A 70,374-nucleotide genomic window follows, 5' to 3' on the forward strand; every position below is an offset into this window, starting at 1 on the left:
TTATAATTATTTCTTAGTGTCCAATAGGTTTGATTATTTACGTATAGACTGACCTAAAATGAGCCTTCTCATAACATTAAATATTATCATTGATGTTATTAAATGTCAGATAAATGGTAGGGAGTAATATCTATTTGTGGTGGCCATGAATCAGCGGCCGCTATAAATCCTGCAACCTCAACTGCTTATTATTATGTGAAGTCATTCATAACGAGCCACATATCCCGAAAAATTAAGGTACATCAGGGCAGTCCCAATGGGAGAAACCAACCTAGTTTCCATAGTCTAGGATATTGTATCAAGAAATCATCCTTCACAATACAACTTTTTTTATCTAGAGGCTAAACAAAAATCCAACCAATCATTCTCCCTTCTAGTACCAGATCCTCTGTGCATCATGTAAAGGAGCTCGAGTGATGGGTAGCAGCGGTGCAAGCGCAAAGGATCCGACAGTAAGTAAGAAGAAACTACTTGGGTCTCCCCAATGCAGATTCGCTGGTTTCTTGGCTCATTGGTGCGCGTGAGGACTTGGTTTCCTCTCTAAGAAATGGTTTCTCTCTCTCTCCATAATAAATCTACTGCCACATCAGCAAATTACTTAGTTGGCATGATAATTAAGAGGGATAGAAACTATCATCAATATCCCATTAGGACTGCCCTCAAGCCTTGTTTAGGGTGCGTTTGGTTGGGCTGTGCCTTTTGGAAAAGCTGCTGTGAGCTGTGGGCTGTGGAAAAGCTGCTGTGAGAAAGCAGCTGTGGGAAAAGCAGAAGGCCGTTTGGTTAGAGGAGCTGTGAAACTGTAGGCTCTGTAAGAAATACCTATAATGCCCCTAAAGATCTGTGAGTGTGTTTATATGCAAATTGCTCGACTAGTTCAAATGTAAACCACTATTTTAGGAAGAAAAAAAATAAATTTTATATGTTTTTCATCCATTAAAGGAATTGGTCCACATAAATAAAACTATATGCATCAAAAAGTTCTATACAAGGATGCCATCCCTCAACATTACTCTCCTCCTCTCGCACTAACCAAAGCATCAGCTATCCTAGTACGAATGGTATTCATGGTATCCTCATTCTCCACATGGTCACTATCATCTCCTTGTGTTTATCTCATACCACATGTATGTTGTACCAAGTAATCCTCATCATCATCACATCTCCTGAACTCCTTATCACACAAATTGCTATCACGAATAAAATTATGCAATGCAAGACAAGCCATAATGATATGTTTCTGAGTACGAGGTGAGAAACTTGGCATGTCCTTCAAAATACGCCACTTCTGCTTTAAGACTTCAAAAGACCTTTCAATGACATTACGAAGAGATGAATGCAAAAAATTGAACATCTCGTACTTTCCTTGAGGAGGCCCCGAACGATGCTGAAATTCTGGTATATGGTATGTGCTTCCTTTGAAAGGCGCAAGATTCCCAATTCGGTTTGGGTAACCTGAGTCCACGAGATAATACTTTCCTACAAAATCAAGTTAGTAAGGTACATAATAATACAAATATTGCTAATTTGTTGAAAGAACCATGTATACCTTTAGGAGGTATGGGAAATGAAGGAAAATTTGCCAATGCATGATTGAGGATACGTGTGTCATGTGCAGAACCCGGCCACCCGGCAACTGCAAAGGTGAACCTCATATCAAAGTCACAAATAGCTAGCACATTTTAAGATGTATATCCATGACGGCATGTGTGGTTAACCACTTCATCCACTGGTACTACCACTTTGACATGTGAACCATCTATTGCTCCAATTACGCCTTTAAAGTATGGCCAAAAACAGTCCTCTCTCACCCTTTCATGCTCCGTAGAAAAAGTAGGATCTCTCGGCTTAATATTGTCCTTAGCTAACTTGCGCAAACATTTCAACACTTTATGAAACTTCATGTGAATTGTCCAAAGTGACCGTGTGAAACGATTTTCAGCTTGTGAAAAAGATTGTGGTCCTCCGACGATCCACAAGAACATTGCCAATGACTCAATAGACGAAACATTGTTGGTTGAGGTCAATCCGTAAGTAGAGACTAGCAAATTATGAAGTTTATCGAAAATCTCGGTGCTCATCCGAAACATCTTATAAAAATATCTCGGACGTGACATACACCTCATCACCCATTGAATTCCAGTTTCTGACGTTTCCCTGTATTCATCTTTGTACAAATACCGCTCAGTATACAAGTTGCCCATTTCCCCAATAGCACCAGCATGCTGTGCAAGTTCAGCTAGCAGTAGTAGTCCTTTTTGTCCTCCTTTAGCCACATCTCCCAATCTATCATCCATCTACATGAGACATTAGTACGTTAATAATTAAATACAACAAATATCTTGACAATACTAAATGAAAAAGCTCAACATAACACACTAATAGATAAATAATATTTCAATATAGGGTAACAAATTATGGTTCAACATAGGAAAATTGTTGTCACATATGGCAATAAATAATTTGACAAACATGCAAACAAATCAGTGGCGCTTCATCATATCCTTTTCTAGCTCCCTCTCAATCAAATCCAGTCTGCCTTTAGCTGTTTTTAGAGAGCTAAAGAGCTCCCTAAATTCAGGTTTAACAATTAGGGAAGTGGTTGTGTGCATTAGAGCAGTTCCTTCTTGCACCCCACATTCTTTCACCATCTTCATAGTCTCTGTAATGGTAGGAACTAGGTTAGTTGGAGGAGCTGATGATGCTTCAACACTTGTGGAGATCCTCTCTGCAGCATTTTCTATCTTCAAACAAGTGGACTTGTACAAACGAAAGAATGGGCTCTTCTCATCCTTCTCTTCAATACCAATAGAGGTACCCTTGCGTTTCCTTTTTCCTAGGTTCACTGTCATATCCTTCTGCGTAGGTTTCACTACCTCATCCATATTCTCATCACTTGCCTCATCGGATGATATATCACCAGGACAGGATGCAGAAGACCCAGTTACATGTGCCTTGCCAAACAAGATATGTAGGTCATCGAGAAACTTGGGTTCTTGTTTTCGAAACTTAATATGGTGGCATTTGATTCCTTTCTCACGATTGTTGCATCTCTACAATTAGAAAAAAAATTAGCAAGGCACACCATAACAAAGAATGGGAAGAATATAATTATCAAGAAACATAGTTCCTACAGCAAGGTGTTCGTCCCACCATTCGTCTGTGCAGTCAACAGTTTGTTTTGCCTCATCCCATACAAGACGAGTTGCACAATTCTTGAACTCCATAAACGTGACATACTCCTTTTTCAGAAGATCTAACTTGTTCTTCAATTGTTTTTTGTTCTCGTATCACCGGATTTTTCTGCAAACTTGGAAACAACGTTCTTCCAACCGGTAGTAGTGAAAATTTCCATCGGCCTATTTCCTGCTTCAATCTCTTCTTTGCAAGCATCAATCAAATGTCTTAAAAAAGTATCACCCCAATCCGCCTTATCACCCATTCTTCAACCAATCAAAGAAAACTCATAAGAACTAAGCTAAGACATAACTATGAAGCCAACTATCCAACTATTAAACTAATGGAAAATAAATAAGCATAGATGTCAAAGTACAAACGTTCATCCATTATTTAGTTTTGAATTATCATTTTGCATTTAACCATACTGATAGTAGAGAAGTGCTTTATCTCATAAGCAGGCTATAGTGGATGTTGATAGGTAAGTCAAATACCAGTACAATTGATTGTTCATACCTCAAGAAATTCCTTTTCGCAGGTAGCTTCCTATTTGATTTTGTGTTGTAATTGTACCTGACAACATAAAACAATTGAATTAGTGTAAATAATTTACCCTAAACAAGTGTTATAAATTATAAACAAAATTAGTTGATACATACCACTATATGCTCCTGGTCAGTCACGAGGAGCAGGGGCAGGAGCCGGCGATGGGGCGCCCTCCTGTTCAAGGGGGTGGCGGGCGCTCAGGGGGGTGACGCGGGCCCGGCGGCGGGCGCTCAGGGGGGGGACGCGGGCCCGGCGGCGGCTAGAAGCGATCCCCGGCTCCCCGCACGCACGCACTCACCGGAGTCCCCGAGGTGCTCGCCCCACCTGCAAAAGAAGGAAACAAGGACGCGCTTAGCACCACGAGCAGAGTCGGAGAGCAGCGGCAGCATCTGCTCGCGAGACAGGGGAGGGGCGCGGGCTTACCTGTCGGCGTCAGGAGGAGGAGGAGGCGCCCGACTGTGAGCGTTAGGGGGCGGCGGTGAGCGTCGGGGGGGCGGCGATTAGGGGGCGGCGGCGGTCGTCAGATGGCCCGGCGACGGTGGCCCGGCGATGGGGGACGGCGGCGGGCGTCACGGGAGCGGTGGCAGGGGACCGATGATGGGGGCGGCGTCGAGCATCGGGGGGGGGGGGGCGGTGATGGGGCCCGGCGGCGGCAATTAGGGGGCGGCGGCGGCGGCCCGGCGATGGGGGACGACGGCGAGCGTCACAGGGCCGGCGGCGGGGGCCCAACGATGGGGGCGCCGGACAACCGTTAGGGGGTGGTGGCGCGAGGCTCGGCGGCCAGGGGCGGCGATGGTGCCCAGCAGACGGCCAGGGGAGGCGGACGGCCGGCCGGCGGCCAAGGCCGGCGGGCGACGGGTGGCGAGATGGCGCTGTGCGGGTGAACGGGGGAGAGGAGAGGTCTGTGCGTGCGGGAGAAAAAATAGATCTGAAAGGGTACATCATAACCAGTGGCAGGTGGGTAATTTTTTACTCCAAAAGCACTTGAAAGCAGGGGGAAGGTGCTTTTGATTTTGTACTAGAGCAAAATTAGCTTTTGGGCAAAAGCACGTAGAGCTTTTAGGCCCTTTGGTTGGCTTTTGGCTTTTGCAAAAGCAAAAGCAGGTTGGAAAGCCCAACCAAAGGGAGCCTTAGTTGCCTGAATTTAGGTGTCCAAAATCACTGTTGTAGCACTGTAGCACACTGTAGCGTTTCGTTTGTATTTGTGAATTATTGTCCAAATATTGACTAATTAGGCTCAAAAGATTCGTCTCGTAAAGTACAACAAAATTGTGCAATTAGTTTTTGATTTTGTCTACATTTAGTACTCCAAGCATCGCAAGTTTGATGTGATGGGGAATCTTCTATGCATGTCAAAGTTGGAAGTTCGGGGAACTAAACATGCCTCACTTAAAATTGGTGGCCCTCGTAAATTGGAAGACATGTCCCATCGCACCGGCAACCCGCCTAAAATTGTTATGTATATTGCTCACGGTCCCAGCGACAGACTCCATGTAGCCAACGAAGGGATAGAGTGGACACAAAGCATAGAAGAGGAAGGGGGTCCGCGCGGCAATGAGGTGCGCGCCAGGCGCGCGCTAGTAGTCTCACCACCACGACGGTAGAATAGTTCCTGTATTTGACCGCATGCTTGGCTTCTCCATCTATCCGTATGTGGCTGCATCTCGCTCTTTCGAGGCCGCACCTCACCATCGATCATTTGATCGTGGCTCTACACAGTATGGGCAACGGCCAACGGATGCGGCGGAACAGCTCGGAGGCGCCGTCAATTCAGTCGTGGAAAATGCTACGCCACCGCCGCCCCGAACTTCGCCATGCTGGCAGTGGCACAACTATGCCTTCCTATTGGAATCAGAAACGGACGGACCCGTTCCTGGCGCGTCGGAAAGGAAGTCCTAGCAGCACCTAGCATGGAGTATTGCCGATGGCTCAATAAGGAGAAAGACTGTATGCACCACTGTCTTGACAAGAAGGGAAAGAGAAGAGGTTGTTCGCTGCTTTGAGTCTTTGACCATGTTGCATGCACACAGCTCCTGCTGGGTGTTCTCGTTTGACTCGGCATGCATGCAAAGGCCATTAGTGCCGAATGGTATTGGAGCCGACTAATAGTCCCAGATTTGACCGGTTTGCATGCTGGCGAAGACGTTGGGTGGGTCACTGCCTCGTCACTGGTGTAGTTTTGGGCTTCCGGCCCTAACAATGATCACACAAAAGAACGTTGATAGCAAGAATGCGTTTGGTTGCTCGAATAAAGACATGTTATATGGGACAAAAATAAGAAGCTAAGGCAATCTGTTCTTATGTTATAATAATTGGAACAGTATGTGTTATAATAATTGTTATCTTGTGCACTTGTCATTTTATAAGCATTAGTTTACCTAAAGAAGCCTTAGTATTCTTTTAAATACAGTAATTCCATTTAATATACACTAATATCATGTTAATTACACTTACACCACTTGCATATGCTTTTCATCTAGCGGCCCCGGCTCTATGGAAACTCCTAAAGTTGTTGTATCTACACTTTTATACAGTTGAGATGTCTCTGTTGCACTCGCAAATTTAGACCCGTTTGAATTCACCAACTAAACTTTAGCTAGCTAAATTTAAATTTAGCTAAGATGGATACAAATAAGACAGCTAAAAAAACAACTAAACATCTCCTAGCTAATTGGAAGGCAAATATCGTTTAGTTCATTGAACCTAGCTAAAACCAGCTAAATGGGCTAAAAGACTGAAATGCCATCACTTGTTCCCCAAATTAAATGAAGGTGGCATGATCACAAAGTAGCAATTACTAGTACGAAAGTTTAACTAGCTAAAAAGAACCTTTTTATTTTTCTTGCTAGCTGAACTCTAGTTGGGGTGAATCCAAACGGACCAGTCACACAGTGGCTGAGGCAAATACATGATGCACCGTTCTTGTTTGATGGGTTCACACATGGATCTAATATAACTGCCACATTGTCCATACAAAAATAATTGTAAAGCTATTTAAATTGGTTCGAAGAAATCATAGGTAACCCAACAAACAACAAGATCTTGAGACTCATTTCAACAATGTGTCCTTAAGTGTAGAGGAAAATGCTAACCAATACTTGGCAATTTTGCCGACACGGTTACCAAGATAGTTCACCTTTAAAGGATGAAATGACCAAAATGTCTTCACAAAGCTATCTTTAAGTGTTTCTAGAACATTCATACAATACTTCTTTCTAGAACATTCCGCAACTTAGCCCACGCACGATTAGACGCGAGTACGCCGCGTTATCCAATCCAAGCACACGGGCTGTTCGCTTCAGCTTATTCAGCCGGCTTATCAGCCACCAAACAGTGTTTTCCTCTCACAACAAATCAGCCGTTTCAGCTTTTCAGCCGTTTTCGGCCGGTTTATAAGCTGAAGCGAACAGGCCGAGAGTCGCTCGTCCCTCCTTTCTTCTTTTTGGACACTTGTCATGTTAGGCTTCTTTTTTCTGAAAGACCCGCTTGAGCTGTGTGTTTAAAAACATTGGCCCAAAAACAAAAAATGAAGCCCAAAACCATCTACCACATCTTATTCCTGCAGCGTGCCGGGTCCATTTTCTTAACGGGCGCACGAAACAGCATGGCGGACCCGATTGCAGAAAACCTTCAGGTTGCACAAATAAACACCCTCCACCCCATCTCAGCTATGGGATCCATCATCAAAAGTGACTGAGAGATACACAAATCTCGAGCGATCGATGCCTATACAGATTCAAGGAAACATGGAGCCATTAAAGACGAATTGAGACCTAGGAGCACCTAGCATCGGCGAATGGCTCTACAGCAGAAGAAAGGACTGTAGCATTATATCAAGAAGTTATTGGGTTTTAGACTTCCATGGTGCATGGTGCGAGTGGTCAGAGGATAAAAAGGGAGGACGATGCATGTTCACGCGTGCCGAAAACAATCCGCCATTCGACCGTGCATGCATGTGCAAACCGGATCGGGAGCAATTGAATAGCTCCTAATATTTTGACCGGTTTGCATTGCATGCATCCAAATACCACGATGCCTCCTCTTCTTGTCTTCAAAAACAGAAGCTACCCAGTTCTTTCTTTCCCTATTGATCATCGCCAATATAATGCTAGGTGTTGATAGGTTGCAGTTCTTTGATACACTAGTAGAGAATTGGCCTTTAGTCCCGGTTGGTAGGGTGCAAATCTCCCGAAAATTCATCCGGGATAAACCAACCGGGACAAAAGGGGGGTCTTTTATCTCGGGTCACTCAACCGGGACAAAAGACCCCTCTTTCCCAGGATGGGATTCGAACCCACAACCTCCAGCCTCGCATGTAGCTTCCTTGCCATCTTACCTATACACCACATCTAACTATATAGGGGATGCTATCCTTTTGTATTAACTCGTGGGGGACCCTTTTATCCCGGTTGGTATTACAAACCGGGATAAAAGGGTTCGAGGGATTTAATCCCCTTCCAGTCACCTCGTTGGGGACCCTTTTATCCCGATTTGTAATACCAACCGGGATAAAAATGGGGTCATTTACCGGGATAAAAGGCCTCTCAGGGTCTTTTTTTCCCACTAGCCTTTGCAACCGGGATAAAAGGTCCCGGTTGGTGAGCTCCCCACCAGTGATCGAGCTTTAGTCCCGGTTGGTGAACCTTTTATCCCGGACCAACTTTAAACCGGAACAAAAGGGGACGCATCGAAAGCCAATTCTCTACTTAGTGTCTCTACTAGTGATAGTTCATGGCTCCATTTCTCCTTAGCATTCTCCTTGTCCATGCCACGATAATGCACAGCGTAATAATGCAGTCGTCTTCCCCCCTAATGATCGTTGCTGAGGTCCAGTTTTTTTTTAATGGTTCATGGCCCCGTTATTTCTCCTTAATCTCCTCCTTGCCCATGCGACGATAATGCGCAAGTTCCAGCGGCGAGATCATTTGCCTCTCCCCCCCTCTTCTCCCCGTGCATACTCGAGGAAGAGAAGGAAGAGGAGGAGAGAGGCCGGAGACGGGTGCACACCCGAGGTGCCGCGCCGCCACTTGCGACGGCGGTCGAGTGACGGCGACATATGCCTTGTTGCTGTTGGTATGGCGCGTGATGAAGGGAGCACGAAGAGATCCGTAGAGAAGAAGCAGGCACCGGGGGAGGAGGACGCTAGCCTGAAGAAAGGCTCGTGGACGGCCGAGGAAGACGAGAAGCTGGTCGGCCATGTGCGGCGCCACGGGGAAGGGAATTAGGACAAGGTGCGCCGGAAGACGGGCCTGCGGCGCTGCGGCAAGAGCTGCCGGCTGCGGTGGACGAACCACCTCCGTCCGGACCTCAAGCGGGGCGCCATGTCGCCGGAGGAGGAGCTCCTCTTCCTCCGCCTCCACGCACTCCTCGGCAACAAGTGGGCGCGCATCGCCGCGCATGTAAGCAGAATCGATCAACAATCACTTTTATCTGTGATTGATTTAAGTTTATATTCGTGAGATGCGATCTGCTACGAGATTTGATCTTTTTGAGTACGTGCACAGCTGCCAGGGAGGACGGACAACGAGATCAAGAACTATTGGAACACGCGGATGAAGCGGCGTGAGCGCGCCGGCCTCCCGCTGTACCCTCCGGAGGTCGAGCACGAGGTTGCCCTCATCCGCGCCGGCGGTCCCAACACCATCCTGGACGCCGGCGCCGACGACCGCGTCAAACCCCAAGAGCAGCCGCCGTTCCTCTTCGACGCGGCCGATCCACTCACCTTGCTGTCACTGCCGCCACCGGCCTCGGACTCACCGGCGGCGATCTACCACTTCAGCATGGCCGCGCGGGAGCCGCGGCCGCTCCCCTCCATCGACGACCTGAAGATCGACCCCAGCAATTATTTGCCACTGGCACCGTTGTTGCCGCCCATGGCGCACCGGGAGCTCCCTTCGATCCAATCAGCAGCGATCGCCACCGGCGCGACGCTCGAGACGGCGTTCCTCTGCGATCCGGAACATCAGCAGGTGGCCGCCGCCAGCCTGGTAAACTTTGGAACCATGCCCGGGTTGGTCAGCCACGAGAACATCGACTCGTCGGGGCCCTCCGGTGGCCGTAGCAGCCGATCGGAAGGCGGTGACACCCCTTTGCACTGCACCCAAGAAGAGGGGCTCCTCAACCTTGGCGGCAAACGCGGCTGCCTCTCCGGTGAGCTCTCGATGGCCTTCTCTCTGAATCCACTTTTTATCTTGGTTAAGTGGTGATGACACGTGCAATGATGTAATACAACGTGAGACGTGCAGGCGATGATGAGAAGCCGGCGAGGAAGCCGCTGGCAAGCCGTGCGGCCGACGACGAGGAGATGCCGAACCTGTCGCCGCCGATCAGACGATCTTCCTCTTCCCAACCCTCGGGAGCTTCGATGAGGAGGTGCAGCAGATTGCCAGCTTATGATCCCGTCCGCGCCGCTGATCTACGACGGCGACGAGTGGAACCCATGAACTCGCCTAGGGATCATGTTAATTTTTTTGGAATCTGATCGAGGAATGAACCGGAACCGGTGCCTAATAATTTTTCTAAGAGCAGGGGAATTGCCGATGGTAGGACACTAGGACACGCATTGGCATGGCAATATTCTGTGCACTTTTGCATCGATTAAGCGTGTTCTGAATTTCTGAATGCTTGTTCTTGTTGGGTTGGCAAGATTCAGAAATGTGGGTGATGCCTGATGAGAATTCTGGAGTTAATTGACCCTCCTTATGCTAGCCTGTGGGAGTTCAGCTCACTGATTTCATCTAGCTGGAGACTCTCGAGGCTTTCGAGAACGTCGATGCTAAAACCTCTCTGACGGTTGTGGGTACGTAGCAAAGTCACCAAGCCATGTTGGATTCAGTAAAATTACGAGAATGAAACATCGAGGATAAATTATTCAGGCATGTATGTGCAAGGGGTGCGATTACAATTAACCTTAAATGGCAGAAACTTCGTATAAGGAGGGTGCTGTGATTAGCAGTGCACCATGCATTACGGTTGCAGACTGAATCTAGTTCCTAGAAGAATGTGATGATCACTTTTCACTTCCTTTATAGACAACTGAATAGTTCCATAGCTGGGTTGGGCCTTGGAATGAGTAGCAAATAATTCGGTCAATAGTCTACACAATGTGCTTTACAGTAGAGCAGTAGCATTTCCTCAGTAGTGCAAAAAAGCATCTGAGGTACACTGCTGCTTGAACCACTGAACTCAAGAAACAAAGGAAATAGCTGACGCTCAAAGAAAATAACAAAGGTCCAAGAGATTGTTTAGAGATATGGCGTGATGTTTCTGGACTCCTATAGATCATGGGATATACTTTGGCTAGGTTGTTGTAGAGTTTGTTGTAATCAAGATAGATTTGAACTATGGCCAAAGTATTTCTCTAGGGGTCTATATATTGTAAATCTTTTTGTACGTCAATTAACATGCAACCGCCGCACCCAAGGATCAAAGGACGGCGTTCCTCCATGCTTGTGCGCCTATAAAACTTTACATGGTAATCAGAGCCTAGATCGATTCCATGGCATCTAGTTCAAGCGCCTCCAATCCACTGCTCGGTGTTCAGATCACTGAGAAGCTCGCCAAGACCAACCATGCGCTATGGAAAGCGCAGATGCTCACCGCTATATGCGGTGCGCGCATGGAGGGCCACGTCACCGACAAGATCGTCGCACCAGCCGCTACAATCGACAAGAAGAAGGTTGACGACACGTCTGCTACTATGCCAAATTCGGCATACGAAGAGTGGTATGCTCGGGACCAACAGGTCCTAGGGCTGATCTTCTCATCGGTGGGGAAGGAAGTCTTTGCCCAAATCACTGCTGCAACGATGGCGGCGCAGGCATGGATTGAGGTGGAGCGCATGCTCTCTGCCTAAACCCGTGCCAGGACGATGAACGTGCGTTTTGCACTAATGACTACAAAGAAAGGTAACTCGTCCATTACTGATTATTTTGCCAAGATGAAAGGATATGCCGATGAGATGCTTGCTGCCGAGAAGCCGATGGACGATGAAGAACTCATCTCTCACATCTGCAATGATCTCGACTCCGAGTACAACCCGGTGGTGACAGCGATTGCCGCAAGGGTTGAGGTGATCTCGATCCCTGAGCTCTACTCTCAACTCCTCAGTTTCAAGACTCGTATGGAGCTTCAAGATGGAGCCAGCTCCTCTGTTATGTCGCCAACAGAGGGGGCCAGGGCGCCTCCAACAACCGCGGCAACGGTCATGGTCGCACAGGACGTGGTCGTGGCCCAGGACGTGGTCGCGGTAACAACAACCAGCAACGTGGTGGAGGTTCCAGCCAGCGTTACACGGGGGGCAGCTCCGATGAACGCCCCTTGTGTCAAGTGTGCTACAAGAAAGGGCATCTTGCTTCCAACTGCTGGCATCACTATGATGAGAACTACATCCCCGACGAGCATCTTGTAGCTGCGACAATGAACTCATACAACATCGACACCAATTGGTACACCGACACTGGAGCGACAGATCACATCACAAGTGAGCTGGAGAAGCTCTCCATACGTGACAAATACAAAGGCAACGACCGGATTCACACCGCTAGTGGAGCAGGTATATAAATTAAACACATTGGTCATACTCCTGTTCCAACCCCCACTCGTACTTTGCATCTTAACAATATCCTTCATGTTCCAAAAGCTACAAAAAATCTTGTTTCTGTTCATCGCCTTGCTAAAGATAACTCAACTTTCCTTGAATTTCACCTTGATTATTTTCTTATTAAGGATCAGGCCACGAGGAACACGATTCTTAGGGGGAGATGTTACAAGGGCCTCTACCCTCTCCCCTCAACTTATTCAGTTAAGCAGGCGTATGGAGCAGTCAAGCCAACTTTCTCTCGGTGGTATAGTCGTTTAGGTCATCCTTCCTCCCCTATTGTTACTAAAGTTATTAGCAGCAATAATCTACCTTGTTCCCTTGAGTCGAATAAACAATCCATGTGTGATGCATGTCAAAAGGCAAAGAGTCATCAATTACCCTATAGTAGATCAAACAGTATCTCTCGTGTTCCTTTGGAGCTTGTTCATTCAGATGTTTGGGGTCCTGCTTTAGACTCCATTGGAGGACAGAAAATACTATGTTAGCTTTATTGACGATTTTAGCAAGTTTACCTGGATCTAATTCCTTAAATATAAGTCTAAAGTGTTTCAGAAATTCCATGAGTTTCAAAGTATGGTAGAAAGACTCTTTGATCGTAAGATTATTTCTGTGCAAACTGACTGGGGGGGAGAGTATCAACGACTTCATACCTTTTTCAATAAAATTGGGATCACTCGTCATGTCTCATGTCCTCATGCTCATCAGCAGAACGGGGTTGTTGAACGGAAACATCGTTATATTGTTGAAGTCGGCCTATCTCTTCTTGCACATGCCTCTATGCTACTAAAATTCTGAGATGAAGCCTTTATAACTGTTGTCTTCATTATAAATCGTGTGCCGAGTAAAGCCCTGCAATATAAAACGCCGTTTGAGTGCCTGTTTACACAAAAGCCTGATTACTCTTCCTTGCGCACTTTTAGGTGTGCCTGTTGGCCAAATCTGCGTCCCTATAACAAGCACAAATTAGCTTTTCGCTCCAAGTAGTGTGTCTTCCTCGGCTACAGTAATCTTCACAAGGGCTTCAAGTGCTTAGATGTTGCATCAGGCCGTGTGTATATCTCTCGAGATGTTATTTTTGATGAATCAGTCTTTCCATTCTCTGCACTTCATGAAAATGCTGGAGCCCACCTTCGTTCCGAAATATCCCTTCTTCCACCAGAACTCCTTAATTCTTCCTTTGCTTCTGAGGCGGAATTAATAGATGATCATGTATTTGATTTACCTAACCCCTCTAATGTGTTTGGTGAAGTTTCTATTGAAAACAGGTCTCCTGGCGCATCACAGTACACTTTTGGATCTGCACTTCCCCCGGACACGGAAATCGACGTTGCTCTGGGTGCTGCCTCTGCGCCAACAGAATCAGCTGGGGAATTGGCTAGAACGCCATCGGCTAGAGAATCACCTGGAGCGCCAGCTTCTGCGCTGCCGATGGGATCCTCTGCGGAGCTGCCGGTGGGATCTTCTGCGATGGAAGCACCTGCACCACTACGTACTCGTCTGCGTGATGGGATCCGCAAACCGAAAAACTACACCGATGGAACAATAAGGTATGGATGCTTTACAGCTTCTGATGAACCCCAAAATTTAGATGAAGCAATAAACAACATGGATTGAGGATCAGCTATGGATGCAGAATATAATGCGTTGATTAAAAATAAAACGTAGCACCTAGTTCCGCCAAGAAAGGGTATCAATATTATTGATTGCAAATGGATCTATAAGGTCAAGCGCAAATCTGATGAAAGTCTTGACAGATACAAAGCCCGCTTAGTTGCAAAAGGTTTTAAATGACGATATGGTATTGATTCTGAAGACACGTTTAGTCCTGTTGTAAAACCTGCCACTATCAGAACTATTTTATCTATTGCTGTATCTCGGGGATGGAGCCTGCGACAGCTAGACGTACAGAATGCTTTTCTTCATGGCTTCTTGGAGGGAGAGATGTATATGAAGCAACCTCCTGGATACGAGGATCCAGTGATGCCTGGATTTATTTGCAAGCTAGACAAACCTCTCTATGATCTTAAGCAGGCACCAAGAGTATGGTATTCAAGATTGAGCAGTAAATTGTATGAGCTTGGTTTTAAAGCATCAAGGGCTGATACATCTTTGTTCTTTAAGGGAACGGTCACAATATTTATACTCATTTATGTTGATGATATAATTGTTGCTAATTCTACTCAGGAGGCTACTGCATGTTAGTTACTGGATCTAAACAAGGAGTTTGCTCTGAAGGATCTTGGAGAGTTGCATTATTTCCTTGGTATGGAGGTAAATAAAGTAAAAAACGGTATTCTTTTGACACAAGAAAAATATGCCAATGATGTGTTGCAACATGTGGGTATGATGGACTGTAAACCTGTAAGTTCACCGTTGTCTACGTCTGAAAAACTATCGGCTCATGAAGGGTCTATGCTTGGACCGAAGGATGTTACAAACTATAGAAGTGTGGTAGGTGCACTGCAATATCTGACCCTGACTCGACCAGATATCTCATATGCAGTTAATAAGGTTTGTCAGTCCTTCCATGCGCCAACAACTATTCATTAGATGGTTGTGAAAAGAATTTTGAGATATCTAAAACATACTTTGAAGACTGGACTTAAAATTTGCAAGTCACCCTCGCTTCTTATGAGTGCATTTTCAGATGCAGATTGGGCAGGATGTCCAGGCGCTCAACTGGTGGCTTTGTTGTATTCTTGGGGTCTAATCTTATATCCTGGAGTGCAAGGAAACAAGCTACAGTATCAAGATCGAATACTGAAGCTGAGTATAAAGCTGTTGCCAATGCAACGACTGAGGTTATGTGGATACAAACCTTGCTGCTTGAATTGGGAATCCAAGCACCAAGAGCTGCTAAATTATGGTGTGATAATATTGGAGCTAAGTATCTTTCTGCCAATCCAGTATTTCATGCTCGTACTAAACATATAGAGGTTGATTACCATTTTGTGCGAGAAAGGGTAGCAAGAAAATTGCATGACATTGAATATATTTCTACAAAGGAAGGATCAAGTAGCTGCTGGATTTACAAAACCACTGGCTGTGCAGCAACTGGAGATGTTCAAGAACAATCTTAACTTACGAAGTTTAGATTGAGGAGGAGTGTTAGAGATATGGCGTGATGTATCTGGACTCCTATAGATCACGGGATATACTTTGGTCAGGTTGTTGTAGAGTTTGTTGTAATCAAGATAGATTTGAACTATGGCCAGGCCAAAGTATATCTCTAGGGGTTTATATATTGTAAATCTTTTTGTACGTCAATTAACACGCAACCGCCGCACCCAAGGATCAGGGACGGCGTTCCTCCAAGCTTGTGCGCCTCTGAAACTTTACAGAGATGCTGAAAATGCCTGCTGCTGCACCTGTAGATCTCGAGATTGCACAGATCAAAAGAAGCAAATAGCGATTGCAACACCTGAGCAAGTAATGATTGCTTCTATTGTATCTGAACAAAAAGGAGCAAGTCCTAGGCATCAAATAGAGCACCTGAGTTTGGATGTTAATGAGCTCCTCCAATCAACGACAAGGCCTTCCTTGCGAGCGTCGCCAGAGGAGGCCCTCCTTGTTCCAACAGAGGATTATAAGTTGTTCTTTTCAAACAGCAATTCCAGAAAAGATATAAGTACCGTTTTCATTCTGCGGAACGGCTTAGCATTGCCGTTTTGCATTCAACAAGATGAAGCTGAGCATCCATACTGTCTCATGTTTAGTTACAAGTTTACAACCTACAAGAATCCATCTAGTCTAGAAGTCTGAAAGTGAACACTTGCCTAACATTCATCACTGTCACTGACACCCGCAACCGCCGGTCAACTCTGCAATCCCACAATAAGAATAGTTTGGTTCCATAGGGTTCCCAGAACAAAAAAACGCATAAGAAAGAAAAGGTCTGACGGCTCACCTCAACGGGCTATTTTATGATAAAAGCCCCTACAAATACTTCATTCTAATTACCCCCCTGAACTTCTCTCCTCCTGAGGAGCAATCCCGCCACTGCCTCCTCCCTTGCAGAGTTGCAGAATTCCAGATCCCTCCTCTCCCCACGCACCCCTCCTCGATCCGACTGTTAATTAAAAAAAAAACTCGCTCGCTAGTCGAAGAAAACCCGGAGCATTTTTTTTCCTTTGCAATTCCCCTCACGCGATCTCGCTCGCCCTCTCCACTTCTTCTGTCACTACCTGGGGATCGGGTCGGGCTGGGTTGGATTCGAATCGAATCCTGCGGGCTCGCCTCGCGCTGTCGCGTCGTCGTCCTCGCCGCGGCGGTGATGCGCTCCTGCCGCTGCCGCTGCCGCTGCTGCTAGCGCCGGATCGGGAGCGATGAACATCGTCAAGGGCGTCGCCGATCTCCTCCGCAAGTCGTCGCCCGCCTCGCCGGGTGCTGGCGGCAGCGGCGGCTCCCGCGGGGGCGGGGACCGAGGAGGCACCGGGTCCCCCTCCGCGGACAGGGTCGCCGCCCCGCCGTCCCCCAGGGTCCGCTTCAGGTAACTGCGAGTGCCGTGGGCAATGCGACTTGCTTGTTTGAACCCGTGGTGTTGGGCCAGCATTTGTTAGCGCGCGCACCAGTGAGTTCGAGTTTGTTGCTGCATTTTCTAGTCTGCTTGTGTGCTTTGCACCTTTCAGCTAAGCATCGATGCTTCCGTTGCATTTCCTAGTTCGAGGTATCAGCCTCTTGCTGATGGAATCAGCTAAATATGTTGAATGCTTACTGGTTTAACTGTAGCAGGATAATGCTGTGTTGGTTAGTTTCCTCCATGTCAGTGTGCTTGACAGTTATGCATATATTATAAAAGTATCCTCTCTAGTCTCTAGCACATAATGGAGGATGCGTTGAATCAGGCAGTTGGGTGGTCAAGTGGATTACCCTGGCTTGCTACATCTATGAACACCGATTACGAGCTTCTACTACTGAGATTTTAGAATAAGAGATAAATAACTAAGTTCTGTTGATACTTTTTGGTTGTGTTTTTCCCCCAAGGTTACATCGCGGTGAACTGACACTATCTGGGGTATGCTTATTTCTCTCTTAATCCTGTATTCCTGTGTTATGTGATTCCAGTGACAGTGGTGAGGAAGGAGTTCTGAATGCACTTTGGCAGAAGTACGAGAATGCCATTGACAAGGTACCTGTCTGTAGCATTTAAAAAAAAATCAGCTGAAATGTCCTGATTTCGGTGTAACACTTGTGTCAATCAATGTACTTCTTCCTTTCTTTCAACAATTCCACATAAGATAACTTTGTTGAGTGAGCAATTTTGACTAGTTTCCTCACTTAGTATCCTGTATAAGGACAGGAGGAAAAAAAATCAAAGACCATGAATACTCAATAAATTAATTTTTTTAGACCATATAGCTTACTTAAGTATGGAACTACAAGCCTTCTGCACTTTTAGCATAAATATAGGTACTACCATATTATTAGGCTTCTGTAGCATTTTTGTGGGAAGCACTTCCTTTTTCAAAGTTAGATCATGTTTCCTCATTTCTTTGTTAACAATTTCGTAGGCTGAAAAGAAGAAATCCCTGCAAATATTTGCCATGCATTTTATAAAAGCATTTAAAGATTGGGAGCCAGGCCATATTGAGCAATCAGTTGATCAAGAATCATTATCAGATGATACAGTTTTAGGATGCTCTACTGGTCATCCTTCTGAGGTCATCCTTATTCTCATTCAAGAAATTTCTCAAATAACTTCATCGATCACTGAAAGTAAGTGGATCTATTGAACAAACAATAGTTCTCATTTCTACATTTCTTATATTATATGATATAACTTTTGAGGTTTGCACCTAACACTACAGCTGCACCATTTTAAGCTACCATTCATATGTCTGTTATGATCTCTTCATATTGTTCTGACTGAGTTATTTGAGATGACCACAGTTCTAAGAAAGGAGCATAACATCTTGCCCAGCTTTAGATATCATTGACTTAAGCAGCAGTTTATCGTAACTACATCAGTATTATATAGAAATGGAATACTCATACGATTAAAAGTTAGGTGTGTGCTTTCATTGATGCTTGCGAAATACCCTCAAGCTGGCAGAACTTATATGAAGGGCTCTGGAAATCAGCTAAATGCCGACTTGTTTTTGCTGAATGCAGGGATGACCTGTAATTATTGGAACCTTGGATTTACAGTTACCTCGTAAACCTTGGTTGTAGATAGTCTAAATGTCTAAGGGCACTAACATTCCAGTTCTGATAAGCAGCTTGAGTAAATAAACTTAATCCAACTCTTATCTTTTTTTTTGTTGAATATTTTCTGCTCCTTCTGATGAGGAAACACATTCTGCTTGTATTGGTTTATATCGGTTGCATTCTTTGATATCAGATTTAGCAATGCATGATTGTAATTGTGACATGTGTTTGTTATTCAGTGGTTTATTAGGTTTGGCAACTACACTGATAAATTGGGATCTGACTTGTTTTTCCTGGATTATCAGGCAGCAGCTGTCCAGAATCCTCTGCTAATATCTCAGAGTTATTGGGTGACCTGGGATTAAACACTGAAGGACTGACAGTTCTAGAGTGCTTGACAATTGTTACCCGCTCAGTGCATAACTGTAGAGTATTTAGTTATTATGGAGGTGTGCAGAAGGTCACTGCTCTTTTGAAAGGTACACACTCTCTTTACTTGACTATAATATCAAAATATTAATATTTCTAGATTCATTTCCTTTTCTCTTCTTTCTTTGATGACAATTTCACTGTTGTAGCGAAGACTATGATAGCTGATATATATTTACTTTTGTTATGGATCTTGTCTTAACTGAATTTTACTCTCATATATTCAGCCGCTGTTGTAAAGCTGAAGACCTTGACCAGCTTGCTTGCCGCAGACGAACAGCTGTCGAATAAAACTGTAGAGAACATGAGGACGATGCAAAAGGTGCTTGTGTACATTGTTACAGTAATTTCAAACTTCATGGATCTGGAGCCAACTACAACAAGGATTTCACAGTTTCTAAACAGCTCCAGGCATGCCCTATCAAGCAATTATTTGGCCACAGTTGGTCCAAGTACTTCAAAAAACATGGTTTCTGATAAAAATTGGCAGAAAAAGGCCATTGTTTCAGTTATGGAAGCTGGTGGTGTCAATTGGTTAGTAGGTAAAGTTATCTTTTCAATGTTTGTGTATGATGATAGTATCATTGTAGCACTTGTGCTTGTCAAGTAACTCCTGAATCACAGTACACATCCAATTTACTCAAAGTTGTTTGCTGATAGTTTCAGGTGCATTGCATATTTTCTAGAGACATACTCCCATTTGGAGAAGTCTTTATAAACATACTTAGACTATAAAGTTCCTTGGCAATATAAATGTGTGCATATAGTAGTTTTCAGTATCAAGGTAGAAGCATGGTTTTTCTATGTGCATCAGATGCCAGTGCATACAAGAAAATTGTTCCAATGAATTGTCCTCTTGTTATATCATTTAACCCACATTTTGCATCATGATTGTCTTAAAATGTGGTTTTTTTTTTCTTGCAGAACTCCTAAGGGTTATTCGAAGACTGAATTTAAAAGAGCAGTGGACTGATCTGTCACTCCACTTCATAACTTTGTACTCTCTAAGATCAACTATATCTGAAAATACTCGTGCACAAAATCATTTCAGAAGTATAGGAGGACTGGAGGTTCTATTAGATGGGCTTGGACTGCCATCAAGCAAATTTTCAGTCTCAAAGCAGTCTTTTGTTCCCAGTGATGAAAGGTATGTGTTTCATCAGTGGCAAAGCCAGTCCTTTGATGTAGGAGGTCCTGAAGCTTGGAATATTGGGCAAGGGCAGTAATTACAATTGATGAGAAGGAAAAAAGAAACAAAATTAGATAGGCTATGAATGTACTTCTCAAGGACTAAAAGCCACCATTCCGGAGCCTCTTTTAGGATCTAGTTTATTTTGTCCTAAATCCTAAGGATTTAGATCTCAAGTTCCCCTTTCTACACAGTTCCCTAGGAAGTATTGTAGTTCTGTCCCTTTGTTGTGGTTATGGTTTCATTTTCATTCATTTTAGCAGTTCTGCCAGACATCATGATTAATTCCTCTATAATTGATACAAAATTACACATTCCATAGTCTCTCCTCTAGAACGCTGTTGTCATTTCACTGCTGCCTCAGTCAGAAACAGTGACATTTTGCAATCTACATGGTTGCCAAAATGCAACTTTAACCACTAATATCTAGTTAGTTTAGCATATGTGTGTATTTTTTATTTTGGGGGAAAATATGCAAATATCATTTTCACATATCCAATCTAAATATGCATAAGAAAAACAGCACTCAAAGTTAAAGTTTAAAAAATTTGACTATTCCATAAACTTACTTATTTCTATCGGAGGGCGTATTTTAGAGTAAAACAACTGCATTTCCTCTTTGGCGGAAGGGCTATGGTTCAATAATAATGATAACATCCGGCAGGTGCTTTTGCCATTATAAGTTGATGGTGAACTGTAACAGCAATCTGCCGGAGATAACCTGCCAAATATATCTGATCCTATCTGTTTTGTTCTTTGATCTTATATAGCATCTCTTTGCAGGCGTGGCATTCTCCGGCTCCAGATACTATCTTTGGAAATTCTGAGGGAGGCAGTGTATCCTGTTCCAGCATTTTTAGTACAGAAATGAGTGCATTTGGCTAGTTTTGTGTTTTTTAAATATTCTTGAATTTTGGAGCTATGATAGACAATCTACTGAATATGCTGACATCCATGGATCATGGGTTGGAGAATTTTGTAAAAAATTGTTGCATTGGCTGATTAGTCGTTGATAAGTAGGTAAACAGTCACGTATGAGGCAGCGTCTTGAAATATTACACTACATGAACAATTGTCAGTGTTCTTTTACGATTAGGTGTTTATAATGTTGTTGAATGATATGCACCATATGTTTCATATGAGATGAAGCGTAAACTACATAATGTAAATTGTAATTGATGATTATTTATACAACTTATTTGTAAAAGGTGATTACTAAATTATAAGTATACATGACTATATGAACATGTATCTTCGCAATTAAATTCGATTAGTCATCTGCCTAACTAAACATTTGGCAATACCATCTTGTCTGACAACCGCATATTGATAGGGCTAACTTTTAATTTTGATGTCACTATTTTGGTCAGAACTTAGTATATTGTTGGAAATTTGTTGCATACTCTGTTGCATGATTTGTCTTTCTTGTGTCCTTGACTGTTTGTCCAGTTTTGGTAATGTCAATAATTTGCAATTCTTGTGTGAAAATGGGCGGATACATAAATTCGCCAACAGCATCTGTTGGCCTGCATTTATGCTTCAGGAGTTTCATCAGCAAAAGTTTCTTGATCCTCAAGCCAGCCTGAAACTTGATAAAGAAAGCACTGGGCCTTCACCAACATTAGAATCTATCTCAAATCCTGTAGATATTCTTGATGCGTCAGAATGGAATGAGTATTCGGTAAAATTAAGCATAGCACTTTGCTCTTTTCTTCTTCCTCCCAAAGAGATCAAGTACTGCCCTGCTCCAGCTGATGTTAGCCAAATTTCGCTATCCATCTCATTGGCATACTGGGAACAATGTGCAAGGTGGATTATAAAGGTTCTTTCGACAGTTTTCCCGTGCATCAAAGCTTGTGCTAGTGAAACTGAATTGCCTAACCATATAAGGTGAATTCCCTCTCCTTTGGTTTGATATATCATTTTGTTGACTTGATGCATATGTAACCTACCCCACCTTGCTTGGGACTTAAAAGCTTTGTTGTTTTTATTGATGAATTATGGTTCTTCACTCCGTTATGTGCAACCTATCATGATTGTGTGCATTTGGCTTCACATTAGATATTAACAATTTTTAACAATTTTCAATTTTTATATTCTGGTATCTAATTGAGCAAATTCCCTCATTGCCATTGAAAATTATACCACTTCCTTCATTGCCATCAAAATTCTTCAACTCCCTTCACTGCCACTACTTCAATTTTCCAATTCCTTCACTGTCATAACCGTCCACTAGCTGTTAAGTTGCTGTTATCTTCAATGGAAAAGACAATTATACCCCTCCCAGTAGAATGGAGTGAAATTTGCTTTCTTTCTCAGGTGAGCAACAATGGTAGGTCTATGCTTCTCTCAATGTTTTGTTCTTTTTAGCAGCATCAGGTCCACAACCGAACCAAAAGAATCTGCAAGGTACGTTAAAAAATTCGGAATGCCAACGATTGAAGAACCAGTGATCTGATTTTTCAATCTCACCCCCGTGATTGGAGTGCCGCATCAGGAGATGTGATTTCATTGACCGCCGGAACTGGGAACAGGCAAGAATGGAGGGGGCCGCAACACCGATGGCCGGCACGGCGCCCCACCGCTGCCGCCCGCCTGCGAGCCCCGTGTGTCCGCCCACGCACCCCGTGTGTCCCCCCACGCACCCCGTGTGTCCACCCACGCACCCCGTTGAAGCCGTCCGTGTCCTCGAGCGCCGCACGGGTGCCGCGGAGGCTGGCGAGCTCCCGGTTGCACAGGCGGATGAGGGCGGCGGGCCCGCGCAGGTGGATGAGGGTGGGGCCGCAACCCTCGTGCGGCGGACGGCAGCAGGAGGCCTGCACGTGTAGATGGCAGTGGGGGTGGCCGGACAGTAGCGCTTCTGTAGCTATCGCTAGTGCGTGGAGGCAAATGGAAGAGACGGCAGCAGATAAGCTGGCCAGACGCGGGCCCATGTTATCAGTGGAACAGGGGTAGTCTAGCCATTGTAAAAGCTGACAAATTTCTGTTTAGATTATGGGCTCGTCTTGTCAGCCAGAAGTAACTTAACGGCGATGGACGGTAATGGCAGTGAAGGAATTGGAAAATTAAAGTAGTGGCAATGAAGGGAGTTGAAGAATTTTTGATGGCAATGAAGGAAGTGGTACTATTTGAGCAATATTTTAATTAGTTGCTGGTTTGTTATTATGTGCTTTCAATTCATTTCACCTTTTAAACTATTCATTATTCTGGCTATCATGTTTTTTTCTTGTTACAAACAGCATCAGTTTCTGCATGAAATATCCTTCTTAGGCCTTTTCAAGTGATTGAACATCTATATGTTTTAATGAGACCATTTTGTTAATAAATTTCTTTTGCTGATGATTTTTTTGTTGACTATTGCTCCAGGATTTTAGCAAACACTTTGCAGCATTACATGCTTTGCACGTTTAGGAAGGTTCTCATTTCAGCACCAGCTCTACTTAAATCTTTTCGAGAGGAGGGTCTCTGGGATCTGATATTCTCAGAGAAATTTTTCTACTTTGGGTCATCTGTGAACTATATTCATCAGATCATTCATGAGACATGGAATGATCAACTTATTGATGCTCCCAAATCAACTGATTCGAAAAGCTTCAATGAAACTGACGTCAACATTCTTCAAGCTGAAGCTATTTCCTTCTTGGAGTTTGCTGCAACACTCAATGAAAACTCAAATAACCTGGTAAGACGAATTTTCTCCTGCCTTAGCTAAGGCATTGCTTATTTTACATTAAATTGAATAGTGCCATCCTTTTCTGTTTGCACCTTCTCTTTAAAATAATCTTGTTTTGTTTGTAGCCAGAATGCTCAGCATTGTTAGGTGCACTTGAACATTGTACCTATGATCCTGGATTGGCCGGTGCGATTGTTAAGAGCTTTCATGTTATCCTACAACTTGCAACTGAACAAACTCTAGCTTCTTTCAAGTCAATCAATGTGCTTACTAGAGTCCTGAAGGCTGCATGCCTTCAAGCGCAAGAAGTAAGGAAGCTGTCCCATCCCCAAGATGATTTAGATCAAAATGGTTCTCAATCCAGAAATGTTCTGACGGCTTCTTCAGATGAGAGGATTAAGAATGCTTGTACATTTGTGGAATTGGCTTTCAACCTTTTCAAGGATTATGTCACAATATCTGACATTGGTAGGATTGCAGTTTTACATAATGCCAATTGTATTGAGTGTTTATTTGACTTGTTCCAAGAAGAATACCTCAGGAAGCACATAGTGGAGCAAGTACTTGCTTTATTTAGGGTAGGTTTTATTCACCCTCTTTCCTTATATTGCTCATGATACTAACATCTGGAACTTAGAGCTTCTCCTGTTGTTTTTTGCAATCAGTTACCTCCATCATCAGCGCAAGACCATGCAGCAAAGATGCATCTATGCTCCAAATATCTCGAGACTTTCACTCGCGTAAAAGAAAATGAAAAGGGTTTTGCAGAATTGTCGATTGATCTATTAGTTAACATGAGAGAGATCATAATGATAGATCGTGCGGTATGTTTTTTCTTCTCTTTTAAAGATGGATGTGCTCCCAGTACTTACGTATTTTGGTATTTCTCCTCTAATCATTCCTTTCAGTTTCATTTATTTTTTACCATTATATTTTGGCAGTATTATCAAAATCTGTTTCGTGATGGGGAGTGCTTCCTGCATATAGTCTCTTTGTTGAATGGAACTTTTAATGAAGCAGTTGGGGAGCATTTGGTCCTTAATGTCCTTCAGACATTGACTGCTTTACTTGCTGAAAATGATGAGTCAAAGGTAACAAAATATTTGGCTACAGTTCATGCATGTCTTACAAAAACTGGAGTAGGCCAGCACTTGGAAGGCTGGTACTACCATTTTGGTTATTCCTGGGTAGCCACCTGTACCATTCTGTTTTCCTGGATATCCTTCTGGATTAGTGTTGGAACTTAATCCCTGCATTTGTGTACCAGCACTATTAGGTGCTGCAGCAGTACTGTTCACACATTGGTGATATCCACCTGGTACTTCAGCTGATGTGGTATCGTTCATGGGCCCACTGGCACAATGGAAAGTACACTACTCTATATAGGCATAGACTAGGGGTGTGTACACCAGTCCCAGCCCAACCGAAACCATGAAACAAACTGATGCATAGGTTGGGTTGAAATGAGTTGAAAATCCATTAGACCCATGGGTCTCCTCACTTTGCTGCTGTCCCTGCATTCCTCGGCTTCTGCTATGTTCTCTTCTCTCCTCATTGTACCGCAGTTGTCAGCTTCCAGCCCCAGTGTGCAGACGCACATCTAGGATGGCCCAGACTGTAACTTGTTTGGCGTGGGCTCCCTCCTTGACCATGCACGGGCAAGAGAGCACCCCTCTGATTGGATATTTTTGCAAACAGGACAGTTAGTCTGGATATCGGTCTCTACAATTCTTTATTAATGCTGTTATTTGCTTGGTGGTGATTTTAAAATCCTGGTTTGTCTTATCCAGGCTGCCTTCAGATTGCTGGTCGGTGCAGGTTATCAAACATTGCAAAGCTTGCTATTGGACTTCTGTAAATGGATTCCAAGTCCTAAACTCCTGGATGCCCTACTTGACATGCTTGTTGATGGGGCATTTGACATAAATGAAAAAACAACAATAAAGGTGAGGAATGGCGTGATTTTAACTGATTTGCTTCATTCAATTTTACCCCATTGTATTTCATTCTGTTATCTATTTTTTTTACCTGATTCTGCTCTCTTTTTCATCAGAATGAAGATGTCATTATGCTATTACTAAATGTTCTGCAAAAGGTCTGCCTCTCTTTCTCTCTGTGCACGCGCGCGCATGTGCACACGTGCTGTTGATACTTTCCATTTATGGTACATATATGTAAATTGGTGATTTCCAATTGGCAGAGCAGCACTTCACTTCAGCATTATGGGCTTATGGTCTTACAACAGTTGCTCAAGGGGTCCATTACAAATAGAACTGCTTGTTTCAGAGCAGGGCTACTTAGTTTCCTTCTTGATTGGTTTTCAGTAGAGGAAGGGGATGACATTGTAATCAAAATTGCGGAGCTAATTCAGATCATTGGTGGACACAGTATTAGTGGAAAGGATATTCGAAAATTTTTTGCTCTCCTGCGTGGTGAGGAGATTGTTGCAAAGCAGAAGCATGGTTCGTTGCTTTTGACAAGTGTTAGTCACATGCTCAAGGAAAAGGGGCCTGAAGCTTTCTTTGAGTTTAGCGGTCATGACTCTGTAAGTTATGTTGATTTTATTTTACTATAAGCCATTTTGGTAATATTTTCTTTCTGATAATTTTGAAAGGACTATTTTTTTGTCATACCTTTGTCTTATTTTGCATTACTTTGTATGATTCCTTGTACTTCCCATCACCAACAGGGTATTGAAATAAAGTCACCAGTTCAATGGCCTTACAACAAAGGTTTATCCTTTTGCTGCTGGTTAAGGGTGGAAAAATTCCCTGAGAAGGGTATGATGGGCCTTTTCTCCTTCTTCACTGAAAATGGAAAAGGATGTTTAGCTATGCTTGGGAAAAATACTCTAATCTATGAGGTAATTTTTGCCTCCTGCCTACGTTTGCTTTTTGTCCTATTTTGCTAGTGCTCCTTTTCTTTTATCAACTATGATTTATCCTAAGTCAAAAAATTCTTTGGCAAGTGAAACAATTTCTAATGCAAACAACCAAAGGATTAATTTGATAGCCAGCTTGCAAGTGACAATGGAATTGGGTGCAATTTAATGGTATCTTGTCTATATTCTCATGACAAATCATTGTTGAGTTAAGCAACCTATTTGAAGAAATGTCCTACATTCCACTGACTAATCTATAAAAACTCAGTGTTGATTTCACCTGAAATTTATACATTTCTAACAAAAAACATGATGGTTGGTGCTTCTTTAAGATGCTATATGCTGTCTATTTATTAATCCTAGTTATTTAGCTGTGTTACTGTAGAGAGTTAGAATATGGGAAAACACCACACACCCAACCCAATGAGGGAGGTGACCTCTTGTACATATAGCCAACATGGCTTGGTATACAAAAAATACAATCATGTATACAAGGCAAGTATACAAACACAGGCTATACATACCTAATAGTTATCAATACAGTTTAAGATTTCCAGCCATTTTTCGCATAAGGACCTTTCTTTCCCATGGTTGCACATCTATGTACATATGGCTTAAACTCTCTGCATGACTTCAACTGTCAAGTAATTAGGATCTTGATTTTGGTATTAATATAACTCACCTCCCCATGCTCTGCAGTCTGTCAGTCCAAAGCATCAGTGTGTTTTGTTACCTCTGAGCCTCCCTACGAAGCAGTGGAAATTCCTTTGCGTTACTCATACAATCGGGAGAACCTTCTCTGGAGGGAGCCAGCTGAGATGCTATGTAGATGGTGATCTAGTATCAAGTGAAAAGTGCAGGTAAGTCAAATTCTCACTTTTTTCCTACATGATTTGTGTTGTGAGTCAATTGTATTTCAATTATCAGAACTAAGCTTACTAAGTTTGGTATGTTTGTGATACCCTAACCTATTAATAGTATACTCTGGTCTTTCTTTTGCTGCTTTCAGGTATGCAAAAGTAAATGAAGTAATGACTCGCTGCAGTGTCGGTACAGAATTGATGCCCATTGGTGAAGAACCTTCTTCTCTTGGTTTTGAGAGCACCTTTGCTTTTACTGGTCAAATGGGCCCAGTTTATGCATTTTCTGATGCTCTCTCTCCTGAACAAATAAGGGGCATTTATAACCTTGGACCAAGTTACATGTACTCTTTCCTTGGTGATCAAAACTTGCTTACAAATGATGACTCACTGTACAAGGGAATACTTGATGCAAGGGATGGCATTTCATCCAAGATGATTTTTGGCTTGAATGCACAGGTTTGAGGCATCATCTAAGGAGTACTATTTTTTCAACAAAATGCCAGAACTAGATAATTAAATAGTTATCCTTTTCTTCTCTCCAGGCTAGTAACAATAGGACATTGTTTAATGTGTCATCTGTACTGGATGGTCCTGACAAGAGTAAGTTTGAGGCAACCACCATGGGTGGGACAAAGTTATGCTCCCGGCGTCTGCTGCAGGAAATAATTTACTGTGTTGGTGGCGTCTCTGTATTTTTCCCTCTTTTGGTCCACTTTGATGATGCTGTGGTTCAGAATGGAGAGTCGGCTGCCAGTGATGAATTGGCTGGTCAAGTTATTGAGCTTGTTGCTTCTGTTCTAGATGGAAATATAGCAAATCAGCAACAGATGCATCTTCTTTCTGGATTCTCAATTTTAGGCTTCTTGTTCCAATCTGTATCACCACAGCTCCTAAATTTCAAGACTCTTTCAGCATCGAAGTACATGTTTACTGTTCTGAAGAACTCTGGTGCTCCCTCCCTCCCTCCCTCCCTCTCATTTTCCTATTTGTTTGGAAGGGTGTATATAAGTAGCTTATCTGCTTTTTCAGGCATGTCAGAAGTTCTATTGAAAGATGCTCTTTCGCAGTTTTACTTGAATCCACATATCTGGGCATATGCAACCTATGAAGTACAGAGGGAACTTTATTTGTTTCTGATACAATATTTTGAAGCTGATGGGAAGTTTTTACCAATGTTATGTGGGCTCCCTAGGATCATTGATGTTGTACGACAGTTCTATTCGGATAAGGTAGATTCTAGGTCCTCTAAGCCTTTGCTGGTTAGCAAAAAGGTGATCGGAGAGAGACCAAGCATGGAACAAATCCGCAAGATCCGACTTCTCCTGTTGAGTCTGGCAGAAATGAGCTTAAAGTAAAGTATTTCCAACTGTTCATCAAAGATGCTCTTATGTGTTTTCTCTCCATACTCCACAAGCACTCCCTAATTTCTGTTCAAATCCATTTTAAATGCTGCCCTATACACAATTCTGAATCTATTTTCCTTGGATATCGAACGCTAACATTTTTATGCATATTATTAAGAAGTTAATTGGTAATATAATTATCTGTTGCAGGCTAAAGGTTTCTCAACACGATATCAAAGCTCTTGTTTCCTTTCTTGAAAGAAGTCAAGATGTTGCATGCATTGAGGATATACTTCATATGATTATCCGTGCCCTTTCGCAGAACTCACTTCTACCATCTTTCTTGGAGCAAGTAAATTCACTTGGTGGTTGTTACATTTTCATCAATCTTCTTAAGAGGTAGTGTGCAAAGTTTGCTTACAGATTATTAGATAAAAGCAAACAGAGTTTCTCATCACTGTATAGCGTGAAATCAATCTAGATCTCACTTTGACTGGGAGTTTCTGCTCTCATGATTACTCATTAGGACCGATGAAATTGCAATTCTTTTAGACTTTCTTTTTTTTTAAAAAAAAAAAACTGAACCCTGTCTCCAACTACCATTGACCAGTGTTTTAAAAAGGGTCTATACTGGTGGACAATATTTTGCCTTTATTTCCTGTCATTCCTTTCTATAGATGCAATTGCAGAACTTTTTATGCCTGTTCTCTTTCTCTATCGTACTTTTCTGTTAATATATGAGGATGCGAATAGTTACATCATTTGTTCACCAGGGAATTTGAGCCAATCCGTCTATTGGGGCTTCAACTTCTTGGAAAGCTATTGGTTGGAGTTCCATCTGAGAAAAAAGGACCAAAAATTTTTGGCCTTCCTGTAGGACGACCTAGATCTATTGCTGAAGATATAAGGAAAGGAACAACAGCAGCATCTCAACTGTTTTTCTATTCAATATCTGAAAGACTTTTCAAATTTCCACTTTCAGATCATTTATGTGCTAGTCTTTTTGATGTCCTTCTTGGTGGAGCCAGTCCTAAACAGGTAATTTGCCAAATTTTGTAGTAAGTATAATACTATGAGATCCTCTTATCTCTGACTTCCAATGTTAACTGAAACCCTCAATAAATTAACTGACATATTTTCTGTCCAGGTTTTACAGAAACGTTCCCAATCTGATGCTTTAAAAGATAGGAGCAGCACTTCAGCGAGCTTGGCTCCTTTTTTTGTACCTCAGATTCTGGTTTGCATTTTTAAATATATTCAATCTTGTGAAGATGCTTCAGCACGTACAAAGATTTTAAGTGATCTTCTTGATTTGCTGGATTCAAACCCTTCCAATGTTGAATCCCTTATGGTACTTTCTAATACTATTTCATTAGGTCATGAGAAATCAGGTTTTTGTTGCTCATAATAATGATTTCTTCAGGAGTATGGTTGGAGCTCTTGGCTTGAGACATCTGCGAAGCTTGATGTATTTAGGAACTACAAATCGAATTCTGTAGCCAAGGATAATGGTTTGGAGACTAATGAGCTGATTCTTGTGAGGAACATGTATTCGTTGGTCCTCTCCTATTGCATATTCTCTGTTAAAGGTGGCTGGCATCAACTGGAAGACACGACAAATTTCCTTCTACTGAAAATTGAGCAGGTTGAAGTTCTGTATATGCATCTTAGTACATTCTTTTGTTTTACTTACATTTCTGATTGTTTAATGGATAATGCTTAATCTACAGGGACAGTTACCAAATTCCTGTCTGCTACGAGACATTTTTGAAGATCTCATTGGAAGCCTTCTGGAGACATCTTCCGAAGAAAATGTTTTCAATTCTCAGCCATGCCGTGATAACATCTTGTATCTTTTGAACCTTAGTCATGAACTGTTTGTTGACCAAATTGGAATTAAACTCTTGGTATGTCTGAGCAATTCTTTGTACAAAACTGAAATGGTTCTTTTTTCAGGTGCAGTCCTTGTTCACTCATCCAACACTTCTCTTTTGCAGTTTCCTTCGCTCGACATGTCTGCACAATTATCATCTAATGATTCCCTGGAAGATGACATTAACTCGGCAGTTGTAGAAATTATGAATATTGAGAACAATGACCTAGTTACAAGGTAATATAATGGTTCTGTAGCTACACACAAATTGCTACTTACTCTGATCACATCTAGGTTTGTCCTAAGTAAACCTTTGTCAACTTTGACTATTAATATCTAAAATTTCATATGGATTGACATAGATTCATTATGAAAACTACTTTTATTATACACTCTTTTAATTAAAGATAATATATTTTACAGATATTGCTAGTAAAAGTTAAAAAAGTTTGACACAGGAGTTAGGACAAATCTAGATGGACCTATATTTGTGACCAGAGAAAGTAGTATCAAGTATAATACTATGGAACATATTTCTAAGAGTTAATATCTGTATGCTTGAATTCTGCTAAGGCATTAAAGATCAAATTGCTGGAAATCATGCGCCAAACTCCTGGTTATTATATCCTGGCTCTTTATTTATTTATTTATCTATCTTTTTTTTTCTAGAAAATCCTGTTCGTGCCACTAAATAACTTCCCACTCTGCAATTTGCTACTGCATAAGTCACACTCCTGTAATATGCTTTTAATTTGCATAATGGATCTCTTTCACGCCATCAGAATCAGTTTAGCCATCAAATAGAGGTTTGAAAAGCAATTTTGCTCTTCATATTCTCAGGAATAAGAAATTGAGAGGTCATTTGTGGTTGGTTGTTTTTGCATAAATGATAGAAGGTTGTGTTTGAAGGCGACCAGTAAATAGTGACCATTGAATTTCTCAAATAAAACCTATGACTGCGGGGCATGGACACATTATGGTCATTTTACACCCTACTTGACATTTAGAATGATGGAGATGGCATGGAGCGAATTGGTTTGGTGAAGTGACTGAATATAAGGTAGACAAGTTCTGCAGTGGCACGATTTGAATCTGGGAGTAATTCAATTGCAAACTTCAGATCCGGGAGTTATTCAGTTGCAGGCTTCAGATCCAGTAGTCATTCAGTTGCAGGCTTCATTCAGGAGTTATTCAGTGTCAAGTCGTGTTGAGAAATATAACACTTTCTTTTTTTGGGGTGGGTTGCATCTAGTATTAATTGTTGCAGCACAGAGCTGCCATAACATTGGTAATATCAGTTCATGTACTTATGGTAGCGATTGCTGCAGCAATACCAGTTAATTTGTCTTGCTGCTGGATTTTGGAACAAACAGTTCAGTTGAGATGGTTTAACACTCAAACTGTTTGCACTTGCTGAAGTTAACTCTCACTGATTTGCTTTTTATTTGATGTTGGTTGTGTTGCTAGTTGAAGCAGTTTTATTACCTCTTATTCATTTTTATATTCTTTTCACTGATATGGTTTGTGAGCCACATATATTAGTACTTATGAGTATTTTGTATTTACAATTTACATTTTTTGCAGTCTTCCATGGAGTAATACATTATTTGTCAATGGAGAAAAGTTAAGCGATGATTGGTGGAGTTATTTCGACAAGATATGGACACTTTTGTGCTATTTGAATGACAAAGGACAGAACAGATTAACACCAAAAGGTTCAAATGCAGCTGGCCCATCTATTGGGCAAAGGGCACGTGGATTGGTAGAATCCCTCAATATCCCGGCTGCAGAAATGGCTGCTGTAGTTGTAACTGGAGGCATCAGTAGTGCATTAGGTGGAAAGACCAACAAAATTGCTGACAAAGCTATGATGCTAAGAGGGGAGAGGTTTCCAAGAATTGTCTTCCACCTTATCATTATGTATTTATGCAAAGCTGGCTTAGAAAACGCATCCAAGTGTGTTCAGCAATTTATATCATTGCTCCCCAATCTCATCTCTGAAGATGATCAGTGCAAAAACAGACTGCATTTTTTAATTTGGTAGGATTCGTGCTCTTAGTTATATGTAATCATTCCCTCGATGATGGTTAATTTGACAGTTTAGTAACTTACTACTGCAGGTCTTTACTAAGGGTAAGATCCCAGTATGGGGAACTTGATGATGGTGCACGTTTCCAGGTTGTGTCGCACTTGATTCTTGAAACTGTGATATATGGAAAGTCTATGCTTGCAACAAGTACGTTGGGCAGAGATGATTCTACTGAAGCAAATAGCAATAAGGAGGCTGGGTTCGTCCTCAATCTTGTACAAAAGGACCGGGTTCTCGCTGCGGTTTGTCCTTTGTCTTCATGTTTAGTTCTATGCAGAAGCTATTTTGTACTTCTCAGAAATGTCTCAAGCATTTAACAGATATATGGCGTGCATTGTCACTATGCTCCCAACTGTGCTATTTCATCTTTTCTTTATTTAGCTGGAGGGAGAATTTTTATTGAGTCCCTGAAGGGTTTTTTATTGTTCAGTTTGCAAATAGTTCTGAAACAAAGCTGTTGCTGACATAATCAGTTTTCTGCTACTCAGGCTACTGATGAGGTAAAGTACATGAAGGATGCAACGATTGATCGCATGAAGCTGCTCCAGGAACTCCATTCTAAACTTGATGAACGCTCAGTTCAAGACAACGAACGACTGCAAAGTTTTGAGGATGATATACAGTTTGCCAAGACTGCTGCCATTTCTGCGGATGACAACAGAAAAGCAGCTTTCCAGCTGGCATTCGACGAGGATCAGCAAATTGTTGCAGTAAGTTATGAACAGTCCATTTTTACCAAACATGCTTTATTTAGTAATTTACATACAAACTGATTTATGTTTCATAAAGGACAAATGGATTCATATTCTCCGTGCTTTGAGTGACGAGAGGGGACCATGGTCTGCTGCTCCTTTTCCAAATAATATTGTGACATACTGGAAACTTGACAAGACTGAAGATAAATGGCGGCGCCGACTGAAACTCAAACGTAACTATAAGTTTGACGAACGCCTTTGTCACCCATCATCCACCAAATCTAGTAACGAGAATACTGCCCCAACTGTTGACCCATCTGGTAGTACCAAGATACCAGAAAAATTGAAGCACTTACTTTTAAAAGGAGTACGTGGAATTACAGGGGACATCAATTCTGAATCATTTGAGGATAACAACGATACGAGTGATTCTCCCCAGACTATCCCGCCAGAGAACCACCCTGTTAGTGACACTGCAGATTCTGCAGACTCTGATTATCATGCTATTGTTCAAAATAGAAAAGAAAGTCCAACCAGTGGAGATAGTGATTATATTGAGGTAAATAGGTTCAATATGTTCAATATGTTCTCGCAGAATTTATGTGCGGGTATTTGTTGTTCTTTCCTCAATTTCCTTATTTCTTTCTCATTTCCCAGGTACTATCATCGGTCCATTGTGTTCTCGTAACACCCAAAAGAAAATTAGCTGGGCAATTGACTATCACGCGAAATGCCCTGCATTTTTCTTTTGAATTTCTGGTCGAAGGCACTGGTGGATCATCTGTTTTCAATAGATTTCAAGATAGAAAAGATTCAGACTCCAAGAATGAGATGGGAGGTTTGGAAAAACCGAAGGCCAATCTCGATGGAGGACGAGGCAATGCTGCTGAATCTAGTGACACTCAAATAAAAAATCAGTCTAATAAAATCAAACACCATAGAAGGTGGAAAATAACCAGGGTATGTCTCCTTTTCTCTCTCATTTTTTGCGACCTTGTGTTGATTGTACGGGCTAGTCACAAATTTGACTCATTCTTTTTCCTTGTTGACAGATAAAAGCAGTTCATTGGACACGTTACCTACTACAATATACTGCTACAGAGATATTCTTTGATGATGGAAATGCACCAGTATTTCTTAATTTTTCCTCCCAAAATGATGCTAAAAGTGTTGGGTCTCTCTTGGTTTCCCTGAGGAATGATGCTTTGTTCCCCAAAGGAACTAGCAGAGATAAGAACAGTTTGATCTCCTTTGTTGACAGAAAGGTTGCACTTGAAATGGCTGAGAGTGCTAGAGAAAGTTGGAGAAGAAGAGAAATAAGCAACTTTGAGTATCTTATGATTCTCAACACTCTTGCTGGACGATCTTACAACGATTTAACTCAATATCCTACATTTCCTTGGATAATAGCCGACTACTCCTCAGAAAAGCTTGATTTTAACAAATCATCTACTTTTAGGGACCTGTCAAAACCAGTAGGTGCCTTGGATGCAAAGCGCTTTAAGGTAGGATCATCTCCTATGAAGTACTGTCACTTAAGCTGTAGTGCCCTCTGATAATTTTGAATAACTATATGCTATATGCAGGCATTTGAAGATAGATATCTTAATTTTGTTGATCCTGATATACCAAGGTCTGATCAAATTCATTTTATTCCTTCAAACATGTTTTGTGTGTGCCATCTTGCCCTAGACACTCATTAAGCAAACTATGTATTTCCTTTTCCTTGCAGTTTTTATTATGGATCCCACTACTCTAGCATGGGAATTGTTCTTTATTACCTTCTAAGGCTTGAGCCTTTTACTGCTTTACACCGCAATCTTCAGGTTTGTCTGTTATTCTTGTGTCCCCACCCTGCCTTCATATGTTCTTTTTGCTTTTATTCTTAAATATATTTCTTGGAATTGTTGTTTTCATATAACTGAAAGAGGTGGATTTGAAATTTGTTTTTTCTATGATGCATTATCATCAGAGTTTCAAAAACCCCCAGCTAAAACATTTTTTTACATGTTCTGTACAGGGTGGTAAGTTTGATCATGCAGATCGTCTGTTTCAGAGCATTGAAAGCACATACAGGAACTGCCTATCAAATACAAGTGATGTCAAAGAGCTTATACCTGAATTTTTTTACATGCCTGAGTTTCTTGAAAATTCAAATTCATATCACCTTGGCATAAAGCAGGATGGTGAACCTTTAGGTGATGTTGGTCTCCCTCCGTGGGCAAAGGTAATACATTATTTTTGCATGTGTTAGTATTAATATTTTGCTCTCGTTCATGGAGCAATCTGGTACTAAACACTGTTACAGCTTTATTCATATTCTGGTAACACACAATTATATTGTAACAATAGTTTTTGTTCCTGATAGTCATGTAGTGATGTCTTCATATAGTTACATATCCCCATATTCAGATGCGAGAACTTCAGTTTAGAAAAACTATAAAATGAACTTTTCTTGGTGTGTAATTTTGCATGATATTTCAGCTGGGATATGAATTTACAAGATCTTATTCTGCATGAAATCCTTTTCTTGCCCACCCAGCTGGCGGCATGCTGATCCGCAATCAAATTGCATAATGCACAATGTACGAAATAGCGAGGCTATAGCGGTTGATGCTAGCTGCCACTACAATAGTGTTATACTAATTAGCGGGCTATAGCGGTTGAGCACAGCTCTATGCTAAATCCCATAGCCTGCTATTTTGTACATTGATTATGCATCATACTATCCTAAATTTTAGCAGAAAATTTAAATAAGATCCTTAATTACGTTACATATAGTCTCATACTGTCATGCCTTGAATGTTAGCCATTTAATTTGCTACTGCGAGATTTTGATGTTTGGATTGGGATACGTCCCACTGAAAAATCTTCGACTTTTGACAGCATTTATCAACTAAGGGTGCTAATATTTTATCATGATATATGTTGTGGACAAATTCTTTGGCAAGAAGTTCCACCGCAGGCACAAGGGTCCACCTCCTCCAGGAGATGCTAGTTAGTTTAGATTTAGATTAGAGATAGAGTTGTAGTTAGTTGGGATTTTGTAAGCCGGCTCATTATATAAGAGCCCTGGCGCATTGGATTGGGATTAAGCAGAAGATAAGCCTTAAGCTCAGAGCCTCTTAGGGAGGGCGAGCAGGACCTTATCAATCAGCCATTGCTAAGCATAGATTCAATAAACAGGCTATATCAATATAATTATAAAAGTCGTAGAAGTACATGATTAGGAAATTATTTTGAGGAACCTACTTGTGTTACCACTCTAATTAATCAACAAGATGCTATCATCTGAAGATACAAAATTTTGGTGGTGCAATTGCACCATATCATCCAAAGGAAGTATGTCTTATTGGTTAATTTTTGTGTGATGCATATAGGGCTCCCCAGAAGAATTTATTTATATCAATAGAGAAGCCCTTGAAAGTGAATATGTAAGCTCTAATCTACATAACTGGATTGATCTCATATTTGGTTATAAGCAGCGTGGCAAGCCTGCAGTTGAGGTACATATACCATACTTTGTCAGAAACTTATCGCCCATGGGTTCTCAATTCACACGCTTAAGCTTGCTAATTTTGTATCCATTATTTGGAGCAGGCAGCAAACATATTTTATTATTTAACATATGAAGGTGCGGTTGATTTGGAGAACATGGATGATATGTTGCAAAAGTCTGCTATTGAGGACCAAATTGCAAATTTTGGACAGACACCAATTCAAATTTTTCGGAAGAAACACCCAAGAAGAGGTCCTCCTATACCAATTGCGCATCCACTATATTTTGCGCCACAATCGATAACAGTGACTTCTGTTGTCCCTACCACAATCACCCCTTCATCTGTGTTATTCATTGGCTTGTTGGACTCAAATATTGTCTTGTTGAACGAGGGGCTCATACTCTCTGTAAAGCTTTGGTTAACAACACAGTTGCAGTCTGGTGGAAACTTCACATTTTCTGGATCACTGGTATCTTTCTAATTGCAAATATCTCAGGACGGGATTGTTTTGTTCCACTTACTCCCTTTCACCTTTTGTGTTCCTTTTCTTGTAGGAACCTTTCTTTGGAATTGGTTCTGATGTTATTTCTCCAAGGAAAATTGGTACTTCCTTAGCTGAAAATGTTGAGTTTGGAAGACAATGCTTAGCAGCTGTTCAAATTCATGGTGACAATTACTTAATTCTGTGTGGTAATTGGGAGAATAGTTTCCAGATCATTTCTCTAAGCGATGGAAAAATTGTGCAGAGCATCCGGCAACATAAAGATGTAGTTAGTTGTGTGGCAGGTAACATTTCTGAATTAAATTCCTAAAAGCTCTTGCTTTAAGCAGTTGTAGTAACATAGTATTGTTTAATGCTAGGAGTTGCAATGCCAAAGGCCAGTCTTATTTGAGTTTTTCACATTTTTTCACTGTTAGGAAACCAATAGCATATTGAACATAACTTCAAACCTGTAAACTAAATTAACTCCCTCCGTTTTCTTTTAATATATGGTGTTAGCCTCTTAGTCAATATTGTTTAGAGCATGTGCCTTTCCAAATTCGCGATATGCTTTCCTCTGTAGGCTTAACACATGGAAAGGATATTGTGCTAAAAAAACTTTATATGTGTAATCTTTCTTTCCATTTTTATCTGACATCTGGCAACATAATTTTGTGCAGTTTCATCTGATGGAAGTGTAATTGCCACTGGAAGTTATGACACAACTGTTATGATCTGGTATGCATTCCGAGGAAGATCAAATGACAAACGATCAAGGAATGCAAATTACGACATATCAACTAAGGATCACGTCATTATTGAAAGCCCTTCCCATATATTATGTGGTCATGATGATATTATCACATGCATATTTGTCAGCACGGAATTAGACATTGTTATCAGTGGGTCTAAGGATGGAACTTGTATGTTTCATACACTGTGTGAGGGGACATATGTTCGATCTATTCGACACCCCTCAGGTGCTAGCTTGTCAAAACTGGTAACGTCACAGCATGGTAGGCTAGTGATATACTCTGATAGTGACCTTTCCTTGCACATGTATTCCATAAATGGAAAGCATATTGCCTCGTCAGAATCCAATAGTCGTCTCAGTTGCATGGAGCTAAGTTGCTGTGGTGAGTTTATGGTATGTGCTGGTGATCATGGTCAAATTGTTCTGCGCTCTATGCATTCCCTTGATGTTGTTTGGAGGTATGAGGGAGCTGGGAAGACAATAACTTCTTTAGTTGTGACTCCTGAGGAGTGCTTCTTGGCAGGAACCAAGGATGGTAGTTTGATTGTATTCTCAATAGAAAACCCTTTGCTTCGTAAAAGCACCATGCAACGGCACAAGGCAAAACCTTCTATTGGTGGTTAGTGGTATAGATGAAAACAATACCAGAACTCCTTGCTGCATGTTTCAAATGAGAGGTGAGTCATTTTCTGATCTATGTACCTTTTACCACTTTCCTTTTTTTCCCCCTCCAGATCTTTTTTGTATCTCACCAAATTTGCAGAATGTTCAAAGTGATTCATCAGTTATTCAATTACCCTTAAATTATCCATTTTAATGGGTGGAAGGTGGATTGTATTGCATTGAGGCCTCGGCCGGTATATATTAGAGTACAGAGACTTGGGGGGCAAGGCTCCCCCGGATATATATGGTAGTCTATGATACGTATATCTACAACTACCAAATATACTCTAACACTTGGCCTTTGAAGGGAGGGAAATTATTGACTTCTCTAAATATTAACTTGAATGCCTACTGCAGTTGGCTTTTGGCTATGTTTGGTTATTTGTTTTTATAAGTACTTACTGTAGTTGAAAAATATTTAGCTAGTTTAGACTAATATAGGTTTCAGTTTCATGGTAACAAATGTAGGTTTGACTATTGCTGGACCATTGTTTTTCCCTCTTTCTAGGTTTCAGTTTTCATGGTAACAAATGTAGGTTGAACTGCATGTTCTGAGCTTTGACTATATTCAGTCCAGTTGTATTTCCTTCATTTTTCTGCTAGGAATATTAATGGATCATTTAAAAACTCTGCAGGTTTATCTCATCAGCAACAATTGTAAAAGAGAAGAGTCTATAGTTCCTGTACAAATGTACATATGGCATCAGTTCAGTTAGCATTCTGCAGAAGGCATGTGCCGATCACAAGCAAAAGGCAGATATTCTTCTAACCGTGAAATGCATACGACAAAAACTACAATAGATTTATGTTTCATGTTCACAAGACAAAGGACCTGACCTTCATATGATCTCTTGAGATTGTAGGGTGTAGTTGGTTGGGGGGTGCATTTTAGTGTAATATACCTTTTTTTTGGGGGTATTCTTGCTAGTGAAGAGTGAGCAACAATTTTCCCAGAAAGAATTTCTAGTAGGTAAATAGGTGGCCGCTGACCTGTAGCTAATAACTGCACATTGTACATGGAACTGATGAAAGTTCATAATACGCATGCAGCTTTCGTAAAGATGCTCTTGAGGTTAGAGCGATCGTAAATCTCATGAGCCTGCTGTGCTTGACTTGTACAGGGAAAAGCAACTGTCGGGATGTAAGCTTGCTTAACTTGCGAGGTGTTCTTATTGTCGGTCTATCACTCTACTGTTTGCTCTTGTTGTACCAAACACAGTGCTCTGTACACACTAGATTACCCGAGTGGAAAACAAGTCACATTTTGTGCGCTGTGAGACAAATGGAGTTTTTAAATCCGTTCATTAGGTCGTCGCTGGAGTTTGGCATTCTCCCTCCCTCTGTGGATATATTGTATTTGTATGAGCTAGGTGGACTGATAAGGAATGTGACGAGGATTTCAGTCAAGACTAAACTACAGCTTCCCTACTGGACGCGTGCATCTAACCTCGGCATGTGCTATATCTTTGGGCGTATCTGACTTTTTTTTTCCCTTTGTAGAAAATGCTGTACCTGACTTCTGATTATGGCGTGGCACATGCCTGCCTCCCTGCCTAAAGATACAGATACTGATGAACGGATGCTAGCACTCCTACACGTCACTGTTTCGTTGATACCGTGTGATGTGACATGACTTGGGAGCCGCACTCTCCAAGGAATCCCCAGGCGGAGAAAAGCCGCACATGTAAAATGGGAGCTAGCCGGGTAGAGACGCGTGAGGCGTGGCTCCGGCGTCCGAGTTGCCGACTCCTCTAGTAGTCGGAATGAATCTGGCTGGCCGGCTTGGCTGGCTAGCTAGGAGGAGTATCCATGACTTCCTCGTGCCTGTGTCCCACAACTTGGAGCTTAACCTCCCAGCCCAACTGCCCAAGTCCATGTTAATCAAGCAAATTGTGACGATTATGCTAGCTGGGTGAGCTGGTCGAAGAAGAGAAGGTGATAATAACATGTCAACGAAGTGGAGCCAGCCACCCACGCCCCAAAAGCGCACACCTGCGTGCCTCCACGCATGTCGATAAAAAAAAAAGCATGTTGATAAAAAAGTCTTGCAGTATGTGTACCACGGGTGGGCGTGATTGGTAGTTGGGAGGGGCGCTTCTGTTGGACCGTCCAGAACCGTTTCGTACACTCTCACCAGTTCGGTTCGCCTCCCCGCACGAAACGGCCGCACACCCTCGTTCACTTTCCCTATTCCATCCCGCATCCCTCCGTCCGCCCAGAGGCGACCTTCGCTCGCGAGCCGGGATGGGACGATGCTGGCGGGAAGATTTCGGGCGAGCGCGGGAGATGGCGCCGTCCTAGGGATAAAGGCGTGGGAGGCTAGGGTTACCTCCCCGTTCTCGTGCCACTACCTTCACTCCCCTCCATTTCTCTGGTGCGCCTTCTCCTCTCCCTCCCCTTGTTCGACCTTGGTTCGCCGGTGCGGTCGAGGTCCTCTGGCGGTCTACTGTTTGTCCTCCGGTGCTGTGACGGTACATCTCCCCCTCCTCTAACGTTGGTTCCTCCCCTCTCCCGCGTTGATTTGTTGATTCGTCTGTTTTTGTTTGGCGTCAATGAACCCTAGGTTCTTATATTCTCAGATCTGTGCGGTGCTTTTGTTCGTGTGCATCTGGATCTATATTTTTGTGATGTGGATCTATGTTTATTCATACTTGTTGATTGGATTTATCGATTCATGTATGTCTCACTCCTTTGCAACCAATCACGCCCGTAGCAAAGTGCTTAGGTCGATGATGAATCCTTGCCGCCGGAGGAGACCCTCAGGTGTGGCAGCCGCGTCTTGGATAACATGTAGTTCTAAATGTTTGCTTGCTTAACAACATGACCCAAGTGCTTGTACTCAATTCTAATGAACATTGCATTGTATTAGTAGATATGGATTTCCAAGCTAGGCGCCGGGCGGCGGTTGCTGTGGTTACTGCAATGGCTTCATGGTTTTTCATGTGATTTAGGAGGAGAGCTCAGGATGCTCGGTTCATTACCTATGGACCTATGGCAGAGAGGGACCAAGAGAGAATAACTAACCTAAGACTCATTTATGAATCTGATGTTCATTTATGAATATGATGATATCCATTGTGTTAACCTACTAAGGATGAGAAAGGTACCTTTTTTTCCAACTGTGTGACTTATTTCGTTCAAGAGAGTTGGTTATGGACAGCATGCATGCCACTGTTGAAGAACAAGTTGCAATGTTCTTGCGTGTAGTTGGTCACAACCAGAGGTTCAGGGTGATTAACATGACATTTAGGAGGTCACCAGAGACTATTAGTAGGTTCTTTCACCAAGTCTTGTATACAGTTGGTGAGTTGAGGAATGAGTTGATTGTTCCACCATCCACTAGTGTCCATCCTAGGATCCATGGCAGCAGGAGATGGTACCCATATTTCAAGGTTGGTGGCCTTTTCATAAATGTAATCAACTGACCTTACCCATATGGTAATAACCTTTTCATATGGTTATTTGTTTACTTGATTTAGGACTGCATAAGAGCAATTGATGGGACACATGTCTTAGCTAGAGTTCCTTTGCAGATGTAAGCTACCTTTAGAGGCAACAAACACACCATCACTTAGAATGTTCTGGCAGCATTGGACTTTGATCTCAGGTTCACATATGTGCTTTTTGGTTGGGAGGAATCTGCACATGATGCTCTAATTTTGGCTAATGCTCTTGAAAGGGCTGATGGCCTTAGAGTCCCACAAGGTACCATACATCACATATACACAACATGCCAAACAAATTGCACCCACTAAACTGACAAATCATGTCCATTTGTTACATTGTCTAGGGAAATTCTATCTTGTGGATGTTGGATATGCAGCCAGGCCTGGGTTCCTGCCGCCATTTCATGGTACAAGGTACCACTTGAGGGAGTTTGGTTCCAACAAACCACAAAACCAAAGAGAGTTGTTTAACCTAAGGAATTCTTCTCTTAGAGTGACAATAGATAGGGCATTTGGTGCTCTCAAGAATAGGTTTAGGATCCTTGATAACAAGCCTTTCCACCCTTACAAAACCCAAGTAAACCTGGTTCTTGCCTGTTGTATTCTGCACAACTGGATACTTAGGCATGGTTAGGATGAACATGTCCCCATCGAAGCTGCTTGGACTCCAAACTACACTAATACTCCCTCTGAGCCAGAGCATAGTCCTGACAATGGAACTTGGGTAGAACAGAGGGAACCATAGGCTGCACAAATGTGGCAAAGTAGGGGTTCTTCTAGAGTTTAATTCCAATGTTGCAATGAAGTACGTGGGGTTTATGTATTGTTTAGTAGCATTGATGGAATTTGTAATATTTGCTGAGACCTATGGCACTTTGTTGTGATGTTTATCTACAATCATGAACCTTCATTTGCTTTGATGTTTATCTGCAATCATGAACATTAAATGTTTTTTTGGATATGATTGGTACTCTAATTGTGGTTAGGAAATAGCTGAGATGGGTGAGGATCTTGTTGGTGTTGTTAATGAAATTGGATCTTAGGGTGGGGTGGCAGCTAAGGAGGAAGCCAACCCACCAGCCCCTCCACCCAACGGAGCTCAGCCTGGGGGGCCAATGCAGTAGACCAGTGTTCAGTCTGCCTTCATGCTTAGAAGGTTTCATGATCTGGTTGGGCAAGGGGTGAAAACTGACAAAGGCTTCAAGGAGGTTCATGTTAGGCAAGTTGTTGGGATGGTTTCTGAATTTGCTGAGGTCAATGTCACCACCAACCAGATTTACAACCACCTGCGCAAATAGCGCCAGAGGTGGATTGACATTGTTAGGCTCAAGGATCTTAGTGGTGCTCTCTGGAATGAAAAGCATCACATGATAGTTCTTGAGGAGGAGCATTCGATAGGCCATACCAAGGTTAGGCCACAACCATATATGTCTAACTGTTATGTGTAATTGTTGCCCTTTGTCTAACTGTTATACCATATGTTTGTCCAACTAGGATCACCCTGCCGATGACAAGTTCTTGAACACCCCTATTGAGAACTATGTTCAGATGGAGGTCATTTTTGAGTCTAGCCAGGCTACTGGTAGGTTTGCCATAGGTTCCAATGAACTCTTAGGTGTACCAACTGACCTTGGCCAACTTGAGGGAGATGTTAGATCAGAGACCATTGACTTAGGTGGGAATGAAGCTGATTCTGGTAAACCAAATGAAGCATCCAATAGGGTGGACAACTCAAAGGGTAGTGATGACAAAGACAAGGAAGCAAGAGATGGTCAAAGGAGGAAGTTGTACGCGTGAGGAAGAATACCAACTGATGCATGGTATGACTGTAGTTGTTGCCTCTGTTGCAGATGCCCTCAAGGTTCCTCATCACAATGAGGTCCATGAGGATCTGTATGGTTGTGTCATGGCCTGCCCTGGGTACTCACAGGAGGCACTAATGTGTGCCCTAGTGTATCTGCTCAAGAACAAAGTAGAAGGGCTGTGCTTTGTTCAGATGACAAAAGCCCATAGGATCCTGTGGCTTAGGACCTACCTGAGCCAAGCCTACTTCTCATAGATGCTTACTGATTGGCATCTGTGCTTTTGCTAGTAGCCATGCTAATTGTCTATGCTACAGTCCGACTTTTAAGGTTAGCACTAACCACTAATGGTGATGATAGAGATACCATTTGAAGCTTGTCCAAGGCTGCATATATTTTTGTATAGCATAGGACACATGGTGTCACCTTCAGGAGGTGATGAGGAGGGAGCTGTGAGGTGTACACATGAACACCTAAACTTGTGGTTGTGATGGACCTATCTTGTCTTTGTTCTGGTTGTTTGTTCTTTCTTGGTGGTTGTCAATGACACGTTACTGTAAGTAAGACCGTATGCCTGTGATGATTCCATTTTTTGCCCATTGATGTTGCTAGGTAACATCTGATGACCTTGAGCTTGTGAGGTACTGGGACATTCTTCCATCTGGTGTTGCTGTTCATATTCTTGTCTACCTATTTGGCTGGTTGTTTTGTCTTGATGGTTGTCAATGACCTGTTATTGAAGGTAAGACCATATGCCTGTGATGATTCAATTATTTGCTCAATAATATTGCTGGGTAATATCTGATGACCTTGAGCTTGTGAGGTACTGGGACATTCTTTGTTCTGGTGTTGCTGTTCTTGTCCAGTGATGTTGCATGTTTGTTCTTTCATTGTTCCGATGTTGCTATTCTTTTGTTGCTGTTTTGGTGTTGCTGTTATGGGACATTCTTTATTGTTGTCACTGATGCTCCAAGCTCAAGGTCAAGGGATGATGCAAAAACAAAAAAAATCTGAGGCAAACCTTTACTCTACCATAATTTCTTTGATCATACTACACCTTGCAATTGAATCATATTTTCTTTTCATTATAAGGCACAACGGCTTGGTCTGTTGTCTATTGAGATAGGAAGCCTGAGGTGTATGCAAATTGGGTCACATGCCATCAACAGGTCACTGGTTATCCAAATTATTGCTACAAGAGTTTCACTTCTAAAGAAGAGGCAACTGCATCTTTTCTTGAGTTCACTGGTGATGCAGATATCCAAGTTCCCTTCTTTAGGTCCACAAATGGCGGTCAACCCATATAGTTGGCTCCGTATCATCATTGTGGTGGAGCTTTTTTTATTATTATAGCACTGCTTGTAGTAATTAGTTTTCTTTGGAAATAAATTATGAAAAAAAACTGGTCAATTCCTCGTGCTAATGAATATTGGTGGTAACCTCACCAAAATGGTCCTGGGGTATTCTGAACATCTCCCATTCATCCTACCAAATAAGAACTCTTGTGCAATCTCATACGAGAAAACGGTGCATCCAATTCAACCAAACAACAGCTTGGATCATTCAGCATGATAGTAATATGCAACCAAACAAACCTAAGTGCATCAGGCCATCCCGCCTCCCGCTAGCCGGTACCACCCCTCCGTCCAACCAATCACGCCCTACGTGTTAACAATACATCAGCTGGTCGCTCCGGCGATCGAGGGCGGCGACAATAACATGTTATCGCACGTAATGCAACCGTGCAATGAACCGGAGGAACCGTCCACGCCCCCCAAAAGCGCACACAGAAAATAAAACACGGGTGCCCCACCCCCACGCACGCTGGCGCCGCCGCCGGCATTATATATTGGGGGCGACGAGTACGTACGAGAGCTCCATCGATCGGTCTCCGGTGCGTCCGGTCTCCTGCTGTTCTGAACCCGCCCAGTTTGTCGATTCAGATAAGATATAGGAGAAGTGTGTTGCTAGTTGTCCATGGCGTCGTCCGAGCTGCGGCGGTACTGCGACACCGAGCTGAGCCTCGGCCGCCGTCCCGCGCCGCCGGCGTGCGCCAAGGAAGAGAAGGCGCCCGCCGCCACGGCTTGCGGCGGCGGGCTCGCGTCCACGGAGCTCCAGGTTCGTACTGCGGACGCCACGACACCGCTGTGGCCGCCGATTGCGTGTCTGGTTTGCATTGATTTTTAAGCGCGAGAGATCGATCAGTTTTACGCCTGACGAGACTGTACGCGCACGTGTGATGCAGGCGATGGCGATCCTGCGCATGGCGAGGAGAGCGGCGGCGGAGGCGTTGGAGGAGGGGCCAGCGTGGAGGGCGGCGGGTGACGGCGCGGACGTGCGGCGCCTGTCGGTGAGGAGGTCGCTGGAGTTGTTCCTGCGGCGGCGGGAACCGAGGTGCCAGCAGCTCGGTGCCGCCGCCTCGCCATCCTCCTCCTCCTGCTTGACTGACAGCCCAATCTAGGTGCTGCCGCTTCCGTTTCATCTGTGGTCCCGTGCATGTACAGATGTACCAAGTGTGTAGTCGGCGCATTTGATGGCGCGCGCGGGAGAATGTATTGGTTAGCTGTGTCGTCGTCTTTACTTGCGGCTACCTTATAGAAACGGCACGGCCCCCAGTCGCGCGCCGCATTTTCTTGGCCACAGGAGCACCGGCACGAGCACGCCGGCCGGCGGCGAGCACGAGAATGCGAAGTTCTCTGCGGGCCCGGCGCCGCGCCGGCAGCCCGAACCCCGATCGATCGGGTACGTCGAGCTCGGCCGCGCGCCCCGTGCGTTGACGACGGCACGGCCGGCACGACCGCGCGCCGTGTCGCGTCCGAAACGAACCGACCACCCCCTGCCACCGCAGGAGCAGGAGCTCGTCGTCTGCCAAAAGGCTGCGGCCGTGGGCGTAGTCGCGGCTCGCAACCGCAGCAACTTTGTTCTCCGGCGCCGAAACCCGTGGGGGCGCGGCCCACGGTTTCGCAGTTTCGCACGTGAGTTTTTGCTAGGCAAAGGAAACTCCCCCACCCCACCCGCACCCCGGCGGCGCGCCTAGAGCTCTAGGCTGGCCCCAGCGCCGCCATGGATTGCGCATTTGCGCTGCCGTGGCATCGACGATCCACCGGCGCGCACGCGGTGAATTAGCTAGACGCTTGAGCCTGCTCTAGACATGATGGCCCTTCAGCGAAAACGTGTGATCATTCAGATCTTTGAGCAATGAGCATGTATAATTGGAGGTGGCCAAGAATCAACTTTGCCAAACGTGCAGGAGTATACTTCTATGATACAAGAAGGATTTTCAGCGCAAGAAAATTTTTAGAAAAAAATAATTTAACAACACGTGCTCCAAATATATACTCCCAGCAGTGCTCAACCGCTATGCCGGAAACGCTACGCAAAGACAACGAGCATGTTTGATTGCTGGTGGTCCAATAATGTGCCTTGCAAATGTTTGATTAAGGGACTAAGTATGTTTGGTTAAGATACTAAGTAGCATGTATTGGATTTGAGAACTAAAATAGTACAGAAGTTTAATTTTTTTGGGGTACAAAATTCATGTTGTAATTAACTTGGGTTTCTCCATGTATAGGTCCTTAAGCCTCATTGATCATGTGTGAGATACTGAGATGCACTCTCGAAGGTTAGCACCCCAAATTTGAAGACGAACGAAAAAAGGATAACCGCACCCACACGTGCAATTATTTTGAAAGCTCACGTGCAAAAAAATGGTAGGCAGACCGCACACACAAACGTATGGCTCCACCGGCCAGCTTTTCAAGCAGGAAGGGCAACGCTTCTTTACGTTTCCTCACGCCTGCATTCCATAACCTGATGCAGCCCATCAAGCCCAATGGCAATGCAAGCCTCCCTTTAATTTCGCCACGACGATCAGTCGCCAGGATTAGCCGGTCGCCGGCCAAACGTGACGGCGACATGCACGACGTTGACGCGCCGGCGCCACCTGAAAAACGCATCGGTATTCGTTACCAATACTTCAATCGCTCCCTGCGCCATATATAAAAGCAAGGAAGATTCAATTCAGCTTTGAACCTACCCGTCAGAATCTGTTCAGGATTTCAGATACGGGGTGCTCTCTTTACCAGGAACTTATCCGTCGGAGGAGTCGACGGCGACGATGGCGACGGCGGCGTCCAAGATGCAGCGCTGCTGCGACACGGAGCTTCGCCTCGGCGGCTGCTCTCATGATGCATCGTCGCCTCCGCGCGCGAGGGAGAGCGAGAAGCAGGCAGCGACATCCGGCGCGCCCTACTACGACGGCGGCGACCGGTTATCGCAGCAGCAGCTGGCGGCAGTGTCCGGTGGCCGCGGCGGCGCCGCCACGGACGCGGAGGTCCAGACGAGCGCGATCATCCGGATGGCGAGGAGGGCGGCGGGGTGGCGCGGCGAGGAGGAGGAGCTCGCTGCGGTGGTTCTTGCAGCGGCGGCGGGAGGTGAGGAGCCGGTGCCGTGGCGCCTTCTTATTGCCGCCATCTTGGGCTTTTTTTATTTTTAACTTTTTTAAAATATTTATAAAAAAATCCCTCATCAACTTTATTTGCACGGCGGCGTGATCCTTTTAGTCGCGTCATGGCTCGTGGCGCGGCACGAAGCCTTCGTCACGCCACATACACTAGTGCGGCAGAAGTGCCACAGCGCGGCGCTTGCCGCGCCAGCTCGCCTGGCACGGCAGCCTTCGCGGTAGTTTACAGCGTGCGCCGGCTTCCTCCTCCTCTCTCTCTCCCTCCCTCTTCCTTCCTCCAGAAACACCCGAGCCCGACCCAAACCCTCGCCGCTGGCCGCCGCCATCCCAAATCCGGCGATTTCGGTTGGGGAAAGTAGTTGGAATCGTTCACCGCTTCGTTTGCAAGGTATCCCCCAACGTTTTGCTTTATTTTACCGTTCCATTTGGTAGATCGGAAGATGCTTAGGTGACCTAGGGTTAAGTTGTTGATTTGAAATTTTGATGAAATGCAATGTTGTTATGTGTTAGTGGATGCTTAGTTCATACGCACTAGACTCTTTGCCCGCGATATTGACGTGTAGAAATTGTTGCATACTTCGATTTAGGCAGTTATTGATGCATTTGTGTAGTGTATATGGCATTTGTAGGTTTATGTGTGCAATATGTCCAATTAATATGTCCAATATGTTTATTTCGTAATATACTTGCTATAGTTGGTATGGTAAAGTATTTGTATTTTGTAGATGGATCATTTAGTTTGTATGTTTGATGGTGGGATTGTGAAAGAGAATGGGGAGTTTGAAAATATGAATGAGGTAGTGGAATTGTTTGATGCTCCTCCACTTTTAAAGATTTAGTTGACCGTGCAATGAGAAAGTATGGATGTAGAGTGGATGAGATGATATTGAGAGGCCGTTTTGATTGTGGGAAATCTAGACCTCATTATGTTGTTATGAACTTGGCATCCGAGTCAAATTGGAAGCAATATAAAGAGGTAGTTGAGCATGCAAATGTTGTATGTTTGGAGTTGGTAGTTGAAATTTTTCGTATGCCTGGCACAAATGTTAATATAAGGAGGTAGTTGAGCATGCAAATGTTGTATGTTTGGAGCTGGTAGTTGAAATTTTTCGTATGCCTGGCACAAATGTTACCTTGAGAGATGAAGTGCAGTTAGTGAATCATAATGGTACCCAAGAGTCAGAAATTTTGCAGCACGGTTTAGGTGAAAGACAATATGATTTTAGCTTAGCCATTGCCAATGATGATTTTCCCATTGATACTTTTGAGCAGGAAGAAACAAATATAGATGATGATGATGATGACATATCTCTAAGTTTCGAAGATGGTGACTTTGAGGAGGATGAGGTAGAAGATGTCCAGGAAGAGGAGGAGTCACAATCTCAGAGTGATGGGTCTGAAATCTGAGGAGGATGGGCCGCAGGTCAACATTGAAACCGTGCATGATGTAGAAGATATTGGTCGTATGGACGAATATTTTTTCTTACACCCATAACGAGTTGTGGTTATTGAAAGAATGTGATATTGAACTGCCATCCATTCCCAATGCTAAGGACATAAGCATGGTCCACAAAGTTATATGTGAATCTACTATGGTGAATTCTGAAGGGATACCCTTTAGTGAGAGTCCAGTGATTAAGAAGGGAATGAAGTTCAACAGTTTTGAGGAGCTTAAGTTTTTCTTGCTGACTACGCAGTGAGGTTACATAGACCTTTCAGTGTAGTTCACTCTGACAAGAACCTAAGGTATGATATCATGTGCCAACAAGGATGCATGTAGCATGTTTGGTCACGGCTAATTAGAAACACCGGACAATGGAGGATTTCAAAGATTGTGCAACCGCATACTTATCGTTCTTCACAGCCGAAGGGAGTGCACATCCAGTGCACAACAAAGTACCTTGGGCGGCGCATCCTAGGCATCATTCGTGCCGATAGCGAGACATCGGTACCATCTCTCGTGGAGTCCATATTCACCTTTATTGGATACCATGTCAAGTATTCAAAGGCATGGTGGGTGAAGCAACATGCCGTTGCCCCGCTTTGGGGAGACTGGAAGGAGTCTTATGGCATGGTTCATAGGGTACTCACAGCTATGGCCTACTACAATCCCAGGGTTAAATGGTTCACTCACTCAACCGGCATGATGCAGCTTAACAATGGTGTTTTGAAACACGTGCTCCAAAGGGTATTTTGGTGCTTCCTACAATGTCGTGTGTCTTTTCAACATTGTCGTCCTGTGATACTTGTCGACGGTACATTTTTGACCGGGAAGTATAAGGGTGCACTAATGATGGCAGTTGCAGTACATCCAGAACAGCAGCTTGTTCCTCTAGCTTTTGCCTTGGCCAAGAGTGAGAACAATGACAATTGGTCATGGTTCATGAAACTGGTTCGGGGACACGTATTTGGACCGTCACGGCAAGTATGTATGATCTCAGATAGGCACCATGACCTCCTACATTGTGCGAACGACCACATGGAAGGGTTTCCACTGCTTGTGCATAGGTGGTGCACGAGGCACTTTGCCGCCAACATGTGGCGTCGGCAAAAGAATAAGGAGGTGATTGGAAAGTTGAAGAATTTATGCATGGTACATACGGAGAAAGAATTTTATGAGAAGTTAGAAGATCTAGTGAAGGACTTGAACGATGACGCAAAAGAATAGTTGAAGGTTGAAATGGAGGATAAGGACAAATGGCGCAAGCTTTTGATGAGGGAGGGATGCGTTGGGGTATTATGATCACAAACTACTCGGAATCCCTAAATGATATTTTCAAAGGCATCCAAAGTATACCCGTATCGGGAATTATTGAGTACTCGTTCGAAAAATGCAACGCGTATTTTGTGGACAGATGGCAAAAGACACGTGATCTGTTGAATGAAGATCATAGGAATGGTAAGGTTGCAGATGAACATATATCAGAGGCTAAGCTTAGGTCCATTAACCAATTACCAGAACCTTACAGGACAAAGAATGGTATATTCTATAAGAGGTTCCAGTACTACTAACGTTGGCGGTGAGATCCATGGAGGCCGACACTATAGAGTGGATCTCAACGAAGTTTCGTGCACCTGCAACATTCCTTAATTGTTGCACCTTCTATGTTCACACTTCATTACAGCTTGCAAGGCAAGAGGTCTTAATTATGAAAGCCCTATGTACATGTCACCCTTGTGCTCTAGGGAGCACACCATTAGAATTTGGAAATCAAGCTTTGAACCTTACCTTGATCCATCACAATGGCCGCCATATGAAGGGCTTAAGTACGTCCCAAACTCCAATTTGAAGAGAAACAAAATAGGTAGGAGACAGAAGAAGCGTTTGAGAGGCGACATGGACGAGTCGCAAGGGAGGCTTTTAGTAGATTATGGGACTGGTGATTTTGATGTGGATACATCGGAAAATCGTTGCTCCAAGTACCACAAGTTCATTAAGAATTGTACATGCTGCAAGAAGAAATCTAAGGGAAAGAAATCTAAGACGAAAAATAGAAGCAAGCGTTCTTCCAACCTGAGGGTAGTCGCGGAGGTCATATTTTGCATGGTTATCATTATAACATTTATTGATAGTAAATTTTCATTGTTACTCTACTTATCATGCAAAGAACCTTTTTACTAATGAATATTGTTTATTCTGTTTTAGGATGGCGGACCCAGTCTACCCACTCCTTGAGGCCGCGTACGACATGCAACACCGTAGCCACCTCCCCGCCGACCTCCATGGGGTACTACATATTATATGAATGAGATTATATGCAATTTTTATGTAGATTCACCCTCAAATAAAGTTTGCTAATTTTTTGTTTACTGATGTATGAGTATGCTTGATTTCTGTAACTTATAATACCAAATGGCACATAATAGTAGTAGTGTATCCAAACCTATACTAGCTCAGTTTATTTTCTATGGAAAGTCAATAAGAATGCAAACCACTGCTAGTGTTCCTCTTTTGTTTTTGCTTACATAAGACTGCTAGTCATTCATGTAAAGAATAAGACTGAATCCCTAGCTAAGAATGTGTCTAATAAATAGACCATGATTTCGTATTGATTACAAACAAAAACATCTGGAAGTCGAGTATTTATATAGTCTTACAGCACATGTTAGAAACCACCTGCAACTTAATATTTTGGCCTATAGCAACATTGACCATACATATACTTGGAACTTGCATGTATCTTCTATCTCAATGCCCATATCTAGAAAATATGCTATCAGCATTCTTAAAGTCGAATAATAATTTGAAACATAGTTCAATAATTTCTGTAACCTAGAGTGACCTTTTTAAAAGCTGACAACAACCTCTAAATACCTTTTGTTTAAAAATGACTTCAAACCCTCTTGACATGATATCTAAATCACATAGGCCATTCATATTTTTTTTACATACGTTTTTTACATTCATAATTTTTCTTCTGTTCTCCATGAAATATGCTATGGCCGTGAACATGCTTCATGCTGGACTCATGCTTTTTTGACATACCTAAAAACTGACTCGTGTTTGCACAAAGATACTCGTTCCGTGGTAGGTTGCAGTCTGGTCCATGGATGCTTGTTTAGAACCCGTCTGCATGATTGCATAAATCTTATCACTGCCTATTGTTATTTGTAGTTGAATGATAATATACCATTTGATATGATACCATTTGTTTCCATATATTTGCAAAGAACCTTTTTCCATTTATTTCCATTTCCTTGTATGGTAAGAAATAATCTTATTTCCAATTATTTGGATGTTTTGCAGGAATTGAAGCCATTACGGCCACGAGTGCACTCCCCACTTAGGTGGGATGAGCGCTACGTGCCATACCTCTAGAGAGCTGGATTTCTAGACATTGTTGTGGTGGTTGCTGCGGGCCTCCCTCCGATGGATGGACCCTTGTTGACTACCATGGTCGATCACTGACGTCCGAAGACTCACACCTTCCACCTCCCGTGCAGCAGAATGACCGTGACCATGCAGGATGTTGCTATGATCCTTGGTCTTCCACTGGAGGGGCTTCCAGTGATGAGGATCATTCAGAGTGAAAACTGGTATGACATGGTAGAGCTGCACATTGGGATTAGGCCTCTAGAGCTCGAGGAGGGAGAAAACTCGAAGAAGACCTCCGGGGTGAGCTACGCATGGTTGAGGGAGCAGTTCAGTGCGTGCCCACCGGGAGCAGCTGATGAGGTTGTGGAGAGGCATGCTCGTGTTTGGCTGTGGCACTTTGTTAGCACCTTATTGCTAACTGATGCAGCCGGGAACACCGTGTCTTGGATGATTTTTCTAATTTTGGGTTAGAATTGGGACAACCTCCGTGGCTACAGTTGGGGCTCAACGGTACTCGCCTGGTTGTACAGGCAGTTGTGTGACACTTGCAGACGCACTGCAAGGGATGCAAATCTTGGAGGGTGTGCATATCTGCTGCAGATTTGGGTTTGGGAGCGAATCTCGATGGGTCGACCTTGCTATCTTCGCGTGGAGGTATAACACTACGATGACTTCCCCTTTCCGCTTTCTAGTTCACACATCTTTTGTACCTTGCTAATAATCGGATTCCTTTGAATTTTCAACCTTGGCAACGACAAGATTCGTTTCCCACAATTGCACATGTGTAGAAGCATGCGGAGCCTGTTCGTGGCCCTCCGCCAAGGTGATACGAGTTCTACACAAATGAGCTTGATTGTGTCATGCAAAACTAGGTAATTTGGTCACCATAGTCTTTTAAGCTCAATTGCATATAATCACCTATAAAGTAACTATTGTTTTTACCAAATTTTGAAGGTTGAATGGGAACCATACACCCGTGAGCAGCTGAGCCAGATCATATTTTCACCTATGTGCTATAGAGACAAGCAGTTGTGGAGGTCCACTACTCCACTGATCTTGTACTACATCGTTGAGATGCACTTACCGCATAGGGATGCGGCAATTTGGTAGGCACAACAGTGCCCTCCCATGGAGTACTCGACTTCACAGGCATTGCACAAGTATGTAGGAACCATTACCCACTTTGCTTCTTCGAGAGACCTATGAAACATGTTACGCTAATAACTTGCGAAATTTGTAATGCAAGATCGACCGCAAGAAGAGGTACAAGGAGAATGACGGGAGGGTCAAGCATGCTGAGTACTTGCAGTGGTGGGATAACAGGCCAAGATGTGATCCCGATGATGGGCCGTATTGGTGTGCAGGACCACACAAGGAGTACCTTCGATGGTACTATGCAGCCACCAGAACTAGGATCAAGTCATCTTGGACCATTGAGCCCATTAAGAATCCATCGTCCGACTTCTCCGATGACATAGTTGACGAGTACGACACGATGACACGCTTAGGAACACAGCCTGAGCGTGCACCTCTACATGACTACATGGTAAGATTCCATTCTGTATATTTCCCTTGTTAAGGTATGTAATCACAATACCATTACATTGATAAATCATGAAATCAAAACTATGCGTACAGGGATAGCAGCTTGCAAGGCTTGCCAATGAGGCAAGCGTGGTCATGGAGCATGCAAGCGGATCTGGTGATGGTGTGCTTCGTAGTTTGCAGAGGTACAAGCACAACCTAGTTTCCATTGATCCCCGTCATATCTTTGTAAACCTCTCAATATAATAATGGTGACTCTATGTTGCTTACATGTTGTAGAGGGTTTGAAGAAGCTGCAGGCGAATGGCCATGAAGATGAATTGCATGTCGGCCCAGATGTGCACCACGCTGACAATGGCCAGGGCACTTGTTCTGGATCACGTCATACTCCTATCCACCACGGTAGAGGTGGAATCTCTAGGACTCCCTCCTTGACCACCTCAAGGATTGCATCAGCATCCACTGCTCCAGGTTCTAGCAGCAGGTCACGAGGAAAGGCACCCACGACCCTTGAGGCAAGTGAGGAGTCCGAGGATGATGACCCTACCTATGGTGAGCATCTGGAGATGTCCGACATGTTTGATGCTCCACCTGTGACTCAGACGCAGGGAGAGTCCAGCCAGGCAGATTCACCAGTTTCCCCTAGTTCTATTCTCAATTGCTAAGTTCAATTCCTAAAGAGTCGTACACCTTGATGATTTCCTTTCAATTTTTTGTAGGGACCTACAGCTCCAAACTGGAGGCCCCGTCGGCATTGTTCTCGTGACCACACCGACGTTGGTAGTGCCAATGTGTTGCCCACACATTCAAGGAGGGAGTGTCGCCCAAGGGATCCTTTCAGCCCTCCGGATCAGCGGCGTCCACGTCAATGAAATTTGCATGTTTGAAGTGTGTTGCACTAGGTGTTGGATTGTAATACTATGTTGCAACTTGTGCCGCCTGTGTGTAAAAGACTGTTGGAATTTATCGAACATGTGTGTAAAAGACTAGTGGAATTGTCAAGTGTGTAAAACGCTATGTTGGATTTTAGTTGGATTTGTGCATCTGTATGTGACCTGGATGCATCCATGCACAATTATAATGTGGTGGCATGTGCTTATTTTCAAAATGGGTTACCTTTCTTCCTTGTCTCTTCTTTTCCCTTGTAGGATCAAGCAATATGCAAGGTGAACAGAGAAAACAACACGTCAGGAGTGAACAACTCTGAGAGGTATTATTTTTCTTTATTACTTTAAGTATTAAGTAGTTTTACAACATAAGCTGTCGTATAGCTTTGGTGAATTGTGGAAAATTAAAAGATTTAAGTATATCATTTCAATGTTCAATCTGTCACAGGATGACTTCAGGTGCAGCAATGTTACCACATCCTTCAAAGGTACTGCATCCAGGATTAAATTGTTTGGGATGATTTTTGTATTTAATTTGCATGTGCTTCTTTATTCCAAGACAAAACAAAAGATACTAGGTTGCCATGCTGATAATAGTGCAGTCACTGTTTTTAAACAAAAAAGGATGATGCACATGGCTTTCTTTTGCTTCTGGCTCATTTCTTTCTCTTTGAATATTTCACTTGATTTCATACCTGTTAAATTTTCCAGGTATCGACAGGTGGTGAAGATGCACAATTATAAACAGTTGCCACACAAATTGGTCAAAATCATGGGAGGTAAACATGGCAACAGGACCAAATGCCACTTTATCTGTTCTCCAGTTTAAAAAATGAAATGTTCTCCAGTGTGAGTATATTGCTCGGTGGATTTGGAATGTTGTGTTGAGTCTGTGTAGCCCATAAGCTTCCAGACTCATGCAGCTGGATTTTTGTTCAACTGAAGGTAGGGTAGCTTTAATAGGAAGCATCAGCAAGTTCTTTTCTTATTCTTCATTTTTGCTAATTGCATTGTGTGTTTCTGGGCTTCTAGCAATCCTTCAATAATCATGCCCCAATTTGTTTTAGAGACAACTCCTGGAGCATGCCGACATTACCTGTTAAAATCTTAGGATTCAATTTTAGGGGAACTGCTGGAGGGGGACACAATTTAGGGAGAGAAATGTTTCACAATTTACGGGGACACAATTATTAGCATGGAACTTTTGTATAACATCTGCAACAAATCCTGAATATTTCACTTACAACAAATCAAATGAGGGGTATTTCTAACTCATATTACCATTTCTTTTCCAGAGTGGAATGCATATCAGTGGTGTGGTAAAATGGCCTAAATGAGTAATTGGAGAATAAGAACATGAAGTACCATCCATTACTATTGCAGGTATCTTCATCATCCATCATCGATTTCTTTTTCATTTTTTCAGTTATCCTGCCTAATTTCTTGAAGTTAAAGTGCATCAGATTGCATATTGTAACCACCTTCCTGGGCAAGACATAAACATGAAATTCGCGATTTAATTCATCTACTATCTATATCTGTAGTTCAATGCATTGTAGGCTAATGTTGCCTGATATTGCCTCTGCACGCTAGGCCGCACCAGCTCAAGCGCTTATGGTTGTTGTGGTTCGATGACCAGAAGGGCAAGTCCAACTAGAGGGCAAGAGTTAATTTCAGGACTGGCATCGCTTACAATAAAATTTGGGCCAGGTTCTCTGTATGCTTGGTGTGCTTGAGGGTGTGCTCTTATCCTTGCAGTTACTGTCGTGCTCAAATGCTTTAGTGAAAAATTGGTGTAGTGGCAATACTACTTCCTGTGCTTGATGAAAAAAATTTCTTTGTTGCCAGATTGTACTGGAACTCGAATCTCCGGGGTGCAGGAGCAAAGCACTACCACACCACGCCGCCTGGCGCGGCAGTATAGAGTTGCCGCGCCAGACCGGCAGTGCTTAACTGCCGCACCGTGGACAGCACAGTTCAGTACGCTTTCAAAACCTTTGGAGCGTACTGAAACTGTGGTGTCCGCGGCGCGGGAGCTAACCACTGCCGCGCCAGGTCGCTTGGCTGGCACTGCTTCACCCAAAAACTGTAGCATTTTCACATAACTGTTGTATTTTTTTTTGGCATGTTCGAAAACCATAATGCCCAAAGCAATATTTTTCAGCCCTTTCAATATACCGCCTAACAACTATTGTACTTGTGCGTAGAAGCTGTGCATGCTGTTCTAGTCATGAAGACATGCAGGGAGGGGTTACTGTCGCAGGTAGACTCAGCCACACCAGTCAAAAAAAGATGAGATTGGAAGCCCGTCAAATTCAGCTACGCTCTACTCGTAATCGATATGGATTACTAGACATTAATCAAAGGTTAACAAAAATTATTATAAATTTGAAATGCCATTTAGTTAACTCATTTCCTAATCAATCCTGTCTTTAATTTGCAGCACGTAACAACATCATAAGCATCGCAGTGGTTCGCCTTTGGGCAAGAACTAAGAACATGCATATCACTTTGAGCCCAGAACGGATCCCCGCCTCGGATTCCATCGGAGACCACAGACCATTCAAGACCTGCACATCTATTGATCCATACATGCTATGGCTTACAAAATGTAATAGTAGATGCAAATAAACGCCCGCGCAGTCAATGCAAATAACATAATACATGATTCTCAATAAATAAATATAGTTCTCACAATAAATAGAGTTCTCGATAAATAAACATAGTTCTCTCACAAATAAACATAATTTTCACAATTAAAGAAACACATGTACCAACTCAATGAACACATTCATCTAGTCGGAGTCACCTTCATATAGTAACTCATCATCATCCCCGCAATAACAACTCCCTTCCCTTTCTTATCCACATTAACCTTGTCACACTTGCCAAAGGCCATGCCAACAGGTAAATCGGCAACAAGTGCCTTCATTACCTCCATCTGCGCCTCTTCCGTCCTTTCTTGTAACTATTCCATTTGAATCCTCCTCTTCCTTGCCTTAACCTGCTGCAAATATTCTTCCCATGAACCCTTAGGGTATTTTGCATTCGGATCAACCACAAAACCTATACGATCTCTCTCCTCCCTCAACCTTTGTTTCTCCAACTCCCTCTCCTCCTGCAACTTCCTTCTATTTTATCTCCTCTCATCTTTAGTTAGAGGTCGTGGATACTTGGCTCTATTCTGTCTTCAATACTTAATAAGAGTTTTCTTCGCATAAAGTCCTTTAGGCTTTACTCCAGTCTCCCGAACCATGTCTTGGTATATTTTCCCCATAGCAAGTCACTGTCAGGTATAGGCACATCATACTCCTCCCTAATCTTTTCTCTCAGATCTTGTGTTTCTCTTAACTTTCATGGTTTCAATGTACGATCCAACTTTAACAATAAATCATGATGACCAGAAAAGTCTTCCCAATCACATGTCCTTCCCTCCTGCAACAAGATGTTCATATTGTTACAAATTTGTAACAATGGATACACGTTTCACATGTCATGGCATAAACAATCAACCAAAAAGATGAATAGTTACTCACCCAGTACTCGCCATGTGCATTGCCATAGAAGAATCATATCCGAGCTCAGAAGGCACCACACCTTATGTTGCCAATATACCACACTTACATCTATTACTAGGAGAGGACACACATAGCCATGGTGCCTTTCCAGCCTCGAACTCCCGCACTTGCTCCTTCGTTGGTCACATCGGCTTAGGCCCATAGATGTACTAAGTGAAATCACATAGCGGTCATCCATCCTACATAAAACCGGTCACAAGATTACACGGTGCATATCAAAAAAAACTATCACTGCTTTCTACACATGATCCTAACATTTTCCTACTAAACATACATGGGTCATTAGCGAGCATCGAAAGAATGGAGTGAACTTAGGTGGAACCCCTAAGTTAGGACACATAAGCTTAGCAGCAACTCCACACTTGCACATCGAAGAATCCCTCACACGCTTACAAGCAGCCTCCTGCTTCTCCTTGGTCATTCTAGGTGGGTTTGGTGGAGGAGGAACCCAACGCCTAAACTAATAGTATGGTTTAAGCTGCGTGCTATCGTATGGGAATAGTCGGATCCTAGGATCATATTTGTCAAGTCCATCTATTCACTGAAAGAAATTACAGAGCGTGGCAGGCATAGGATTAAACTTCCACTTGCACACATAGAAGGCTCTTCCGGCGATCTTTGAGTACCTTAATTGTTTCACCTCGGCTGGCACACCACAACTACAATCCGGTACTGGAAGGGCTGGAGGTACGGGAGCATCCGCATCAAACTCGCCGATGTAATGCATGTACCCCATACGCCACTTGTATTCAAACCCATTCGCCGTCATCGCACCTACACAACAAGTGACCAAAAATTAACTAAACGATCCATCTACTTTACCATACCAACTACACACATCAATTTGACATATTGCACAAATAAACCTACCAATGCCATGTACAATACATAAATGGATCAATAACTAGCTAAATCTAAGCATGCAACAAGTTCTACATGTAAAAATCACCGGCAGAGAATCTACTGCGTATGAACTAAGCATCCAATACTACGTAACAACATTAAATTTCATCAAAAATTCGAAATAACATCCGTAACCCTAGATCAACTAAACATCCACCAATCTAGCAAATGGTAAGGATGCGGGGATCGATTCCCCCTAATTCTCCCAAAAAAAACACCAGATTTGGGGGGATTTCGGGGGTCGGGGGGCGCTGCCGAGTTGGAGGTGGAGCTCGGGTGTTTCTGGAGTAAGGAAGAGAGGAGGGAGAGAGCAGGAGGAAGTCGGCATGCGGCTGTAAGCCAGGCACTGCCGCGCCAAGCGAGCTGGCACGGCAAGCGCTACGCCGCGCCAGCACGGTGTCCCGCGTGCGCACCAGCGTGGCACCTCTGCCGCGTCAGTGCATGTGGTGCAGCAGAGGCTTCCTGCCGCGCCACGGGCCGCGGCGCGACTAAAAGGGTCACGCTGCGCAAATAAAGTTGGAGAGGAATTTTTTATAAATATTTTTAAAACAGTTTAAGAATAAAAAAATCGTCATCTTGCTGCTTCTGACTGACATCGCGAGAAGTGATCAAGATAGTAGTAGCATCAGATTCGTGTGGGCCACACATGGAAATGTACTATTTGAAGCTGTGGAGAGTATCTGTGCGTTTTTTGCCATCGTTGCCTTCATTCTAAGCCCCATTTGGCAGGCCTATTATCCATAAAAATCGTGGATCTTTTGAGCTGAAGTCTCGTTTGACAGAGTCAGATATTGGTAGCTCTACAAAATCCTGAATCTGTAGATGAAGGTACGTCAGGAGCATTTAGATTATTTTATTTATAATTTAATATAACTTTATTTTAGCCTTCAAACTATAAATTTAACCTAAGATCTTGGAGCTGGAAGAAATCCTGGATCTGCAGAGATGAAGGCATGTTAGGGGCGTTTCGATGAATTTTTTATTTATATTTTAAACCAAATATAAATATTCAAACCATTTTAATTTAAACTATAAATTATAGATCCAACATGAATATTGAAGCTAAAGCCGTGGAAAACATGTCCTAAGTTCCTGACTCCAGCATCTACGTCTCGAAGCTGGAGTTGTGAAAAACATGTACTAAGTTTCAGAGAAGATTCGACTCGGCACTTGTGCTTTTCATTTTTCCTGAATTTATTCGACAGCGAGACGTTAGTGGTGTAACGATCCAGTTTAGGAAAACAGTTCATACCCACTCTGCACACTAAGTGGACCACACCTGTCGGCAGGCTCGGGAGGTTTGGACAGTCTTGTAATACGGGGTTGTACACCAAGACGTGTCAAACATAGAGACTACGGTGTAGGACAATGTGGTCTACATGGTGAATAAGGAATAGTCGAGGATTATGAAACTACTCGTAGCAATTAGAGTAGGACTCTCTGGTCGAATCCGACTAATACTCTTGTACAACAACCGACATGTAACCTTGCCCTCGGCAATATAAGAAGAGGCAACGACCCTCTCCAAATGATCATCAATCAATATAATCCAACCAACACATAGGACGTAGAGTATTATGCGACATAAGCGGCCCGAACCTGTCTAAATCGTGTATTCGAGTTCACCTTTGAGTTTCTGGTCTTCGGCGAGCCGCACGCACAAAACACTACCTCGGGTACCCTCTCGGTAGGTTGCCAGATCTAAACACCGACAACACCTACATTGCAACATGCTTACGCTTTCGTCCTCGCTTCACGTTAAAGGATTAACCCGAGGTTGAAGTGCTTCCTAGAGCTAGCTATTTAAGTTGGCACATCCACTCTCCACTTCCTATTTGGCACTATTCTAGAGCTACCATACCTCATGCATGGCACTCAAGTTGTTTAACTCAACTTGGCCCATGGGTGTTACAAGTGGTGACTTCGTCATTCTCGAGGATTTACCGGCTCAGTCTTTCGGAGGTGCTCATAGGGGTAGGGTTGCGTGCGTGTGTTCGTAGGGATGAGTGTGCGTGCGTATATGTGCGCGTCTACGTCTGTACTGTGTGATAAAAAAAAGTTTTATAGAGGATCTATGCAACGTCTGAGTAAAAAATCAGGAGAGGATGACCACAATTGGGCACATATGTTCCACGTAGCAAATATGTGCTCCTGCATATGAGGGTGGGAGCTCAAAAAAAACCCATCGATGTTGCCCATTGGTAACGCCCACTGCTTACTCAAGGCGTGTTTGGGATTGCTCCACTCAAGAAAAAAGAGCTCCACTCTACTAACTTCATTTTTCTGCAGCTCCACTCAATCAACTCCAGAAAAACATAGTGTTAGTCAACCTGTTTGGCTAACGGCATGACTCTAGCTCTAAAAAATGTAGGGTTAGGTGGGAATAGTTTTTCTTGCCATTGTAAATTGCACTACTAGAGAAAAGGGTCTTTTGTCCAGCACCTTAGTACCGGTTGGGCTTTGATCCAGTACTAATGTGAGCATTACTACCGGATCTAACAGATAGGTCCCCATGAGCCCCTTTAGTACCGGTTGGGGGCTCCAACCGGTACTAAAGGTCATCGATTAGTATCGGGTGGAGCCTCCATCCGGTACTAATGTGCCTGAGAACCTTTAGTACCGGGTAGGGAGGCTCCATCCGGTACTAATGGGTGACCTTTAGTACCGGTTGGAACCCTCAACAACAGTTACTAAAAGGGTCACCCATCCCTACTCCTCTGCTTGGCCCATCTTATCCTCACCCGGCTCTCCCTCTCCCCAGCGCTCTCCCTCCCATCTCCCTCTCCTCTCCCCAACCCCCTTCCTCTCCCTCTCCTCTCCTCGGTGCTCCCTCTCCCCGCCCCCCTCCCTCCTCCTCTCCCGCTGGCGCTCCCTCTCCCCGCCCCCTTCCTTCTCTCCCTCTCCCGCCGGCCATTGCCCCTCCCTCCCCCCTTTGCTCGCCCCTCACTCGTGGCAGTGAGGAGCGGCGGCGAGGTGAGGAGCAGCGGCAGCAAGTGGATGCGGCGGCAAGGCTGGCCATAGGTGGTTAGCCCCCCCCCCCCCCTCTCTCTGATCCAGGATGCGGCAGCGGGAGGGCGCGGCGGGCGGCGACGCGAGCGGAGGGAGGGTATCGGACGGCGGCGGGGGGTGAGGTGCTGGTCGGGCTCGGGCTCGAGCTCAGACCGGCGAGGTGGGATTTTTTTTAATATTTTTTAATATCCCTTTAGTACCGGTTATTTCACCCATTACTAAGGGGTCTCCTTTAGTACCGAATTATCAATACCGATTGCGAAACCGGTACTAAAGGGAGTTTCAACCGGCACGTAAGATCATCTCCCTAGTAGTGTTGGTCCCAAATGTCAACCTCTCCGCGTTCTCCCTCCTTTCTGCTCACGCTCGCATGCACCAACGCATCTCGCAGTGTCCACCGGACCACCACTGAGCACATGGCCGGCCACCCCAAAAATCCACCTCTGTCAATCTGCATCAACGTGTCGAATGCAAAGGCGAAGTTTTTAGGCTCTCAGCCATGCCCTGCACCCAATGAAATTCAACAACAATGGTACTTGCACGCCTCTGTAGGTCAGAACAAACAAACCAAAAGATAATCTCTGGTCCTGAAAGTTTGCCAATTCCCATCCCAGCAGCACGTACATCTGCTCATGCTTCCACCGGACAAAAAAAATGAATACATGCTTCTTTAATTCCTGGTTGCGGTGGCCACTGTAGGCAGCACCAGTGCACCACGGCCGTCCGCCCAGGGGCGGGGCCACGCCATGGCCGGGCAGCACCTGGGTCAGCATCTAATTGAGGCCATTGCTGGGGATCTATTTTTGCTGGTTTGGACGGCCAGCGGCGGCTCGATCCGACGAGGCTAAGGGCAACGGCGGAAGGCAATGGGGATGAGGCATGACGGAGAAGAAAAGATGGGCGGACTATTCTTTCTTTTCTCGTGAACCGGTACGGAAGAAGTGTGTAATCAATGCTATTGGTAGGTAATTACCTCACCACTCCATATCAAGGTTTGAAACATTGTTTTCTGAAGCACCTTTTGAGGAACTCCACAAAATACTTGGAGTTGGCCCTTGTATCCAATTTTTTGTGGAGCTGAAGTTGGTGGAGCCAGAGTTGTTTGGCTCGGAGATTTGTTCTCTTTCATGTAGGAACTTCAATTCCTTTTGAGAGTTTTTTTTTTATCTTCAATTTGTCCAATCTCAAATGAAATGGAGTGATCTGGAAGAAGAGCAAGCTTGCTCCCTTCTTCTCCACCGGTCATGCAAGCAAGCTCTTGCATGACCGGTGGAGAAGAAGGGAGCAAGAGAGAGAAGGGGCAAACTATTCATTTGCTTTTTGTGTGAAGAAATCAGAGGGGAGGGAGAAAAATAGAGGGGCCAGCGGTGGAAAAATGGAAGAGGACAGGGAGGTGGAAAAATGGAAGAGGACAGGGAAGGGGAGAAATAAAGAAGACTAACATGTGGGTCCCAATCACAAAGAGTATAATAGATTTTTCACGACAGAATTCCCTATTTCTAGAGCTGGATATGTGTTTCTTGCCAAACACGTAGACAACTTCAATATTTTCCTGCAGTTGGTGGAGTGAAGCTGAAGTGAACTGAAATTGGTGGAGTGGAGCTAAATAATTTGGAGTGAAGTGCTGCCAAACACCCCATTAGGAGTGGAGTAAAAAACACAGAGTGGAGTAAAAAACACAGAGCGGAGCAGTCCCAAACATGCGTTACGGTGTTTCAAAATTCAAAACATGTTTGTTGCGAACAGACCTGTTTTGTAAGATGGCACAAAAATATCTTCTTTTTTTTTAAACCTCGTATACATAGACATCCATTAGCTAACAATGCGATGGACACATGCTAGTGGGAAAGGATTTCTAGCCTAGGGATAAAGACCTAACGTAAAAAGAGAAAGATCTTGGTGTATCCTAATAAGCATAAGCGGTAGTAGATTTTAAAACTGATGAAGACACCGTACGTGACTCGCTGTTAATGAGCGATGGATACGCCACCTTTAACATCACTATTAATTATTATAAATGATTTTTAAAAATATGAACGCTCGTGCTGATTTATGATTCAAACTGTATTGTTTCACTCACATAGTCACATGGACATGTATAAGTAAACAAAGTTACAAATATATTTATCTTAACTAAAAATAACTGTTTTTTGCATGAAAAAAAACAACTTCACCAAGTATATACTCTCAAGATCTCTCGCTTAACAAGAATTTTATCCGAATTATCATACATGAGCGCAAGCATGGAAGTGTTACAAAATATTTCTCCCCACACACTCACGGCTCACTACTAGATGTTCTCTCTTCAAGTCTTCATGCACGACCGTTCTTGGGCAACTCCGGCGCAAGCCCGGCTCGCCGGTGGCCCAACTTGTGGCCACTCTCCCAGTCACCGGCGCCGGCCTGCTTGGTGCTGACCGTGGGCGTCGGAGAAGTAGTTGCTGAGCCCCCTCATCATGAACCCGCCCGCCGCGCGCTCCCGCGCCGGCGCCCGCCTTGACCACGCCGCGGCGAAGCCCAGGTGCTCTGACGACGACGGCGGCGGCCCGTACGCCAGCTGCTCCCTGTCGTCCTCGGCGATGGTGTCCAGGCTCCTCGGCACCTTCCCCCGCCGCATGACCGACACCACCTGCGGCGGCGCCACCTCCGTCACGAACCTCGCCGGCGCCGGCGCCTTCGCCATTGCAATCGGCAGCAAACACACCAAGACAATTACAGTGTCTATTCGCTCGATCTAGGCAACTCGGGTTTCGCTGTGCTTCTGTGGCTTTATTGCAGCTGCACGAGTTCTTTGTGCCTTGTGGGATTGGCGATGCCGGAGGGAGCGCGTATTTATACCGGACGAGACGAGCCACGCCAGAGCCACGGACCATATATATGGTGGCGCGACGTGGATCAGCTGTGCGAATCCCGTTACCTTGCACGTCAAGCCAGCCAGCCAGCTGCTGCTAGTGCTAGTGAATCTCTAGCGAACGCCAGGGACAGGCCGGCGTGCGTGCGTGGGCAATGGCCAAATCTGGCGGCACGTGCCGTTTGGAAGCAAGCGACTGAACGGCGAGCCGGCGGGGAGCGTTCAACGGCGGAGTTAATGCGGCGCGTGTCCCGGCGCGGCGCGTCGGCGTCCGTCACTGCCACCGGGGCAAATGGCGCGCACCGTTTTGGTTTGATGACTGATGAGGGCGGGACCCGCGCCGCGACGGCGACGGGCGCCGGCCGGGGCGCGACGTGGCTGGCGCGCCGTGGAGCGGGGCTCCGGCGCTCCGCGTGTGGCCGCCCCGGCCGTCCACTGTTAATCCTCCCCCCGCAGGTGTGGTTCCGTCGCCTCTCGACGATTGGCGCTGGCGATCCGAGGGAGCGTACGGACGCGGGCGTCGTTCTCCGTTCATGCGGCCGGCGTTATTCGCGTGCGGAAGCCTTTGAGGTGGGCTGTAATGCCGTGCGCTGTAGGGCACAGGAACAGAGGCACAAGGTTTTTTGGCTTTTTTTTCTTTTCCCTCAACACTTTCCCGGCGCGACGGTGACTATCGAATGAGAGAAGATGATGCGCACGCAGGTATTTTTTCAATTTTCGTTTAAAAAAAAGGTATTTCTTCAATTTTTCCTCCTGTTTTTTTTTTTTTTTTTGCTCTCGAAAGAAACCCGTATGGGCTGAAATTCTATCGCCCGTTCGGATCGATGATCCATCAAGCCCACTAAAGCCCGTGTCTCGGCACGCCGGCCCTATGAGAATTCCGTGGTGGGCCTGTGGCCCGTCAGGATCATCAGCTTCCCCCCAGGCCGGTGTATGACATCTTCGGGCCCAAAAACAGGAGTGGCGGGCCGGCGGCCTACCCGTCGAACCCTATCTCCTCTGCACCGCCCTCGTATATAACCGCATCTTCACTTTCCTCCGCTTGGTTCCGGCGGCGGCGCGCTAGCGATCTTGAAAGGGCGGAAGCAGAAGGAAGCACCGCCGGTCAGGTCACTTCGCCGTTCGCCCAGCCATGGTCAGTTCCGTTGATCTCGGTATTCCTCCTTCCTGTTATCGCTGTGGCTTCCAAGTTCGTGCGCGGATTCGTAGATTGTGGTGTGGTGATATGATTTTAGCATCGTGGCTGCTGACTGTTTTGGAATTAAGGTTGTTGGTCTGGAAGGAGAAGTCGAGCTAGGAGTTAGGAATGGCTGACAGGGTTTTTTATTTTGGATGAGAGGCATGGGCACGCTGAGGAATTGTTTGTGAAATACTGATGTTTTCATTGTTTGCTAAATGATTTGAAATTCTTCTGTGAGAGGGAGGTACTGCGATCTGCAGAATTAAGAGTAGATTACAAGTACTGAGTAGCTTAGGCATGGCACGCGATCGATTGACATAGTGTGGTTGTCTAACATGACCTGCGAGATGTGCCTTTCTTCTTAAGGCCTCGTTCGTTTGGTCTGGATTGAGGCTAGGAACTATTCAGCTGATCAATGTTAATACAAATAAGCCTATCATTCCAACTGGAACCGTTCCAGAGTAAACGAACGGGCCCTAAAGCTGCTTGTGCACATTTGCAAAAAATACCGAGATCACCTAGTGTGGTTAGATGTGCCTTTCTTCTTAAGGCTGCTTGTGCACATTTGCAAAAAAATTACCGAGATGACCTGTGGGATTTGCGGAATGTCAGGATTAATTTTAGTTTTTTTAAAAAAAAACTTGGTTAGCTTTTCTGTAAAAGGAGAAATATATATCAGTTTATTGGGCAGATTAATCCTGCAGTGTTTGCCGCCATTGTTGTTCAGCTTCTGCATTTTGTCCCATTGGTTTAGTGTGACATAGGGAGTGGTAGTGAAATTGAGCTAGCAGATGCATAGTATTGAAATGTTGCGCTACTATTTTACCAACTTCATTCTCAGCTAACTGTGATGTGATTTGTCATGTCAGTCGAAGAGGAAGACCAGGGAACCCAAGGAGGAGACTGTCACTCTTGGACCCACTGTCCGTGAAGGGGAGCATGTCTTTGGAGTAGCTCATGTTTTTGCATCATTCAATGATACATTCATCGTAAGTGTTGTTTTTGACAATTACATGTTCTGAAGTATGCTCGTGTGTAAGTTGCAAGTCTCTAACTAGGAATGGCCTCTATATGCAGCATGTCACTGATTTGTCTGGGAGGGAGACTCTCGTTCGTATCACTGGTACAATCTTTCTTTTATTTATTATATGTATAATTTGATCACAAATTTGGAACAAAATTAATTAACCCCTACATTCATGCAGGTGGCATGAAGGTCAAAGCTGACCGTGATGAATCATCACCGTATGCAGCTATGCTTGCTTCTCAGGATGTTGCACAACGTTGCAAGGTTTGTATGGGAACATAATTTTCTTGTTGAATGAGTTTCATTCTTTGAATACTTATTCATGTCGGTACATTAAACTTTCAGGAGCTTGGTATTACTGCTTTGCACATTAAGCTCCGCGCCACTGGGGGCAACAAGACTAAGACACCTGGACCTGGTGCTCAGTCAGCTCTCAGGGCACTTGCTCGATCTGGCATGAAAATCGGACGCATTGGTAAGTTTTGACATCCTACAGCATAGATACAATTGAAGAATGTAGATGTCTTGTTTTTGATACTGTTTTTTTTCTCTGGGGTGTCTTGCAAAACTGTATTGATTTCACCTATGGTGGCAACAGTTATTGTTTTTCTAATGAATAATTATATAGGCATAGCAGTAATACCATGTCTATTTGTTTTGCAGAGGATGTGACCCCGGTTCCCACTGACAGCACACGCAGGAAGGGTGGCAGGAGAGGAAGGAGGCTGTAGATGTCTTATTTTCTGTCATTCTTGTGGATGTCACCAAGAATCCCCTATTTGGATAGTCTTACAGCTTTAATGTTATGGTGAAGCTTTGGTTTTGTTCAGTGTTCTGAATTATTGGCTGTCTGCCAATTCGGCAATATGTTTGGTTAAGAAATTTTGCTCACTTTTGTGCAAGCAATCTCAAGAATCACGAAATTTTGCTTGGTATTGTTTTATGATCTTGCATTGATTCTCTGTGGTAAGGTTGTTTCGCGTAGAACGGAAGGTGTTCTTGCTAGAATGTCGTGATTCTTAAAACCAAGCGTGATGAGAACTTCTGACAATCCTGACGCTGCAATGCTGTTAACATTATAATCAGATTTTGATCCAGCATTTGTTTTCTGCCGGATCGTAGAACGGACACGAAAGATACAGTTTGCTCACGCACACACACGGACACGGTTACACACTTACACGATGAAAGTCACTGCATCCACTGGGTTTTAGAAAGCAAGCGTGGCGTAGGCAACGCAGCCAACAAACGAGGCGAGGAAACCAGCGACGCTGAGGCCGGCGGCGCCGTTTTTGTCACCGCCGCCGCCGGCATGAGGCGCGCCCTTGGCCGTGGAGTTCTTGGCCGCCGGCGCGTTGGGCGAGGAGGAGGAAGGTGGCGCCTTGGCAGCACCGCCGCCGCTCGAGGGAGCCGGCGCGGCCGGCGTCGGCGAGGACGAGCCCCCCTGCGGGGCCGGCGCCGGCCCGCCGCCGGCGACCATGACAATGAGCTTCTCGTTGGCGCGGCAGTTGTCCTCGACGCCGCTGATGAAGAAGAAGGCGCCGGCGCGGTCGAGCGTGAAGGAGGTGCTGCCGTCGTCGAAGCGCTTGTCGTAGGAGGAGGTGTTGCAGGCGTTGTAGTCGGCCGGCTCCACGAGCAGCACCGAGTCCTTGTCCTTGGGGTACACGAACACTGGCAAGAATGCAAGGTCATCAGGGTCAGGTCACGTCGCGAGCTCAGCTAGATGAGGGAAGCTTGAAGCGCGAGCATGGGGTCATGGGATGGGGAGAAATCAATTCAAATGCAAGGCCATGGCACTCACAGAGCTGGTCACCGATCTGGAAGCCGGTCTTCTCCGCCCAGGTGTTGAAGGACTCGTCGGCGGCGTCCGGCACGGCCCAGCCATTGTCGCCGCCGACCTTGTACTGCGTCGCGCCGGCGGTCGCGACGAGGAGGGCGAAGCAGCTGGCGAGCCCCAGACCGCAGA

The 70,374-nt window shown here is 44.1% G+C and overlaps 5 protein-coding genes across 6 annotated transcripts in view; 3 read left to right on the forward strand and 2 right to left on the reverse strand.

Annotated features, from left to right (window-relative positions):
* The first annotated feature begins 16,386 nt into the window (after positions 1-16,386).
* LOC101763291 (BEACH domain-containing protein B) lies at positions 16,387-39,991 on the forward strand. Of its 2 annotated transcripts, XM_004951807.3 has the most exons (40): positions 16,387-16,811; positions 17,387-17,450; positions 17,833-18,037; positions 18,775-18,948; positions 19,126-19,440; positions 19,823-20,045; positions 20,871-20,924; positions 21,537-21,977; positions 23,454-23,769; positions 23,886-24,338; positions 24,426-24,584; positions 24,702-24,851; positions 25,551-25,706; positions 25,814-25,855; positions 25,961-26,305; positions 26,450-26,623; positions 27,341-27,501; positions 27,651-27,960; positions 28,047-28,452; positions 28,534-28,855; positions 29,058-29,246; positions 29,621-29,885; positions 29,995-30,198; positions 30,271-30,492; positions 30,578-30,754; positions 30,845-30,957; positions 32,305-32,760; positions 32,841-33,051; positions 33,298-33,519; positions 33,599-34,063; positions 34,162-34,464; positions 34,557-35,009; positions 35,091-35,137; positions 35,237-35,330; positions 35,525-35,731; positions 36,885-37,010; positions 37,105-37,473; positions 37,559-37,790; positions 38,166-38,916; positions 39,538-39,991. In XM_004951807.3, the coding sequence occupies exons 1-39, from the start codon at positions 16,648-16,650 to the stop codon at positions 38,861-38,863; spliced, it is 9,687 nt and encodes a 3,228-aa protein (XP_004951864.1). In that variant the 5' UTR covers positions 16,387-16,647; the 3' UTR covers positions 38,864-38,916; positions 39,538-39,991. The 2 variants fall into 2 exon arrangements, with proteins under 2 accessions (XP_004951864.1, XP_022682626.1); XM_022826891.1 differs by lacking the exons at positions 16,387-16,811; positions 17,387-17,450; positions 17,833-18,037; positions 18,775-18,948 and having other exon boundaries at positions 19,168-19,432.
* A 6,066-nt stretch (positions 39,992-46,057) lies between these two features.
* LOC111257386 lies at positions 46,058-46,730 on the forward strand. The gene is made up of 2 exons (XM_022826894.1): positions 46,058-46,268; positions 46,396-46,730. Exons 1-2 carry the CDS (start codon positions 46,128-46,130, stop codon positions 46,609-46,611), a joined length of 357 nt encoding a protein of 118 aa, XP_022682629.1. The 5' UTR covers positions 46,058-46,127; the 3' UTR covers positions 46,612-46,730.
* Positions 46,731-65,449: 18,719 nt separating this feature from the next.
* On the reverse strand, positions 65,450-66,168 carry LOC101762879. The gene has a single exon (XM_004951806.3). It carries the CDS (start codon positions 66,031-66,033, stop codon positions 65,740-65,742), a length of 294 nt encoding a protein of 97 aa, XP_004951863.1. The 5' UTR covers positions 66,034-66,168; the 3' UTR covers positions 65,450-65,739.
* Positions 66,169-67,179: 1,011 nt separating this feature from the next.
* On the forward strand, positions 67,180-69,343 carry LOC101762478 (40S ribosomal protein S14-2). Its single transcript, XM_004951805.2, has 6 exons — positions 67,180-67,336; positions 68,251-68,370; positions 68,459-68,504; positions 68,587-68,672; positions 68,754-68,883; positions 69,072-69,343. The coding sequence occupies exons 1-6, from the start codon at positions 67,334-67,336 to the stop codon at positions 69,137-69,139; spliced, it is 453 nt and encodes a 150-aa protein (XP_004951862.1). The 5' UTR covers positions 67,180-67,333; the 3' UTR covers positions 69,140-69,343.
* Positions 69,344-69,462: 119 nt separating this feature from the next.
* Positions 69,463-70,374, reverse strand: part of LOC101762061 (early nodulin-like protein 1) — a 1,146-nt gene continuing 234 nt past the window's right edge. Inside the window, exons 1-2 of the mRNA XM_004951804.2 lie at positions 70,210-70,374; positions 69,463-70,079 (exon numbers count right to left, since the gene is read on the reverse strand). The exon at positions 70,210-70,374 is cut by the window's right edge and continues 234 nt beyond it. Of these exons, the coding sequence (XP_004951861.1) occupies positions 69,619-70,079; positions 70,210-70,374 (626 nt within the window). The 3' untranslated portion in view covers positions 69,463-69,618. The remainder of the gene's footprint in view (positions 70,080-70,209) is intronic.

The sequence above is a fragment of the Setaria italica genome, chromosome I (assembly GCF_000263155.2).
Source record: "Setaria italica strain Yugu1 chromosome I, Setaria_italica_v2.0, whole genome shotgun sequence".
Lineage (NCBI taxonomy): Eukaryota > Viridiplantae > Streptophyta > Magnoliopsida > Poales > Poaceae > Setaria > Setaria italica.

Excerpts from the sequence above, each read along its gene's own strand:
- LOC101763291 (XM_004951807.3), top strand. The coding sequence starts at position 16,648 with ATGAACATCGTCAAGGGCGTCGCCGATCTCCTCCGCAAGTCGTCGCCC. Across the intron at positions 21,978-23,453 it reads GAATTGCCTAACCATATAAG|GATTTTAGCAAACACTTTGC; the intron begins GTGAATTCCCTC and ends CTATTGCTCCAG. Across the intron at positions 37,011-37,104 it reads GTGGCAAGCCTGCAGTTGAG|GCAGCAAACATATTTTATTA; the intron begins GTACATATACCA and ends TATTTGGAGCAG.
- LOC111257386 (XM_022826894.1), top strand. The coding sequence starts at position 46,128 with ATGGCGTCGTCCGAGCTGCGGCGGTACTGCGACACCGAGCTGAGCCTC. Across the intron at positions 46,269-46,395 it reads TCGCGTCCACGGAGCTCCAG|GCGATGGCGATCCTGCGCAT; the intron begins GTTCGTACTGCG and ends CGTGTGATGCAG.
- LOC101762879 (XM_004951806.3), bottom strand. The coding sequence starts at position 66,033 with ATGGCGAAGGCGCCGGCGCCGGCGAGGTTCGTGACGGAGGTGGCGCCG.
- LOC101762478 (XM_004951805.2), top strand. Across the intron at positions 68,673-68,753 it reads ATGTTGCACAACGTTGCAAG|GAGCTTGGTATTACTGCTTT; the intron begins GTTTGTATGGGA and ends TTAAACTTTCAG. Across the intron at positions 68,884-69,071 it reads CATGAAAATCGGACGCATTG|AGGATGTGACCCCGGTTCCC; the intron begins GTAAGTTTTGAC and ends TTTGTTTTGCAG.